Source organism: Neoarius graeffei, chromosome 14, assembly GCF_027579695.1.
Source record: "Neoarius graeffei isolate fNeoGra1 chromosome 14, fNeoGra1.pri, whole genome shotgun sequence".
NCBI lineage: Eukaryota > Metazoa > Chordata > Actinopteri > Siluriformes > Ariidae > Neoarius > Neoarius graeffei.
The window spans coordinates 47004188-47065135 of record NC_083582.1 but is presented as its reverse complement, the minus strand read 5'-3'; the positions used below and the strand labels follow the sequence as shown (position 1 = coordinate 47065135).

Genomic DNA, 60948 nt, shown 5'->3' with positions numbered 1-60948 from the left:
ATATTGACAAAAAGTGTTTTTAGAAACCTTTGCAAATTTATTAAAAATCTACACCTGTCTAGACCTTCGAGAGACATCCCAAGACAATCAAAGCCAGCAGGATGTACCTGAGTTCAATTTGGAGTGCTTTAGCTAAGGATTTGAATACTAATCTAAATGAGATATTTCAGTTTTTGATTTTTTTCATATGAATTTGGAAAAATTTCTAAAAACCTGTTTTGCTTTGTCATTATTGATTATTTTGTGCAGATTAATTGCCAAAAATCCATTTTAAACCATTTGGGCAGTATGGTGGTTTAGTGGTTAGCACGGTCGCCTCACAGCAAGAAGGTTCTGGGTTCGAACCCTGTGGCTGGCAAGGGCCTTTCTGTGTGGAGTTTGCATGTTCTCCCCGTGTCTGCGTGGGTTTCCTCCGGGTGCTCCGGTTTCCCCCACAATCCAAAGACATGCAGGTTAGGTTAATATGGGACGGCCTTGGGCTGAGGTGCCCTTGAGCGAGGCACCTAACTCCCAACTGCTCCCCGGGCACTGTTAGCATGGCTGCCCACTGCTCTGGGTATGTGTGTGTGCTCATTGCTCACGTGTGTGTTCACTGCTTCAGATGGGTTAAATGCAGAGAGTAAATTTCACAAGTGTGTGATGAATAAAGTTGTGCTTGCTTTGCTTTATTTAAGTTCCATTTATAACACAATAAATTATACAAAAACTGAAGGTGTCTGGATACTTTCTGAACCCATTGTATATGTTCACTACGTGCACTCACTCTGATTTTGAGTGAGGAAGTAATACTGCTATGTTAGCTGTACACAGCCTCATAATTTAATTCCTCTGTGGCAAGGAGTCATAATTTTCCTCCTCACTGAGCAACTGCCTCATCCACATGGTCTTTGCTGTAAGAATGTCCACATATTTGCACAAAATGCGAATGACTCTCAGCTTACATAACTAAGACCGCTGAGAAACTACACTCTTAATGGCATGCCTTGCGTAACTGGTCAGTGGCAAGACCCAGGCTACTGACTTTGAAGTTGCAAAGGCTTTTTTTTTTTTAAATATACCCAAAATAAATCACGTAACAGTTTCAACGTAATCTATTTTGTGTTTCGTGTAACTACAGTTTAATTTTATTTTTAAAGAGAAGCACAGTATCTTTGATAGTTTTTAGGCATAAATGACAGGACTGAATTCACAGTAGAGTATCTACATGATTACTGATTCCAACTGTAAGATAAGATAATCTTTATTCATCCCTTGGTGGGGAAATTTACATGTTCCAGCAGCTCACAAATAGAAAAGAGTCAGGAATGGACAGTAACAAAAAATAGAGTGCAATAATAGTATAAAAAAGGGGCGGCACGGTGGTGTAGTGGTTAGCGCTGTCGCCTCACAGCAAGAAGGTCCTGGGTTCGAGCCCCGGGGCCGGCGAGGGCCTTTCTGTGCGGAGTTTGCATGTTCTCCCCGTGTCCGCGTGGGTTTCCTCCGGGTGCTCCGGTTTCCCCCACAGTCCAAAGACATGCAGGTTAGGTTAACTGGTGACTCTAAATTGACCGTAGGTGTGAATGTGAGTGTGAATGGTTGTCTGTGTCTATGTGTCAGCCCTGTGATGACCTGGCGACTTGTCCAGGGTGTACCCCGCCTTTCGCCCGTAGTCAGCTGGGATAGGCTCCAGCTTGCCTGCGACCCTGTAGAAGGATAAAGCGGCTAGAGATAATGAGATGAGATGAATAGTATAAAAAAGTAATAAAATAAATAAAAAAGGAAAAAACACAGGCCATGTATGTACACAACAAAATAAGAAAGGAACTTAAGAGTATTACTTCACCTGAAGTAGTAATATTGCACTAATTAAATACTGGCAACTAAAATAGAAATAAGGGCAGCACGGTGGTGCAGTGGTTAGCGCTGTTGCCTCATAGCAAGAAGGTCCGGGTTCGAGCCCCGTGGCCGGCGAGGGCCTTTCTGTGCGGAGTTTGCATGTTCTCCCCGTGGGTTTCCTCCGGGTGCTCCGGTTTCCCCCACAGTCCAAAGACATGCAGGTTAGGTTAACTGGTGACTCTAAATTGACCGTAGGTGTGAATGTGAGTGTGAACGGTTGTCTATGTGTCAGCCCTGTGATGACCTGGCGACCTGTCCAGGGTGTACCCCGCCTTTCGCCCGTAGTCAGCTGGGATAGGCTCCAGCTTGCCTGCGACCCTGTAGAACAGGATAAAGCGGCTAGAGATAATGAGATGAGAAAATAGAAATACAAATCTTGCACTAGGTAGTGAATGTTATTGCACAGCATAATATAACTAACGAGGATTTATTTATGATGAGGTCATGTCATGAGTGAAAGTAAGAGTTCCTCTCACATGCTTAAAACAGGATATACCTGTAAATACAGGAAAAACCTGTAAGTAACTGCTGGCATCGCCCATATCAGATACAAGGTTTACTATATAAAGATCACTGGCCAAAAGGAAAATTTATCATATATGGGATTTAGAAAATTACTACCTTGTGTTTTTACAAAAAAAAAAAAAGAAAAACAAAACTGAAAAGCTTAGACAGGTCACACACACACATCACCCTAATAAAGTGTCTTCATACTAAACTGGGCCACCACAAGCTGTTAATTGCTTCAACACACCTTGACATGGACTCTCCAATTCTCTGGAACTGTATTACAGAGATAAACAGTCTTTCATAAGGTGTTCAACTGGGTTGAGATCTTGTGACTGAAGGCTATAGCATGTAATTTACATGATTACTCATCTAATTATTCAGAGCTCTTGTGCCCTGTGGATGAGTACGTCACCCTGGAAGAGACTGCTCCCATCATGACGAAAAAGCTTCATGATGGCATAAAGGTAATCAGTCAAAATAACTTTGTAGGGATTTGCAGTGATGCTTCTTTCTAAGGGGACAAGTGACAGCAAAACAGCATGACAGAGCCACTGGTTTTCCCTCATCATCCATCGCAACATTATGACAATTTTTATAATAGATAAGAGACTTTATTGTCATTGTAGTTATACAATTAAACTTAGTTTGGTAGCACTCTGAGAAAACAGCAGTAAAACAGAATATAAATAAAATACAAGATAAAGTAAGTGGGGGAATTGCAGTATAGGCAGATATTGCACAATTGTACTAGCTGTATTTATGTTCCTATGTGTAAAGTGCTCAAGTCAGTAAAATAAAGTGCAGTGTAAGCAGATGTTGCACAGATTGTAATAATTGTATTTACAGTCCTGAATGTAAAGTGATCAGTGCGTTAGCAGCAACTTGGGGGTGTACGTGTGTTGGACGAGACGCGGTTGCAGTCTTTTATAGGAAACAAGTATGAGCAAATGTTTATTACAGGTTACAGCAGACATTATACAATCACATTATAATAATATTCAATATAGTGGAACTTAAATATATTTAATATACATGAATGCTGATGACTGCTTGGCTTGGTTTACCTCAAAACTGTGCAGTACTTCTGCCACTTAGTGGACACTTTCATTGCTACACTACAATTATTCAAGTCTTTCCAACAGATAAACAGCATCACAACCAGAGGTACTTTACACCTCCTCAAATTCACCTTTTGTTCAAGGAAGATCACGGTGTTGAACAGAAACAAATTTGCATTGCAGTAAAGTAACATTTTGCTTCCCATTAATTACTAAAGATCAAAATATACAGTCATGCTTTAGTATTTGAGGTACAAAATTATTCCACCAATCCGACAAGCAAGGTCACCAATAAATCGGTTAATATTAGGTCAACAAAAGTAATTTCAAGTATATAATAAGCAGAGAAGTCATTAAGTATACACACAGACATACTGACATCAATATGGAGGTAAAATCTGAAGGTAAAAGATGTATTCTCTGTATTCTGTCATCACATAGATTAGGAAAAACCCTTTTAGCTTAACCTACAAACTATTTGATTTATCTGAAGATCAACCTTATGACCCAAATGTCAGTACTTATGACAGAACACTTATAGACTTTTCATACGAAGTTACAAAAAATGAGTTAATCAATAAAACAAACAATCTAATTTTCATGGATTAAACAGGCAGAAATGGTTCCATGACAAATAATGGCAAAAAAAAAAAGTGGAAAAGATACAATAAATCAGCTGAACTCATTAGTACATGTGCCATACAACAACAAGTGTATGAGAAATGAATATGAGGTTGGCAAGAGAACATTGAGTAAAATACTGCCTCTCGGACATATCCTGTACAACCCATAGGATAATACATCCTATACTTTACCACTTACAAAGAAGATTGTAAATATGTTCCCATTTGTATTTTGTGATATTTGGTATTGATATGAATGTAGTCCCATTTTGCATATCGCACATTCTCCAGACATTTAAGGCTAATTGATTTATTTTTAATTAATAGGTTATTAATTTCATGAAATATTCTATTAGCTGTATGTGTTTGTTATTTCCTATTTTTTGTTTCAATAACTGATGTGACAGGTTCTTAATAAAAACAGCACAACTGTGTCTGGAAGGCCAAAACATTTTGCAATATATTACTCAAAACTATATATTACTCCATATATTATTCTGAAGCTTCATTACTGAGAATTTTTTCACACACCATTTTACTGATCAAGTTTTCATTAATGTTTATTACCACTACTGTAATGCTGCAATTTCCCTCGAGACCAATAAAAATTCTCTCTTCTCTTTCTTTCTGTCTATCTCTCCATCTTAAGCCAATGTCTTAAAGTGATAGATGGGAGAAAATTTTTTTATTTCCCTAACTGTAGTTGAGCATATGTTTGGCATCTAAATTTGAGATATTAGACTAATGTCGCGAACAAGTAAAGGAAGCCTCCAATTCAGCATCACACAAACTGCATGTCATTCATGACAAGATATTAAGTAATAATAAAGAGTCTTTCTTTTGGATTCAGACACTGGATGACACACAGTGCCATACCAGTAAAGTGTCATACAGTACAGTAAAAATATACTAAAGTGTGATGCATAGTTTAAAACAGCAATAGCAGCCATAAATTCAGTATCACTTCCTCACCATGTATTTTTGTACTGATTTGCGCAAGCTCGTGTGACTTTCAGATGTTATTGCAGATCGGATAAAAGTCAAGTCAACACAAAAGCAGACTTTGGCAGCCAGGAAGAATCCATTATTTGTCAAGAATGAGCACCAGCCTCAACATATACAACAGCAGAAGATTTAAGTATTATATAATCATTATGCATATGAACATTATAGTATATTTAAGCATTAAACAAAATTACACAATAATAGTTTCTTGTTATATTTCAATGAAAAGTAAAATCACTGCAGTCAGAGATTTTTCCACACCGCTTGTTTATAGATCCAGTTGCAAGCTAATGGTTCATGACTATGGGTCAGTGTCTACAAAAATCAAGATCTTGAGGAGAGTGTTTCACTTTGTTTTAAATTCGGAATGCTACATTTATGGGCCATCTTAAGACGCTTATCTATATGTAGATTCTGATGCATTGCAGCAAACTATTTATTCATCAGATAACTTCACCTTTCTAGACAGTGTGTTTAACAGGCCTTAAAAACTCATTTGGTCATGTGTTTACGTGTTGTTTAAGAGACTTGGTCTGTTGGTTTACATGTATTCTGAGACAAATGTGTGACGACAGCGCAATCAGATATAGCTGCCAGTCTAAGCTTCCCTTATTTGTTAGCTAAATTAGCCTGTAGTGCCAGAAAGCATATATTGGCTGACATATATACAGCGCCCTCCACAATTATTGGCAGCCCTTGTTAAGATATGTTCTTAGGCTTCTAATAAATTCATTTAAAAAAAAAAAATAATAATAACATAGGACAACAATGCAAAAAAAAGAAAAATCCAACCTTTAATTCAAGTGCATTTATTCAGTAGGAAAAAAAATCCCACATGAAGAAAAAATTATTTTACATGAAATCATGTGTGCCACAATTATTGGCACCCCTGATGTTAATACTTTGTACAACTCCCTTTTGCCAACAAGACAGCACTTAATATTCTCCTATAACATTTCACAAGATGGGAGAATACAGAGAGAGGGATATTCGACCATTCCTCTTTGCACAATCTCTCTAAATCATCCAGAGTCCTCTCCTATGCACTCTCCTCTTCAGCTCACCCCACAGGTTTTCAATTGGGTTGAGGTTTGGGGACTGAGATGGCCATGGGAGGAGCTTGATTTTGTGTCTGGTGAACCATTTTTGTGTAGATTTGGCCGTGTGTTTAGGGTCATTATCTTGCTGAAAGACCCAGTGATGACCCATCTTCAGCTTTCGGGCAAAGGCCACCAGATTTTGATTTAAAATGTCCTGGTATTTCAAAGAGTTCATGATGCCATGCACCCTAACAAGGTTCCCGGGGCCTTTGGAAGAGAAACAGGCCCACAGCATCACCGATCCTCCCCCATACTTCACAGTGGGCATGAGGTGCTTTTCCACATACTCATCTTTTGTGATGTATTAGAGTGTTTGTTGCCAAAAAGCTCTATCTTGGTCTCATCTGACCAAAGCACACGGTCCCAGTTGAAGTCCCAGTACTGCTTAGCGAACTCCAGATGTTTACGTTTATGCTTGCAAGTGAGAAAAGGCTTTTTCCGTGCATGCCTCCCAAGCAGCTTGTTGGCATGTAGATAGCGCCTGATGGTTGTTATGGAGACTTTGTGACCCCAAGATGCTACTCTTTGATGCGATTCTCTAACAGTGAGCTTTGGAGAACTTTTTACTTCTCTTACCATCCTCCTCACTGTGCGTGGTGGCAAGACAAACTTACATCCTCGTCCAGGCTTGTTTGCCACTGTTCCAGTTGTTTTAAACTTCTTGATGATTCCTCTGACTGTAGATTTGGGCAGGTGTAGGTAGGTGGCTATTTTCTTGTAGCCATTGCCTGACTTATGAAGGTCGACACACATCTGCCTTACTTGAATGGTGTGTTCTCTTGCCTTTCCCATGTTGAAGCGTGGATAAGAGAAATAGGCCTCTGTGTCACATCATATTTATACCCCAGGGAAACAGGACATGATGAATTACTAATTAAAGGTTCCTAGATACTCTGATCAACTTTATAAACTACAGTAGAAATGACAGAAATGTTTCAATTACATTTATTTTCTAGGAATTGTTATGGGTGCCAATAATTGTGGAACAGGTGATTTTATGAAAAATAATTATTTCTTAGTCAGGGATTTTTTTTAAATTCACTTGAGTTAAGGGCTACATTTTTCAGTGTGAGATTATGCTTCTGCAATAAAAATTTAATTTATTTTAAGGCTTTTAACACATCTTAACCAGGGGTGCCAATAATTGTGGAGGGCGCTATATATACACACACAGTACTGTGCAAAAGTCTCAGGCACCCTATTGTTTTTCATACAAATCTTTGTTATAGATTTCTATTTTATGACTTCTACATTATTGAGTCAGTACAAAAAACATTTTAGAGTTCCAAACGTTTGTTTTCCAGCACAAAATTAAATGTTACAGAAAAAAAAAAAAAAAAGTGTTTGTATCTGAGCAGCATAGTACATAAGAGACCACTATGCAGATTAAAAAAAGAAAACATAATGAAGGCTACTGGGTTTTGCTGCAAAATTAAGAAGCAAGTGTGACAAAGTGTCCAGAAGAATGGTGGCTGCTTCTGCAAGATGCCCAGTAAAACCCACAGCTCATTTCCTTATAAAACTGCACTCACTGTACCCGAGACAACTATATTTTAAAGCAGAGGGTCGTCTCACACCAAATACTGAGTTTGTTTCGTTTATTATGGCTTACTGCTGTTTATAGTATTTTTTTTAATGTTGAAACATTTCATTTCATTATTTGCTGTAGACCATTTTTGGTCTACAGCATTTCTTTATACGTGCCTAAGACTTTTGTACAGTACTGTATATATGGCTATCATCAGAATACGAATCAAGTTTATTGCCAAGTACAAGGAAATTGCTTTGGTGATACTGACCTTTGTGAAACCTTCATTTCTGAATTAAACTTAATTTGTGCCTGAACCATTCCTTTAACATGACACTGTTCTTTACAACACAGTCTACCTTTGTCCATTGAAAGAGTTGTCTGTAGGTGGAGCAATGCTGACAGATTCAATCAGAGGACGCAGTGTTTGTCCAAAAGGCCTGTGGAGAGCACACAACTTCGTGTTAAACCAAAAAAAAAAAAAAAAGTGTTTCAGATTGGCAGAATTTCTGGCACACATAATAAGAAAATGTGCAGTGTTACTACTGCTATCACGGAATTGGTTTAACTAGTCCTATTAACTTTTCCTATAATCATGGTCTGTATGAGAGACGTACGTGGAAAGCACATCAGACGGCAGGTCGGTAATATATGATGGAATTTTTCTTCCTGTTAAAAATTGGGCCATTTCGCTACTGAAGGTGTTACAGTTGTGTTCGAAAAGGTGATACGTCTCTGGTCTGTAGAGAGAGATGAAGAAGACAAAAATTGCTTTTATACAGTGGTGCTTGAAAGTTTGTGAACCCTTTAGAATTTATGTTTCTGCATAAATATGACCAAAAACAACATCAGATTTTCACACAAGTCCTAAAAATAGATAAAGAGAACCCAGTTAAACAAATTAGACAAAAATATTATACTTGGTCATTTAGTTATTGAGGAAAATGATCCAATATTACATATCTGTGAGTGGCAAAAGTATGTGAACAGCTAAGATTAGCAGCTAATTTGAAGGTGAAATTAGAGTCAGGTGTTTTCAATCAATGGGATGACAATCAGGTGTGAGTGGGCACCCTGTTTTATTTAAAGAACAGGGATCCATCAAAGTCTGAGCTTCACAACACATGTTTGTGGAAGTCTATCATGGCATGAACAAAGGAGATTTCTGAGGACCTCAGAAAAAGCATTGTTGATGCTCATCAGGCTGGAAAAGGTTACAAAAGCATCTCTAAAGAGTTTGGACTCCACCAATCCAGAGTCAGACAGATTGTGTACAAATGGAGGAAATTCAAGACCATTGTTACCCTCCTCAGGAATGGTCGACCAACAAAGATCACTCCAAGAGCAAGGCGTGTAATAGTCGGCGAGGTCACAAAGGACCCCAGGGTAACTTCTAAGCAACTGAAGGCCTCTCTCACATTGGCTAATGTTAATGTTCATGAGTCCACCATCAGGAAAACACTGAACAACAATGGTGTGCATGGCAGGGCTACAAAGCCACTGCTCTCAAAAAAGAACACTGCTGCTTGTCAGCAGTTTGCTAAAGATCACATGGACAAGCCAGAAGGCTATTGGAAAAATGTTTTGTGGACGGATGAGACCAAAATAGAACTTTTTGGTTTAAATGAGAAGCGTTATGTTTGAAGAAAGGAAAACACTGTATTCCAGCATAAGAACCTTATCCCATCTGTGAAACATGGTGGTGGTAGTATCATGATTTGGGCCTGTTTTGCTGCATCTGGGCCAGGACGGCTTACCATCACTGATGGAACAATGAATTCTGAATTATACCAGCGAATTCTAAAGGAAAAATGTCAGGACATCTGTCCATTAAGTGAATCTCAAGAGAAGAACGACCCTAAGCACACAAGTCGTTCTACCAAAGAATGGTTAAAGAAGAATAAAGTTAATGTTTTGGAATGGCCAAGTCAAAGTCCTGACCTTAATCCAATCGAAACGTTGTGGAAGGACCTAAAGCGAGCAGTTCATGTGAGGAAACCCACCAACATCCCAGAGTTGAAGCTGTTCTGTACAGAGGAATGGGCTAAAATTCCTCCAAGCCGGTGTGCAGGACTGATCAACAGTTACCGGAAACGTTTAGTTGCAGTTATTGCTGCACAAGGGCGTCACACCAGATACTGAAAGCAAAGGTTCACATACTTTTGCCACTCACAGATATGTAATATTGGGGATCATTTTCCTCAATAAATAAATGACCAAGTATAATATTTTTGTCTCATTTGTTTAACTGGGTTCTCTTTATCTACTTTTAGGACTTGTGTGAAAACCTGATGTTGTTTTTGGTCATATTTATGCAGAAATGTAGAAAATTCTAAAGGGTTCACAAACTTTCAAGCACCACTATACATATAGAATTCACTTCGGATATTGTTTACTGAAGAGCTGATGAAACATTGAGTTGAGGAAAAGGCGATGAATTTGCCTGTATGTTGACTCGTGCAGGGATGAGATATATTCTGTAAATATGTCCTTAGGAACTTCTGTGTTTCCCAAATCCACTATGGCATCTGGCTCTCCCAACAGTGTAGCACCCTGAAAACAATGAACAATACATGACCGAGTCTTTCACAACACAACACATGACTCTGCTCTTTCGGTGTGCTGTTGTATGAGAATTGTGCTGTTTATCTGACAATGAATTTCTTGATGAACAAACAAGAAATAAAACACTGAAGACTAGTTTACACGTCTTACCGGTGGGCAGTTTGTTATACCCTGTCCCCCAAAGAAATACTCCGCTCCATGGATTACTACTGATGTGTGCCTAAATCCAAATAACACAGCTTTTAACTCTCATCCGGCATTTTATGTCAGCACAAACATTTTTCAATGAGAAGCGCGATCAGGGAGAATGTAGAGTAGATATGGCTTTTAAATACTTACCAAACTCCTTCCAGTTGTTTTCCTGTCAATCAGAATGCGAGGGTTAATTTGGTAAATGGTTTTACAAGTAAAGAATATTTGGTTTACCTGGCAGCTAATTCACTTTAGCTGGAATCTTGCTAACAATCACAAGTTGCTCACCTAACAGCAGAGGACTGAGCTGGCGAGCAAGTCCCTTTGACAGGTCATAAATATAGAGCTTCACACTGTAGGTCTGATCCTCCATCACTCAGTGCGACTTTTAAAGCAATAAAAACGGGATAAGACTACAGTGAGACGTTCCGCCGGATTTTGTTTGAGGTTATCCTCCGATTTAAAAGTTTAAGACGACAGGAACATAAAGCGGATGACTGTGCTATTTACATCAGGAAACAAAAACCGTCTCGTTTATACTCCACAGCGACAGGTGGCGATATAAAACGCAAAAGTTTGTAAACAGGACTTTTCATGCAGTGGTCCTATGTATTGACGTGTCTAACACATTTGTATTAAAAAAAATGCTGCTCTTTTTAGCTGGTACAAGTTTCTGAAAGGTCAGTCTAATCTAAGGTAAATATTTCTGCAGTGATTCGGTTACATTCCGGTTTCTATTTACTCGTCGATCCGTACCCGAACACTTCCGCCTGCACAAACCACGCCCTCTAAGACTTTGATTGGTGTAAGTGGTTCCATGCTTGTCGTTGATTGGATTGTTGCACTGTCAATCAAATTGTAGCCTTTTGGAATTGGACCACACAGCCGCGCGGGGTTCTGTTTTTCCGCTGCGAAGAAGCCAAAGGAAGTTGCTAACTCATTATAGATTCCTTTCTAGAAATAAAGTCTGGAGTTTATTTAAGGAGACTAAGGAAACTTATAAACATTTTGCCCTCTGGGGAAAGAATTCGTTCGGTTACAGGGTGAAAAGAAGAGAATGGCTGATTGGTCAGATTACCGAAATGATGATGACGACGAGGTTGAGCAAGAAGAAGGAGAAGATCCTGCAGGTTTGCACCTCTTTCCTTTCACACTGTTAAAGATTTCAAGTTCATAGCTGGGTTTAATATATTAAATTATTTGGTTATTAAGATGTTTAATCTGCAACGTTTTATTCACATTTTAATAGGAGAATACCAGAGCAGTGGGCGTGACAGCTTGGTGTTCTTAGTGGATGCGTCTAAAGAAATGTTCGTTAAAGGAGAAGATGGAGAACCTTCTAACTTTGACATGACAATGCAGGTGTGTACAGATATACCTCCTGAAATCCAAACAGTACGGCTCCTGAGCAAAAGTATGGTCCGGGACCGTTTTAACAGGGGCCCCTAAAGGGCCCATAAGGTGATTTTTATTTGTTGTTGTTGTTTGTTTTTACTTATGTGAGCACAAGATCATGTACAGTCCAAATAAAGCAATAAACGACGGCATGTTTCAAACATAGTTAAACAAACTCTTAAAAGCGACAAACACAACTTACCCCTGTATTCTTCAAAGCATAAGCCTATCATACAGATATTTTGTCTTATTCTCATAAGACAAATAATTTGTGCATTTCAGGACAATTATCTTGTACACATGATGATTAATAATAATAATGGGTGATACAGTGGTGTAGTAGTTGCCTTACAGCAAGAAGGTTCCGGGTTCAAACCCTACAGCCGACGGGCGGCCTTTCTGTGTGGAGGTTGCATGTTCTCTTCATGTCCGTGTGGGTTTCGTCCGGGTGCTCCGGTTTTCCCCCACAGTCCAAAGACATGCAGGTTAGGTAAAATACCCAGTCACTGGGGTTGTACAAAACAGTGCATACTTAGTGCTGGTCCTAAGCCTGGATAGATTGGGGAGGGTTGCGTCAGGAAGGGCATCCAGTGTAAAACCTATGCCAAATCAAATATGCGGAATGGATCCGCTATGGCAACCCCTAACGGGAGCAGCCGTAGTAGTAGTAATAATAATAATGGTATGTTCTCCCCGTGTCCGTGTGGGTTTCCTCCGGGTGCTCCGGTTTCCCCCACAGTCCAAAGACATGCAGGTTAGGTTAACTGGTGACTCTAAATTGACCGTAGGTGTGAATGTGAGTGTGAATGGTTGTCTGTGTCTATGTGTCAGCCCTGTGATGACCTGGCGACTTGTCCAGGGTGTACCCCGCCTTTCGCCCGTAGTCAGCTGGGATAGGCTCCAGCTTGCCTGCGACCCTGTAGAAGGATAAAGCGGCTAGAGATAATGAGATGAGATGAATAGTATAAAAAAGTAATAAAATAAATAAAAAAGGAAAAAACACAGGCCATGTATGTACACAACAAAATAAGAAAGGAACTTAAGAGTATTACTTCACCTGAAGTAGTAATATTGCACTAATTAAATACTGGCAACTAAAATAGAAATAAGGGCAGCACGGTGGTGCAGTGGTTAGCGCTGTTGCCTCATAGCAAGAAGGTCCGGGTTCGAGCCCCGTGGCCGGCGAGGGCCTTTCTGTGCGGAGTTTGCATGTTCTCCCCGTGGGTTTCCTCCGGGTGCTCCGGTTTCCCCCACAGTCCAAAGACATGCAGGTTAGGTTAACTGGTGACTCTAAATTGACCGTAGGTGTGAATGTGAGTGTGAACGGTTGTCTATGTGTCAGCCCTGTGATGACCTGGCGACCTGTCCAGGGTGTACCCCGCCTTTCGCCCGTAGTCAGCTGGGATAGGCTCCAGCTTGCCTGCGACCCTGTAGAACAGGATAAAGCGGCTAGAGATAATGAGATGAGAAAATAGAAATACAAATCTTGCACTAGGTAGTGAATGTTATTGCACAGCATAATATAACTAACGAGGATTTATTTATGATGAGGTCATGTCATGAGTGAAAGTAAGAGTTCCTCTCACATGCTTAAAACAGGATATACCTGTAAATACAGGAAAAACCTGTAAGTAACTGCTGGCATCGCCCATATCAGATACAAGGTTTACTATATAAAGATCACTGGCCAAAAGGAAAATTTATCATATATGGGATTTAGAAAATTACTACCTTGTGTTTTTACAAAAAAAAAAAAAGAAAAACAAAACTGAAAAGCTTAGACAGGTCACACACACACATCACCCTAATAAAGTGTCTTCATACTAAACTGGGCCACCACAAGCTGTTAATTGCTTCAACACACCTTGACATGGACTCTCCAATTCTCTGGAACTGTATTACAGAGATAAACAGTCTTTCATAAGGTGTTCAACTGGGTTGAGATCTTGTGACTGAAGGCTATAGCATGTAATTTACATGATTACTCATCTAATTATTCAGAGCTCTTGTGCCCTGTGGATGAGTACGTCACCCTGGAAGAGACTGCTCCCATCATGACGAAAAAGCTTCATGATGGCATAAAGGTAATCAGTCAAAATAACTTTGTAGGGATTTGCAGTGATGCTTCTTTCTAAGGGGACAAGTGACAGCAAAACAGCATGACAGAGCCACTGGTTTTCCCTCATCATCCATCGCAACATTATGACAATTTTTATAATAGATAAGAGACTTTATTGTCATTGTAGTTATACAATTAAACTTAGTTTGGTAGCACTCTGAGAAAACAGCAGTAAAACAGAATATAAATAAAATACAAGATAAAGTAAGTGGGGGAATTGCAGTATAGGCAGATATTGCACAATTGTACTAGCTGTATTTATGTTCCTATGTGTAAAGTGCTCAAGTCAGTAAAATAAAGTGCAGTGTAAGCAGATGTTGCACAGATTGTAATAATTGTATTTACAGTCCTGAATGTAAAGTGATCAGTGCGTTAGCAGCAACTTGGGGGTGTACGTGTGTTGGACGAGACGCGGTTGCAGTCTTTTATAGGAAACAAGTATGAGCAAATGTTTATTACAGGTTACAGCAGACATTATACAATCACATTATAATAATATTCAATATAGTGGAACTTAAATATATTTAATATACATGAATGCTGATGACTGCTTGGCTTGGTTTACCTCAAAACTGTGCAGTACTTCTGCCACTTAGTGGACACTTTCATTGCTACACTACAATTATTCAAGTCTTTCCAACAGATAAACAGCATCACAACCAGAGGTACTTTACACCTCCTCAAATTCACCTTTTGTTCAAGGAAGATCACGGTGTTGAACAGAAACAAATTTGCATTGCAGTAAAGTAACATTTTGCTTCCCATTAATTACTAAAGATCAAAATATACAGTCATGCTTTAGTATTTGAGGTACAAAATTATTCCACCAATCCGACAAGCAAGGTCACCAATAAATCGGTTAATATTAGGTCAACAAAAGTAATTTCAAGTATATAATAAGCAGAGAAGTCATTAAGTATACACACAGACATACTGACATCAATATGGAGGTAAAATCTGAAGGTAAAAGATGTATTCTCTGTATTCTGTCATCACATAGATTAGGAAAAACCCTTTTAGCTTAACCTACAAACTATTTGATTTATCTGAAGATCAACCTTATGACCCAAATGTCAGTACTTATGACAGAACACTTATAGACTTTTCATACGAAGTTACAAAAAATGAGTTAATCAATAAAACAAACAATCTAATTTTCATGGATTAAACAGGCAGAAATGGTTCCATGACAAATAATGGCAAAAAAAAAAAGTGGAAAAGATACAATAAATCAGCTGAACTCATTAGTACATGTGCCATACAACAACAAGTGTATGAGAAATGAATATGAGGTTGGCAAGAGAACATTGAGTAAAATACTGCCTCTCGGACATATCCTGTACAACCCATAGGATAATACATCCTATACTTTACCACTTACAAAGAAGATTGTAAATATGTTCCCATTTGTATTTTGTGATATTTGGTATTGATATGAATGTAGTCCCATTTTGCATATCGCACATTCTCCAGACATTTAAGGCTAATTGATTTATTTTTAATTAATAGGTTATTAATTTCATGAAATATTCTATTAGCTGTATGTGTTTGTTATTTCCTATTTTTTGTTTCAATAACTGATGTGACAGGTTCTTAATAAAAACAGCACAACTGTGTCTGGAAGGCCAAAACATTTTGCAATATATTACTCAAAACTATATATTACTCCATATATTATTCTGAAGCTTCATTACTGAGAATTTTTTCACACACCATTTTACTGATCAAGTTTTCATTAATGTTTATTACCACTACTGTAATGCTGCAATTTCCCTCGAGACCAATAAAAATTCTCTCTTCTCTTTCTTTCTGTCTATCTCTCCATCTTAAGCCAATGTCTTAAAGTGATAGATGGGAGAAAATTTTTTTATTTCCCTAACTGTAGTTGAGCATATGTTTGGCATCTAAATTTGAGATATTAGACTAATGTCGCGAACAAGTAAAGGAAGCCTCCAATTCAGCATCACACAAACTGCATGTCATTCATGACAAGATATTAAGTAATAATAAAGAGTCTTTCTTTTGGATTCAGACACTGGATGACACACAGTGCCATACCAGTAAAGTGTCATACAGTACAGTAAAAATATACTAAAGTGTGATGCATAGTTTAAAACAGCAATAGCAGCCATAAATTCAGTATCACTTCCTCACCATGTATTTTTGTACTGATTTGCGCAAGCTCGTGTGACTTTCAGATGTTATTGCAGATCGGATAAAAGTCAAGTCAACACAAAAGCAGACTTTGGCAGCCAGGAAGAATCCATTATTTGTCAAGAATGAGCACCAGCCTCAACATATACAACAGCAGAAGATTTAAGTATTATATAATCATTATGCATATGAACATTATAGTATATTTAAGCATTAAACAAAATTACACAATAATAGTTTCTTGTTATATTTCAATGAAAAGTAAAATCACTGCAGTCAGAGATTTTTCCACACCGCTTGTTTATAGATCCAGTTGCAAGCTAATGGTTCATGACTATGGGTCAGTGTCTACAAAAATCAAGATCTTGAGGAGAGTGTTTCACTTTGTTTTAAATTCGGAATGCTACATTTATGGGCCATCTTAAGACGCTTATCTATATGTAGATTCTGATGCATTGCAGCAAACTATTTATTCATCAGATAACTTCACCTTTCTAGACAGTGTGTTTAACAGGCCTTAAAAACTCATTTGGTCATGTGTTTACGTGTTGTTTAAGAGACTTGGTCTGTTGGTTTACATGTATTCTGAGACAAATGTGTGACGACAGCGCAATCAGATATAGCTGCCAGTCTAAGCTTCCCTTATTTGTTAGCTAAATTAGCCTGTAGTGCCAGAAAGCATATATTGGCTGACATATATACAGCGCCCTCCACAATTATTGGCAGCCCTTGTTAAGATATGTTCTTAGGCTTCTAATAAATTCATTTAAAAAAAAAAAATAATAATAACATAGGACAACAATGCAAAAAAAAGAAAAATCCAACCTTTAATTCAAGTGCATTTATTCAGTAGGAAAAAAAATCCCACATGAAGAAAAAATTATTTTACATGAAATCATGTGTGCCACAATTATTGGCACCCCTGATGTTAATACTTTGTACAACTCCCTTTTGCCAACAAGACAGCACTTAATATTCTCCTATAACATTTCACAAGATGGGAGAATACAGAGAGAGGGATATTCGACCATTCCTCTTTGCACAATCTCTCTAAATCATCCAGAGTCCTCTCCTATGCACTCTCCTCTTCAGCTCACCCCACAGGTTTTCAATTGGGTTGAGGTTTGGGGACTGAGATGGCCATGGGAGGAGCTTGATTTTGTGTCTGGTGAACCATTTTTGTGTAGATTTGGCCGTGTGTTTAGGGTCATTATCTTGCTGAAAGACCCAGTGATGACCCATCTTCAGCTTTCGGGCAAAGGCCACCAGATTTTGATTTAAAATGTCCTGGTATTTCAAAGAGTTCATGATGCCATGCACCCTAACAAGGTTCCCGGGGCCTTTGGAAGAGAAACAGGCCCACAGCATCACCGATCCTCCCCCATACTTCACAGTGGGCATGAGGTGCTTTTCCACATACTCATCTTTTGTGATGTATTAGAGTGTTTGTTGCCAAAAAGCTCTATCTTGGTCTCATCTGACCAAAGCACACGGTCCCAGTTGAAGTCCCAGTACTGCTTAGCGAACTCCAGATGTTTACGTTTATGCTTGCAAGTGAGAAAAGGCTTTTTCCGTGCATGCCTCCCAAGCAGCTTGTTGGCATGTAGATAGCGCCTGATGGTTGTTATGGAGACTTTGTGACCCCAAGATGCTACTCTTTGATGCGATTCTCTAACAGTGAGCTTTGGAGAACTTTTTACTTCTCTTACCATCCTCCTCACTGTGCGTGGTGGCAAGACAAACTTACATCCTCGTCCAGGCTTGTTTGCCACTGTTCCAGTTGTTTTAAACTTCTTGATGATTCCTCTGACTGTAGATTTGGGCAGGTGTAGGTAGGTGGCTATTTTCTTGTAGCCATTGCCTGACTTATGAAGGTCGACACACATCTGCCTTACTTGAATGGTGTGTTCTCTTGCCTTTCCCATGTTGAAGCGTGGATAAGAGAAATAGGCCTCTGTGTCACATCATATTTATACCCCAGGGAAACAGGACATGATGAATTACTAATTAAAGGTTCCTAGATACTCTGATCAACTTTATAAACTACAGTAGAAATGACAGAAATGTTTCAATTACATTTATTTTCTAGGAATTGTTATGGGTGCCAATAATTGTGGAACAGGTGATTTTATGAAAAATAATTATTTCTTAGTCAGGGATTTTTTTTAAATTCACTTGAGTTAAGGGCTACATTTTTCAGTGTGAGATTATGCTTCTGCAATAAAAATTTAATTTATTTTAAGGCTTTTAACACATCTTAACCAGGGGTGCCAATAATTGTGGAGGGCGCTATATATACACACACAGTACTGTGCAAAAGTCTCAGGCACCCTATTGTTTTTCATACAAATCTTTGTTATAGATTTCTATTTTATGACTTCTACATTATTGAGTCAGTACAAAAAACATTTTAGAGTTCCAAACGTTTGTTTTCCAGCACAAAATTAAATGTTACAGAAAAAAAAAAAAAAAAGTGTTTGTATCTGAGCAGCATAGTACATAAGAGACCACTATGCAGATTAAAAAAAGAAAACATAATGAAGGCTACTGGGTTTTGCTGCAAAATTAAGAAGCAAGTGTGACAAAGTGTCCAGAAGAATGGTGGCTGCTTCTGCAAGATGCCCAGTAAAACCCACAGCTCATTTCCTTATAAAACTGCACTCACTGTACCCGAGACAACTATATTTTAAAGCAGAGGGTCGTCTCACACCAAATACTGAGTTTGTTTCGTTTATTATGGCTTACTGCTGTTTATAGTATTTTTTTTAATGTTGAAACATTTCATTTCATTATTTGCTGTAGACCATTTTTGGTCTACAGCATTTCTTTATACGTGCCTAAGACTTTTGTACAGTACTGTATATATGGCTATCATCAGAATACGAATCAAGTTTATTGCCAAGTACAAGGAAATTGCTTTGGTGATACTGACCTTTGTGAAACCTTCATTTCTGAATTAAACTTAATTTGTGCCTGAACCATTCCTTTAACATGACACTGTTCTTTACAACACAGTCTACCTTTGTCCATTGAAAGAGTTGTCTGTAGGTGGAGCAATGCTGACAGATTCAATCAGAGGACGCAGTGTTTGTCCAAAAGGCCTGTGGAGAGCACACAACTTCGTGTTAAACCAAAAAAAAAAAAAAAAGTGTTTCAGATTGGCAGAATTTCTGGCACACATAATAAGAAAATGTGCAGTGTTACTACTGCTATCACGGAATTGGTTTAACTAGTCCTATTAACTTTTCCTATAATCATGGTCTGTATGAGAGACGTACGTGGAAAGCACATCAGACGGCAGGTCGGTAATATATGATGGAATTTTTCTTCCTGTTAAAAATTGGGCCATTTCGCTACTGAAGGTGTTACAGTTGTGTTCGAAAAGGTGATACGTCTCTGGTCTGTAGAGAGAGATGAAGAAGACAAAAATTGCTTTTATACAGTGGTGCTTGAAAGTTTGTGAACCCTTTAGAATTTATGTTTCTGCATAAATATGACCAAAAACAACATCAGATTTTCACACAAGTCCTAAAAATAGATAAAGAGAACCCAGTTAAACAAATTAGACAAAAATATTATACTTGGTCATTTAGTTATTGAGGAAAATGATCCAATATTACATATCTGTGAGTGGCAAAAGTATGTGAACAGCTAAGATTAGCAGCTAATTTGAAGGTGAAATTAGAGTCAGGTGTTTTCAATCAATGGGATGACAATCAGGTGTGAGTGGGCACCCTGTTTTATTTAAAGAACAGGGATCCATCAAAGTCTGAGCTTCACAACACATGTTTGTGGAAGTCTATCATGGCATGAACAAAGGAGATTTCTGAGGACCTCAGAAAAAGCATTGTTGATGCTCATCAGGCTGGAAAAGGTTACAAAAGCATCTCTAAAGAGTTTGGACTCCACCAATCCAGAGTCAGACAGATTGTGTACAAATGGAGGAAATTCAAGACCATTGTTACCCTCCTCAGGAATGGTCGACCAACAAAGATCACTCCAAGAGCAAGGCGTGTAATAGTCGGCGAGGTCACAAAGGACCCCAGGGTAACTTCTAAGCAACTGAAGGCCTCTCTCACATTGGCTAATGTTAATGTTCATGAGTCCACCATCAGGAAAACACTGAACAACAATGGTGTGCATGGCAGGGCTACAAAGCCACTGCTCTCAAAAAAGAACACTGCTGCTTGTCAGCAGTTTGCTAAAGATCACATGGACAAGCCAGAAGGCTATTGGAAAAATGTTTTGTGGACGGATGAGACCAAAATAGAACTTTTTGGTTTAAATGAGAAGCGTTATGTTTGAAGAAAGGAAAACACTGTATTCCAGCATAAGAACCTTATCCCATCTGTGAAACATGGTGGTGGTAGTATCATGATTTGGGCCTGTTTTGCTGCATCTGGGCCAGGACGGCTTACCATCACTGATGGAACAATGAATTCTGAATTATACCAGCGAATTCTAAAGGAAAAATGTCAGGACATCTGTCCATTAAGTGAATCTCAAGAGAAGAACGACCCTAAGCACACAAGTCGTTCTACCAAAGAATGGTTAAAGAAGAATAAAGTTAATGTTTTGGAATGGCCAAGTCAAAGTCCTGACCTTAATCCAATCGAAACGTTGTGGAAGGACCTAAAGCGAGCAGTTCATGTGAGGAAACCCACCAACATCCCAGAGTTGAAGCTGTTCTGTACAGAGGAATGGGCTAAAATTCCTCCAAGCCGGTGTGCAGGACTGATCAACAGTTACCGGAAACGTTTAGTTGCAGTTATTGCTGCACAAGGGCGTCACACCAGATACTGAAAGCAAAGGTTCACATACTTTTGCCACTCACAGATATGTAATATTGGGGATCATTTTCCTCAATAAATAAATGACCAAGTATAATATTTTTGTCTCATTTGTTTAACTGGGTTCTCTTTATCTACTTTTAGGACTTGTGTGAAAACCTGATGTTGTTTTTGGTCATATTTATGCAGAAATGTAGAAAATTCTAAAGGGTTCACAAACTTTCAAGCACCACTATACATATAGAATTCACTTCGGATATTGTTTACTGAAGAGCTGATGAAACATTGAGTTGAGGAAAAGGCGATGAATTTGCCTGTATGTTGACTCGTGCAGGGATGAGATATATTCTGTAAATATGTCCTTAGGAACTTCTGTGTTTCCCAAATCCACTATGGCATCTGGCTCTCCCAACAGTGTAGCACCCTGAAAACAATGAACAATACATGACCGAGTCTTTCACAACACAACACATGACTCTGCTCTTTCGGTGTGCTGTTGTATGAGAATTGTGCTGTTTATCTGACAATGAATTTCTTGATGAACAAACAAGAAATAAAACACTGAAGACTAGTTTACACGTCTTACCGGTGGGCAGTTTGTTATACCCTGTCCCCCAAAGAAATACTCCGCTCCATGGATTACTACTGATGTGTGCCTAAATCCAAATAACACAGCTTTTAACTCTCATCCGGCATTTTATGTCAGCACAAACATTTTTCAATGAGAAGCGCGATCAGGGAGAATGTAGAGTAGATATGGCTTTTAAATACTTACCAAACTCCTTCCAGTTGTTTTCCTGTCAATCAGAATGCGAGGGTTAATTTGGTAAATGGTTTTACAAGTAAAGAATATTTGGTTTACCTGGCAGCTAATTCACTTTAGCTGGAATCTTGCTAACAATCACAAGTTGCTCACCTAACAGCAGAGGACTGAGCTGGCGAGCAAGTCCCTTTGACAGGTCATAAATATAGAGCTTCACACTGTAGGTCTGATCCTCCATCACTCAGTGCGACTTTTAAAGCAATAAAAACGGGATAAGACTACAGTGAGACGTTCCGCCGGATTTTGTTTGAGGTTATCCTCCGATTTAAAAGTTTAAGACGACAGGAACATAAAGCGGATGACTGTGCTATTTACATCAGGAAACAAAAACCGTCTCGTTTATACTCCACAGCGACAGGTGGCGATATAAAACGCAAAAGTTTGTAAACAGGACTTTTCATGCAGTGGTCCTATGTATTGACGTGTCTAACACATTTGTATTAAAAAAAATGCTGCTCTTTTTAGCTGGTACAAGTTTCTGAAAGGTCAGTCTAATCTAAGGTAAATATTTCTGCAGTGATTCGGTTACATTCCGGTTTCTATTTACTCGTCGATCCGTACCCGAACACTTCCGCCTGCACAAACCACGCCCTCTAAGACTTTGATTGGTGTAAGTGGTTCCATGCTTGTCGTTGATTGGATTGTTGCACTGTCAATCAAATTGTAGCCTTTTGGAATTGGACCACACAGCCGCGCGGGGTTCTGTTTTTCCGCTGCGAAGAAGCCAAAGGAAGTTGCTAACTCATTATAGATTCCTTTCTAGAAATAAAGTCTGGAGTTTATTTAAGGAGACTAAGGAAACTTATAAACATTTTGCCCTCTGGGGAAAGAATTCGTTCGGTTACAGGGTGAAAAGAAGAGAATGGCTGATTGGTCAGATTACCGAAATGATGATGACGACGAGGTTGAGCAAGAAGAAGGAGAAGATCCTGCAGGTTTGCACCTCTTTCCTTTCACACTGTTAAAGATTTCAAGTTCATAGCTGGGTTTAATATATTAAATTATTTGGTTATTAAGATGTTTAATCTGCAACGTTTTATTCACATTTTAATAGGAGAATACCAGAGCAGTGGGCGTGACAGCTTGGTGTTCTTAGTGGATGCGTCTAAAGAAATGTTCGTTAAAGGAGAAGATGGAGAACCTTCTAACTTTGACATGACAATGCAGGTGTGTACAGATATACCTCCTGAAATCCAAACAGTACGGCTCCTGAGCAAAAGTATGGTCCGGGACCGTTTTAACAGGGGCCCCTAAAGGGCCCATAAGGTGATTTTTATTTGTTGTTGTTGTTTGTTTTTACTTATGTGAGCACAAGATCATGTACAGTCCAAATAAAGCAATAAACGACGGCATGTTTCAAACATAGTTAAACAAACTCTTAAAAGCGACAAACACAACTTACCCCTGTATTCTTCAAAGCATAAGCCTATCATACAGATATTTTGTCTTATTCTCATAAGACAAATAATTTGTGCATTTCAGGACAATTATCTTGTACACATGATGATTAATAATAATAATGGGTGATACAGTGGTGTAGTAGTTGCCTTACAGCAAGAAGGTTCCGGGTTCAAACCCTACAGCCGACGGGCGGCCTTTCTGTGTGGAGGTTGCATGTTCTCTTCATGTCCGTGTGGGTTTCGTCCGGGTGCTCCGGTTTTCCCCCACAGTCCAAAGACATGCAGGTTAGGTAAAATACCCAGTCACTGGGGTTGTACAAAACAGTGCATACTTAGTGCTGGTCCTAAGCCTGGATAGATTGGGGAGGGTTGCGTCAGGAAGGGCATCCAGTGTAAAACCTATGCCAAATCAAATATGCGGAATGGATCCGCTATGGCAACCCCTAACGGGAGCAGCCGTAGTAGTAGTAATAATAATAATGGTATGTTCTCCCCATGTCCGTGTGGGTTTCCTCCGGGTGCTCCGGTTTCCCCCACAGTCCAAAGACATGCAGGTTAGGTTAACTGGTGACTCTAAATTGACCGTAGGTGTGAATGTGAGTGTGAATGGTTGTCTGTGTCTATGTGTCAGCCCTGTGATGACCTGACGACTTGTCCAGGGTGTACCCCGCCTTTCGCCCGTAGTCAGCTGGGATAGGCTCCAGCTTGCCTGCGACCCTGTAGAAGGATAAAGCGGCTAGAGATAATGAGATGAGATAAGATACAGTGGTGTAGTGGTTGCCTTACAGCAAGAAGGTTCTGGGTTCAAACCCTACAGCCGACGGGCGGCCTTTCTGTGTGGAGGTTGCATGTTCTCTTCATGTCCGTGTGGGTTTCATCCGGTTGCTCCGGTTTTCCCCCACAGTCCAAAGACATGCAGGTTAGGTAAAATACCCAGTCACTGGGGTTGTACAAAACAGTGCATACTTAGTGCTGGTCCTAAGCCTGGATAGATTGGGGAGGGTTGCGTCAGGAAGGGCATCCAGTGTAAAACCTATGCCAAATCAAATATGCGGAATGGATCCGCTATGGCAACCCCTAATGGGAGCAGCCGTAGTAGTAATAATAATAATGGTATGTTCTCCCCGTGTCCGCGTGGGTTTCCTCCGGGTGCTCCGGTTTCCCCCACAGTCCAAAGACATGCAGGTTAGGTTAACTGGTGACTCTAAATTGACCGTAGGTGTGAGTGTGAATGGTTGTCTGTGTCTATGTGTCAGCCCTGTGATGACCTGGTGACTTGTCCAGGGTGTACCCTGCCTTTCGTCCGTAGTCAGCTGGGATAGGCTCCAGCTTGCCTGCGACCCTGTAGAACAGGATAAAGCGGCTAGAGATAATGAGATGAATAATAATGGCCTTTCAGGACATTAGAGGCACTATACAACACTGATTTCTGTCTGTCTTTTTCTTCTAGTGTGTGCGCAATGTGTACACCAGTAAAATCATAAGTCGTGACCGAGACCTGGTTGCATTGGTGTTTTATGGGACTGAGCAGAGCAAGAACCCCAGAAACTCTTTCAAACATGTCTACGTTTACCATGATCTGGATTCTCCTGGTAGGCAACAGACTTTATAGTACGTTATTGTTAAAATTGTCTGTTTATAACCAAACAATTCTTCTCTCAGGTGCTCGGCGTGTGCAGGAAATCGATAACCTGAGAGGTGATAAAGGGGCTCAGCTGGCTGCAGAGATCATGGGCAGTGGGGAGACATCACTCGGAGATGCTCTGTGGTGCTGTTCAAATTTATATAGTGACATTAAGCTACGGCTGGCTCACAAACGCCTCATGATTTTCACCTGCAGAGATGACCCTCACGGAGGAGACAGAAATAGAGACAAACTGGCTTGTACTAAGGCTGATGATGTTAAAGAGACAGGTGAAAATGCAAACTGTTAAAATGTTGGAAGCTTGTACACCTGATGTTGAATCTGATCCTGATCGAAGTATTTCTCTTTTCCCAAGGCGTGGTTATAGATTTAATGCACCTAAGCAAGCCGGGAGGGTTTGATGTTTCCCTGTTCTTCTGTGACATTGTAACCCCCTCTGAGGATGAGCTTGAGCTTGGGCTGCAGCTTGAACCTTGTGGGAAACTTGAGGAACTCACAAAGAGGGTCAGGGCTCGAGAGATGCCAAAGAGAGCTCAGAGTAGGTAAGTGAAAAGACTGCAGGCTCCAAATGTAGAATGTGTCCAGCTATGGAAAAAATTAAGAGACCACTTTTAAGAGTGGTCACCATTAAAAGTGGTTTCTTAATTTTTCCATAACTGTATGTGTAATTGGAGAGTGTGGATACAAAGCCTAACATTTAGGTAGTTTAAGCATTGTTTATAAACTGCTTTTCTCCATTGTTATTTGTTTCCAAGTACTGAGAATTGTAATAAAGGCATTTTCCTCTGTATAGACAATTGGAAAGTTGAAAGCTAAGGCCACACCAATTCAATTAGTTGGTTCTTGGAATCGCCGCTTGAAGAAAATTAAAAAAAATAAAATCGAAATCAAACTCCCGCCAACAGAAAAGGTCACGTGACGTCGAAAACCAATCAAATCGCCCCTTTCACTTTTGATAAAGACTTGTGGAAGAAACATGCCTGTGGAGGGAAGTACTGTAAAGCCTGTGTTTGTGATTGTTAGGATATTCAGCGAACAGAAGCGTAAAATCTTTGACAGGTGTTGAAATTCTGTTTACTGGTTTGCCTGTATTGTTTGGTCTATTTCCACCGCTAATTTTACCATCAGAGCATTTTTTTAAATTTTTTTTATTTCGCCCACTCGTTTCATATTTTTCCTGAAAAAATCCGAGAACCAACTAATTAAATTGGTGTGGCCTAACTGTCTTTCGAAAACTCTGGGCTGCATCAACTTCAGTTGATGGGCTTCAAATTTCATAACTGGAACAGGTTACCGCCAAAAAAAAAAAGGATCTGCTGAGGCTGTCCCATCAGAAAATGAATATACAGTTGTATGAATCACACAAGCAGTGTATAGTCTCCTGTTTGGATTGGAAATAATAAACAAAGAAACCCAAAATGAATGATTGAAAGACTAGTCTAATTCACTGTGTGTGTGTGTGTGTGTGTGTGTGTGTAAAAGAAGGAAATGTCTGTGCATGAGAAGAAAATGTAAAAAAGGGAGGATGGATACAAGAGTCAAGCTATGTATATATGATATTTAGCCTACCAGAACAAAAGGCCTATCTAGACTAAGACATATGCAAAATGCTTTTATTAAAGATAACCAAATGTTGTTTTATTATTATTATTAAGATCGATATTTCCAGTCTGCACCCACCATCAACATTTGCACGATTATGAAGAAAATCAGCTTATCAAAACATTTCTAGAAGAAGAATAACTTTATTCATCACATGCTTGTGAAATTCCTCTCTGCATTTAACCCATCTGAAGCAGTGAACACAGACACGTGCAGTGAGTACACACACACACACACACACACACACCCAGAGCAGTGGGCAGCCATGCTAACAGCACCCGGGGAGCAGTTGGGAGTTAGGTGCCTCGCTCAAGGGCGCCTCAGCTCAAGGCCATCCCATATTGGCATGTCTTTGGATTGTGGGGGAAACCGGAGCACTCGGAGGAAACCCACGCACACACGGGGAGAACATGCAAACTCCACACAGAAAGTAAAGTGAGTAAAAGTAAAGTAAGAAAGGCCCCCGCCGGCCGCGAACCCAGAACCTTCTTGCTGTGAGGCGACCGTGCTAACCGCTGGGCCACCCACATCTGGTGGGAAGCTTTAGTTCAGTTTAGCCTACAAAAATATTTATGAATACAATGAACGGTAAATGAGGCTCCTTGCAAATGAAATCTAAAGAACCAGCACAACCCATATATGAACCAAATTCCACTGCCTTTGCATAATTGCCCCTGTAATTATGTATGTTTTATACCAACTTTTTTTTTTTTTAAGGCTGACTTTTTCTCTGGGAGATGATATGAAGGTGGCAGTGGGTGTGTATATCTTGGTCAGAACAGCCAGTAAACCTTCTGCTGTCCGATTGTATAGAGATACCAATGAGCCAATGCGCACTAAAACCCGTCTCTTCCACACCCAAAATGGAAGCCTGCTTCTGCCCAGTGATATCAAGAAAGCCCAGGTAACTGCACAAATTGCATTTTTAAAGAACCATCTGTTACACATAAACCTATAGCAACAAACTTTGGCATGAACATGTTATCTCTGTTTTATAAAGGTTTATGGAAACAAGCAGATTGTGATGGAGAAAGACGAAGTGGATGAGATCAAAAAGTTTGATGAACCTGGTCTTGTTCTGATGGGATTTAAGCCTATGGATCGTTTGAAATTACACCATCATATACGGCCTGCATTGTTCATATATCCAGAGGAGGAGCAAGTCACAGGCAAGGCTTTTTGTTGTTTTTCTGTTCAGTTTTGATTTAAACCTAAATGCATGTTGTGCTTTTCTGTCATGATGGCACCTCTTTTGGTTCTCAAAACCCATTCAGTATTATTCACGAAACTCTCGCAGGGAGTTCCTGTGTTTTCACAGCTCTGCTGCAAAAATGTAGTGAAAGAAACGTGTTTGCATTGTGCAAGTTCACTTCACGCCGTAACACTCCGCCTCGCTTTGTGGCCTTGGTACCCCAGACAGAAGTGCTGGAGAACAGTGTGGTTCAAGTTGCACCTCCAGGTATCACCTGTCATTTTATAGCAAAATATTATTCACCATAATGAATATGTACAGCAATTATACCTTACTGCAAATCTGTCATACTGCCAAGATAGGAACACTAAACAATGTGTACTTTCATCATGCAGGTTTTCATGCTATTTTCCTACCTTACGCGGACGATATACGCACTCTGGATGTGCATGAGTGTCCTACAGCCTCTGCTGAACAAGTTAACAAAATGAAAGAGATTGTGCACAAACTCCGCTTCAAATATAGGTATTGTTTTAATTTTTTCCATGTTAATTTAAGGGGCTTGGTGTATTGTGTCCACATAAAAACAAACAAACCAATTTTAGTTGTTTTCTGAACTTTTATGTAAACAGGAGTGATGCATTTGAAAATCCAGTTCTGCAACAGCATTATAGGAATCTGGAGGCCCTAGCTCTGGATATGATGGCACCTGAAGCTATTGAGGACTTTACATGTAAGCATTTTGCTTATCTGAATTAGCAATGTTTTAATCTGTGATGTGTTCTCATGAATCACATGTATCCTGATGTACACTCTCTGGCCAAAAGTTTGTTCACACCTGAACATCACACCCAAGTGCTTGTTGAATATACCATTCCAGATTTAGTCCCCTTTGCTGTTATAATAACCTCTTCTGGGAAGAATTTCCACTCGATTTTGGAGTGTGGCTGTGGGGATTTGCTCATTCAGCCACTAGTGTTAAGGCCTCTGCATGCTCTTGCGACAAGGGTTTCGCAGATAGCTTTTCGCAGACAGTTGTAATTTATTGTTGAGCGGGGATAATAGGCGTGCGCGATGTTATTCACCTGCACAACGCAAGGGGGCGCGAAGTCGCTAGGAGTAGTTGGTGGGTGTGGTTAGTGGAGTGTTTATCCTCCGGTTACTTATAATGACTAGAACTTTTTTTTTTTATAATGACTAGAACTGGAGTCGTATAGCTGTACATACTTCCTCACTTCCTCGATCAACCGCTCTTCGTGCTGCTCCATCTTCGCTCGTGTTTTTAAAAATGACGGTCGTGAAAACAAACCAAACCGGGAAAGTAGGGAAGCGGATGTAGAGTGGACCAATCAGAGCCCTCTTGTCTGCGGCGCTGTCTGCGAGGCTTCTGCGGTGGTCACAATTTTTGGGAGGTGCGCGCAGAGCGTCTGCGAAGGTGGGGGGGCTACGCGGACACTGTCTGCGACGCTATCTGCGAGGACTGGGTTGTCAGCATAAATTGGCCTTTAGTGTGCTCAGGCACTGATGTCTGGTGAGGAGGCCTTGGCTGCAGTCAGTGTTCTAGTTCATCCCACACGTGCCTGACATATGGGCGTACCTTCAAAGCCCAGATTGGCCTCATCAGTCACGTCCTGGCCCACAACTGCCACCCACCAAATTGAAGTCATGGTCATCTTCGACGCCGAAGAACGAACATCATATCAGTTCATCCAACAGGGTTTCAGTGGGGTTGAGGTCAGGATTCTGTGCAGGATGCTCAAGTTCTTCTACTCCAGTCTTGGCAACCCATGTCTTCATGGAGCTCGCTTTATTAACAGGGGCATTGTCATGCTGGAATAGGTTTGGGCCTCTTAGTTCTAGTGAAGGAAAATTGCACTAATACAACATGCAAAGCCCTCCTATACAACTTTTGTCCTTCCAGCTTTGTAGCAATATTTTGGGGAAGACCCACATATGGGTGTGATGGTCAGGTGTCCACAAACTTGTGGCCATATAGTGGACTTGTCAACTCCCTTCTTTTTGTCTGTCTCTAGTGCCCAAGTTGGAAATGATTGATGATCGACTTGGTCCTTTAGTTCAAGAATTCAAAGATTTGGTCTATCCAGCGGACTACAACCCTGAAGGCAAGCCATCAGCCAAACGCAAACCAGGTGAGGGGTCTTGGATTTTAGAAATAAAATAAGGAAAAGTGACATATTTTCATTAGCTGTGTAAGTCACTATTACAGCTGCTGAAGACATTCTTTGTTTTTAACAGCTGAGGCTAGGGGAGGTGTTGATAAGAAGCCAAAAGTTGAGCTGTCAGAAGATGAGCTGCGAGCCCACGTGGCTAAAGGAACTTTGGGAAAGCTGACGGTTCCTGTGCTGAAAGATGCCTGCAAACAATTTGGAGTACGAACAACAGGCACCAAAAAACAGGAACTCATAGATGCTCTGACTGCGCAGCTCTGAAGATGAATCGAGACAGACAGCTGAAGATTTTGCTTCATTTTATAAGAGTGTCTGATGCTGACAATTGATATGTAATAACAATTAAAATGTGTTAAATGTGGAGCAGTTTTGCTGTTGCTATTTAGTAGGTGAAAGAACAATTGCCAGACTATAAATTCTGCTACAGAATTTTAGTCTTCACTTACTGTTGTTATACGTGGTTTTATGGCTTTGTAAAACAGAAAAAAAAAACTTTAAACATTCTAATTAAAACTTTTTTTTTGCACTGTTTTCCAAGATGAGTGTTTCTATTGTATTTTATAGGTACAGTACAATTTGAACAGCAAAAGAGTAACTACAAAATACAACATCCAAAATACTGATTTCATACAAGTTTAATTTCAGGTAACTTGCATGTATAATAAACTCTAAAATAAATAAGGTGGGGGTTTGTTTTGGTTTTTTTTGGACTGATTACAGTACAGAGCCCCTGCGATTGTATGGAAAATGAATGATCGCAGTGACAAGTGCAATATTATTCTTCTGGATTCAGGTATATGTGCCTTGGGCAGCACGGTGGTGTAGTGGTTAGCACAGTCACCTCACAGCAAGAAGGTTCTGGGTTCGAGGCCGGCGGGGGGGGGCCTTTCTGTGTGGAGTTTGCATGTTCTCCCCGTGTCTGCATGGGTTTCCTCCGGGTGCTCTGGTTTCCCCCACAGTCCAAAGACATGCGGTTAGGTTAAAATGGGACGGCCTTGGGCTGAGATGCCCTTGAGCGAGGCACCTAACTCCCAACTGCTCCCTGGGCGCTGTTAGCATGGCTGCCCACTGCTCTGGGTGTGTGTGTGTGTGTGTGTCTTCACTGCTTCAGATGGGTTAAATGCAGAGAGGAATTTCACAAGTGTTTCTTTCTTGAACGTCCAGTTGTAGCTGAATTCTGAACGCACATCAGAATTAAGTTTATTGCTACACACAAGGAATTTGCTTTGGTGATTGGTGCTTGAAGAGTTAAGAAATTAGCAAAGGCAAAAGTAGTAATGTACATACCGTTCAAAAGTTTGGGGTCACTTTGAAATGTCCTTATTTTTGAAAGAAAAGCACTGTTCTTTTCAATGAAGATCACTTTAAACTAATCAGAAATACACTCTACACATTGCTAATGTGGTAAATGACTATTCTAGCTGCAAATGTCTGGTTTTTGGTACAATATCTCCATAGGTGTATAGAGGCCCATTTCCAGCAACTCTCACTCCAGTGTTCTAATGGTACAATGTGTTTGCTCATTGCCTCAGAAGGCTAATGGATGATTAGAAAACCCTTGTACAATCATGTTAGCACAGCTGAAAACAGTTGAGCTCTTTAGAGAAGCTATAAAACTGACCTTCCTTTGAGCAGATTGAGTTTCTGGAGCATCACATTTGTGGGGTCGATTAAATGCTCAAAATGGCCAGAAAAATGTCTCGACTATATTTTCTATTCATTTTACAACTTATGGTGGTAAATCAAAGTGTGACTTTTCATGGAAAACACAAAATTGTCTGGGTGACCCCAAACTTTTGAACGGTAGTGTAGAATAAAAAAAATAGAAGAATCTGAAACATGTACATTTGAAAAGTGGACAAACGTAGTGCACTGTAGAATATGAATTATTCTCTAAGCCATGGTGTGCTGTGTCCATCATATGTAGAATATGGAGCCATGTAGGTTTAAAAGACAAACTTTGTAGTCGCATGGGCGGAGCTACAGCTTGTAAGGTGCTGATGACGTAGCCATTAGCAGGCAGCAGAAAGCTAATGACGTCTTGCGCATGCTCAGGTTGGGATACAGAGGCTATAAGGAAAAAGTGCCAGAAACAAAGAAATAAACAACCTCAGGAAAGCAGATAAAAACGGCAGTTTTACAGCAGAGGAACAACTCCGAGTCCGGAGAGTTGTGTGCTGATTGCGGTGTGTGGTGAGGAGGATTATTTCCATGTTCTCCTTTTTGCCGTTTTTATGTAGTAAATAATATCAAACGGGTAGCATGGAGCTAGCTAGAGTAACGTTATGGCAAAATTATTAGAGAGAGGTGGCTGTTCTGGACAGAGTAACCGTGAGAGTCGTGTTTAATATCCGGAAATAACTAGTTCTTAAATGCCGTCTGAAGTTTTTTTTTTTTTTTAAATAAGAAAATAAAGCTTTTTTTTCCCCCCCTTCCCATTTCTTCTCGTAGCTCTGTACTAGTCAGCAGGAAGTTTTTGGGCCACTCTGTCCAAAGTAGACAGCATTACCTGGAGCCAGACATTATGTCTAGCTTAAGAGAGAACATTAGTCTAGGTATTTTTACTGTTATTATTCTGTTTATTACTGTCGGGAAGAATATTGTGTTGCTTTCCTTCCATTATGTTGTAGACTATAACATGCTGAATCTTATTTCTTTTTCTTTAAGTCTTCGGTGGTGCGAGTTCTACATGACTGCCACAAGTTCAGGAGTTTTATTTGGTCACCTGTGTGTGTTTTCCTGGATGTCTTGCAACATCTGATCTGAGCCAGAATGGAAAGAACTGCTTTGTGCTAGAGACCGCTTTTGGTCTTCAGCAGGTCTACATGCAAGAACCACATGTAGGACACAGAAAAGAGATGCCAGTATTGATTTCAAGAACATTTCCTTGTTTTGTCATCTGCTGATTATTTTCCTTATCTTCACTTGTACGCTCTCCCTAGATAAATTGAACTGGCTTCAGTTTTCTCATTGTAGCTTTCTTCCCCTCCCCTTGCCATACACCTCACGCCTCTGAGTGGTTGTTGTGGAGATGACAGCGGTGACAGAATAGCAGAGTATCAGGGATGGGGAGTACACCATGTTCTGGTAAGGGGAGGGGAGTAGGTAGTTTTCAGGAGCTGGGCTGTATGCCATGGAAGGTGAGCAAGCAGAAAGGTGAGGCTGTTGGAGGTGGATGTGCCTCTGAATCGTATGAAGCTTTAAATGCCGGCGTCGTCCCTCCTCCTCAACAACCTCCTGCCATCTACCACGAGAAGCAACACAGAGAGTTATGTGCTCTGCATGCACTAAATAATGTCTTCCAGGATGGTGCTGCATTCAGTAGAGAGACACTTCAAGAAATCTACCAGAGGTTTGTGAACGTTGCATAAATGTACTGGATTTAATCTAGGCCATCAGCCTTCAGTGCCTTGCTTTTGGCACTTACTGATCTTAAACTGTAAGATACTGTAACTGTGATGAGACCACTGTTTAGTACACCACCAAACAGGAACAAGAATAGTTTACAGTCAGAATCGTAAACCAGATCTTTCAACATAAGTGTGATTTTTGTTTTTCTTCTTGACAGTTTTTTGACCTGTATTACAGGCTCTCTCCTAGCACATTGGTAACCCCTCACAAGAAGAGCATGCTGGGCAATGGCAACTATGATGTAAATGTCATCATGGCTGCATTACAGACTCGAGGGTATGAAGCTGTTTGGTGGGACAAAAGAAGGTGCTTGTTCTGTCAGAGATGAGATTTAATGTTCAGGATTATTTTTTTTCTCTCATCTTTGTCATTATGTGGAATTTTTGCTTATCTTAGAGATGTGAGCAGTATTGCACTGCCAAATGTGATGGGCTTTATTTTGAACGTGCCATCCAACCTTCGTTGGGGGCCTCTGCGTCTGCCACTCAAACGGCAGCACTGGATTGGAGTGAGGGAGGTGGGTGGAGTCTACTATAACTTGGACTCAAAACTGCGCAATCCCCATCTCATTGGAAATGCTGATGAACTCAGGTATTTTGAAACTACTCACACCACAAGTGTTTGTGATTTAAATGATGATTATTTTAGATATTTCGAGCAGTCTAGGTTGTATGTATTGCTTCTGTTGCAACATCATGACAAACCAACACCAGTGGATGGAGGGAAGCACATATTTAATGTAAATGTAGAAATCTCTGTTAAATCACTATTTTATTTGGTCGTGTAAAAATCTACAAGTCTATTTTATTTAACACAGCCAAATAAAATATTGGTGTAATGGAAGTAAGGAATAGCACTTGGGTTAAGCGCATGTACCTCACTATGTGGGTTTGTAACAGTGCATATTGTGGTGGGGCTTTTTTTTTTTTTTTAAAGCTCCACAGCTAAAAAATAGGATTTGTTTCTCCGCTTATGTATCCAACTGGCTGGAAATCATGTTGCAACATTATTTTTTTTATGTTGCAGGAAGTTCTTGCGTCACCAGCTTCGAGGGAAGAACTGTGAATTGCTGTTGGTTGTGCTAGAGGAGGTGGAGGTCCATCAGACCTGGAGGAGTGATAACATTTGATAGTTTTCTTGGATTGTTCAACTCATGCTCAGGAGGGAATGTAAGGTTCAATCAGGGAACCATATAAGAGCAAATGGAGTTGCACTCAATGAGACACAAAAGCACACTGGCAAGACCCTTTGTTTACACACACATGCGCATACAAAAAAAAAACGCAAAATGCTGGACACAGACTCAAGCAGAAAAGGACAATAACACACAGGGATGTTGCAAAAACACTATACTGTTCGATAAGACTTTCATCTATAAGACTTTCACCATTTGGAATTTGGCAATGCATTTTTATATGTCTGCCATTTTTGTTTCATACTGTTTTAGATTCAAAATGAGATTAAAAATTCAGTAATGCATTCTATGTATATGTTCCACACAGTCACTTCTTTGCTCTTCATGTGATTTTCCCCTTATGTCCATATGATTGTTTAAATTACACCTCAGCCTGTACTGTGGCAGTGGAATGTTTATTTAGCCACCTTATAAAAGGAATATGAAGCACCTTCACTTGATGATAAATGGTATGTGGTTTGTTGTGGGGTGTAACTAATAAGTATCTAAGCAACACAGTGTGGCAAAGTAATAACTGGAATTCTCATGTTAATATCTCCTAGGAAAACTGAAAACAAGAAATATTTTCTGTCTTGTACTACAGCCATGATACCTACAATGGTTATAATTCTTTCCTTCACACAGATACAGTTAAACCCATTGACCCCTTACATGGATTATTTTACATGAATAGTAAAAATAATCATGTCCCATTGCCAAACTGTTTGTGCTGTGATTTTGAATGGATATTAAGGATTTTTAATCCTGACTTTCAGAAAAGGTTTGAGAAAGAAAACAGATTTAGTTCAAGTGCTGGAGTTAAAATAGTTTTGTGAGAGGTATTTAAAAGGATGTGATTTGTTGTTGGTTGTTTGTGTTGGTTGAGTAATTAAGCCAATTATGCAGTATATCTGTAAGTTTGTGTATACTGTTCATTGTGGGGGGGGTGTCAGGTAATCACATTATTCCAAAGGGAAATCTAAATGTAAACCTCAGGTTTTCTTAACTGCACACTCTCATTTGATTTAGCTAGCATCTAGATATAGAAGAAGGAACTTTTCTAGCATTCTCGAAACTTTGCTAGACCAAAAATATATTAATAAACATCACTGTTATACAGAAGGGACATTCCACATTTACATACACAGGGTGCTTTTGTTAAACTGTCAAGTGTTTTGATTTATTTGCCATGACAATCCCAGTCCCTCATGTCCCTTTTTAGGGAAGATGTAGTCACAACGTGATCATGCCATTGTTTTCCATGCAAATGCTTGTAATGGCACTTTATGTATAATCAAAGATGTTGTGGCATCAATAAAATGTCTTTGTATGTAAAAGGATTGGTGGTCACATATCTTCATATGTGTTGTATGCAATTAAATAATGGGCCTGCACATCCGTTTGATACTGCCAGGAAATTTAAACTTGGTTTGACCTACTAATGTACTGTATGTCCTGGAAGGATACAGACCATTTTTGAGATATGGAAAGCTAAAAGATTTACAAAACATTTTGGTGTACGCACAGGCCTGTGTATCTTTTCATGTCTGAAAAGAGGTTTTTTTTTCTTCATCTGGAGATGAAGTTCCATAGGCTAATATCTCATGATTTTATATTCATACTCTTGATCCCATGTCAGTCTTTTTTCACGCTAGTCAAGTATTTGGATTGTGTTGATTGTAGAGCGCCTTGACAAGTCATTTTGTATTTGCAAAATATGGACTTTTTTTGTTTACAATTTTGGACAAATTATCTTGGTGTAACAATTTAAGAATGACAAGGATCACTAAGAACACCAGTCACCTAACTCAATTACATTTTTGCTTATTGCAAGGTCTTACATGTGACAAGGCTATGTATAACTAGAAGGGCTCTCTCAGAGCACAGATCTCTGCCAAGGACAATAGTCAATTTTATCTCTATAGTGCTTTTAACAATGTCCTGTTGCAAAGCAGCTTTACAGACAAATTTCAATTTTAACATCAATTTATCCCTAACAAGCCTAAGGTGATGGTGGCAAGGAAAAGCTCCCTGAGATGACATAAGAAACCTTGAGAGGAACCAGATTCAAAAGGGAACCCATCCTCATTTGGGTGATAACAGCATGATGATAAACAACTCGCTTCTATAACTGTGTCCTATATGGTCAGGAAATTAATTATAATTTTAACATGAAGTCTATTTTGAAGTTCTTGACTGTTCATGAATGAATATATTTCTAAAATTAATTGAATAATGTACCTACAGTGCCTTGCAAAAGTATTCATCCCCCTTGGTGTTTGTCCTATTTTGTTGCATTACAAGCTGGAATTAAAATGGATTTTTGGGGAGTTAGCACCATTTGATTTACACAACATGCCTACCACTTTGGTGCACATTGGTTTTTTGTTTGTTTTTTATTGTGACACAAACAATAAGATGAAAAAAAACAAATCTGGAGTGTGCATAGGTATTCCCCCCCCCAAGTCAATACTTTATAGAGCCACCTTTTGCTACAATTACAGTTGCAAGTCTCTATTAGCTTAGTACATCTAGCCACTGGGATTTTTGCCCATTCCTCAAGGCAAAACTGCTCCAACTCCTTCAAGTTAGATGGGTTGCGTTGGTGTACAGCAATCTTCAAGTTGTGCCACAGATTCTCAATTGGATTAAGGTCTGGGCTTTGATTAGGCAATTCCAAGACATTTAAATGTTTCCCTTTAAACCACTCCAATGTAGCTTTAGCAGTATGTTTAGGGTCATTGTCCTGTTAGATCATGAACCTTCATCCCAGTCTCAAACCTCTGGCTGACTCAAACAGGTTTTCCTCCAGAATTTAGTGCCATCCATCTTTCCTTCAGTCCTGACCAGCTTTCCTGTCCCTGCAGATGAAAAATATCCCCACAGCATGATGCTGCCACCACCATACTTCATTGTAGGAATAGTGTTCTCAGGGTGTTGGATTTGCGCTACACATGGCATTTCCCATGATGGCCAAAAAGTTAAATTTTTGTCTCATTCGACCAGAGAATCTTCTTCCATGTGTTTGGGGAGTCTGCCACATGCTGTTGGGCAAACTCCAAATGTGATATTTTAAGCAATGACTTTTTTTCTGGCCACTCTTCCATAAAGCCCCATTCTGTGGAGTGTATGGCTTAAAGTGGTCCTATGGACAGATACTCCCATCTCCACTGTGGATCTTTGCAGCTCCTTCAGTGTTATCTTTGGTGTCTTTGTTGCATCTCTGATTAATGCCCTCAGTGCCCAGTCTGTGAGTTTTGGTGGGCGGCCTTCTCTTGTCAGGTTTGTAGTGGTGACATTCTTTCCGTTTTGCTGTAATGGATTTAATGGTGCTCCCTGGGATATTCAAAGATTGGGATATTTTTATAACCCAACCCTGATCTATGCTTCTCCACAATTTTGTCTCTGACCTGTTTGGAGTGCTCCTTGGTTTTCATGTTGCTTGCTTAATAGTGTTGCAGAGTCAGGGTCCTTCCAGAACAGTTTGATTTATACAGACATTATGTGACAAATCATGTGACACTTTGATTGCACACAGGTGGAGCTTAATCAAATATGTGATACGTAGTCATCATCTTTCTATGTTGGCTATATTTTGTCAGTATTGAACTTTACTGTCATGTACTGGATTGTAAGATTGTAAGGCAAAAAGAAGGCGACTGCATGGCAAGTGCCGTATCTTGCAACGTTAGTAAAAAAGAAAATAAATTTGTGGCTCTACCTTGTGACTTAGATCTGATCCAAAATTTAATGGGTTCTTCCTCAGCCCATGCTATACCCTTCCACCAAGTTGCATGGAATTTGGGTCAATGGGTTTTGCACAAGCCTGATTACATACAGACAAGCAAAACACACTGAAAACACAACCTCCTTGGTGGAGGACACTAGTCCTCACACTAGTGATGCATAAAGTGTGTCCAGTGCATTAAAATGTATAAAAGAGTGGTGGCTGGTGGTTTTCAAAATAGGGGAAGCACACAAGACCAGCAGTACCTGTCAGCCAGTAAATGTTTTTAATTAAATTCATTAATGTTTCAATAACTGGCAGTTGGTTATGAGGTTCAGTCCATTTGAGAGGTCTCCCAATCTTCATATGAAGAAGCTATGTGTCCAGGCAGTATAAAAAAGAATATACTGTCCAGTAAACATACATATTTTCTATGCAAAAACACCTATGATGCACTTTATTGACTCAGTGAATCTGTTATAGGATCTCACTGAAGACGTGTGTATATGGAATTCTACCAGTGGTGCATCCACTGTCTTCTGTGGACATTTTCACACATATGCAGTGGTGCTTGAAAGTTTTTGAACCCTTTAAAATTTTCTATATTTCTGCATAAATATGACCTAAACATCATCAGATTTTCACACAAGTCCTAAAAGTAGATAAAGAGAACCCAGTTAAAGAAATGAGACAAAAATATTATACTTGATCATTTATTTATTGAGGAAAATGATCCCCAATGTTACATATCTGTGAGTGGCAAAAGTATGTGAACCTTTGCTTTCAGTATCTGGTGTGACCCCCTTGTGCAGCAATAACTTCAACTAGACGTTTCTGGTAACTGTTGATCAGTCCTGCACACCGGCTTGGAGGAATTTTAGCCCATTCCTCCGTACAGAACAGTTTCAACTCTGGGATGTTGGTGGGTTTCCACACATGAACTGCTCACTTCAGGTCCTTCCACAACATTTCGATTGGATTAAGGTCAGGACTTTGACTTGGCCATTCCAAAACATTAACTTTATTCTTCTTTAACCATTCTTTGGTAGAACGACTTCTGTGCTTAGGGTCGTTGTCTTGCTGCATGACCCACCTTCTCTTGAGATTCAGTTCATGGACAGATGTCCTGACATTTTCCTTTAGAATTCGCTGGTATAATTCAGAATTCATTGTTCCATCAATGATGGCAAGCCGTCCTGGCCCAGATGTAGTAAAACAGGCCCAAACCATTACACTACCACTACCATGTTTCACAGATGGGATAAGGTTCTTATGCTGGAATGTAGTGTTTTCCTTTCTTCAAACATAATGCTTCTCATTTAAGCCAAAAAGTGCTATTTTGGTCTCATCCGTCCACAAAACATTTTTCCAATAGCCTTCTGGCTTGTCCATGTGATTTTTAGCAAACTGTAGACAAGCAGCAATGTTCTTTTTGGAGAGCAGTGGCTTCTCCTTGCAACCCTGCCATGCACACCATTGCTGTTCAGTGTTCTCCTGATGGTGGACTCATGAACATTAACATTAGCCAATGTGAGAGAGGCCTTCAGTTGCTTAGAAGTTACCCTGGGGTCCTTTGTGACCTCGCCGACTATTACATGCCATGCTCTTGAAGTGATCTTTGTTGGTCGACCACTCCTGGGGAGGGTGACAATGGTCTTGAATTTCCTCCATTTGTACACAGTCTGTCTGACTGTGGATTGGTGAAGTCCAAACTCTTTAGAGATGGTTTTGTAACCTTTTCCAGCCTGATGAGCATCAACAACGCTTTTTCTGAGGTCCTCAGAAATCTCCTTTGTTCGTGCCATGATACAATTCCACAAACATGTGTTGTGAAGGTCAGACTTTGATAGATCCCTGTTCTTTAAATAAAACAGGGTGCACACTCACACCTGATTGTCATCCCATTGACTGAAAACACCTGACTAATTTCACCTTCAAATTAACTGCTAACCCTAGAGGTTCACATACTTTTGCCACTCACAGATACGTAATATTGGATCATTTTCCTCAATAACTAAATGACCAAGTATAATATTTTTGTCTCATTTGTTTAACTGGGTTCTCTTTATCTACTTTTAGGACTTGTGTGAAAATTTGATGATGTTTTAGGTCATATTTAATATAGAAAATTATAAAGGGTTCACAAACTTTCGAGCACCACTGTACACACACACACACACACACACACACACACACACACTCTGCACTGTCCACTGAGAAGTGTTTGTGGTAAATGAACACGATCTCATCTCATCTCATTATCTGTAGCCGCTTTATCCTGTTCTACAGGGTCGCAGGCAAGCTAGAGCCTATTCCAGCTGACTACAAGCGAAAGGCGGGGTACACTCTGGACAAGTCGCCAGGTCATCACAGGGCTGACACATAGACACAGACAACCATTCACACTGACATTCACACCTACGGTCAATTTAGAGTCACCAGTTAACCTAACCTGCATGTCTTTGGACTGTGGGGGAAACCGGAGCACCCGGAGGAAACCCACGCGGACAACATGCAAACTCCGCACAGAAAGGCCCTTGTCGGCCACGGGGCTCAAACCCGGACCTTCTTGTTGTGAGGCGATATCGCTAACCACTACACTGCCCCATGAACACGATATTGCAGTGAAATATTTGATATTTTTATTCAGTAAGATCAAATCAATTTGCACCAAGAGTGATAATTTTAGAGGCACACTGGTAAACATTGCATTGTCATAGTTTAATTTAATTTTAGGGGAGGCCATTCTTTTCTTGTAGTTTATCACCTTTTGTCTAGAAGTGTGGAAAAATTATGTGATGAATAAAATACACTACCTGGCCAAAAGAAAAGTCACACACCTTTAGCTTTGATTATGGTGCACATTTGCCATGGCATTGTTTCAACAACCTTATGCAATGTCATAACATTTATTTCTGTCCAGAGTTGCATTAATTTTTCACCAAGATCTTGTATTGATGACAAGAGAGTCAACCTGCTCCATAAAGTCTTCTCCATCACATCCCCACGACTTTCAGTGGGATTAAGGTCAGGACTCTGTGGTGGCCAATTCATATGTGAAAATGATTCCTCATGCTTCCTGAACCACTCTTTCACAATTTGAGCCCACTGAATCGTGGCATTGTCATCTTGGAATATGCCTGTGCCATCAGGAAAGAAAAAAGTCCATTGATAGAATAACCTGGTTATTCAGGACATTCAGGTAATCAGCTGACTTCATTTTATTGCCATATAATGTTGCTGAGATGAGACCTGACCAACTGAAGGCACACCATAACACTGCTTCCAGAGGCTTGTACAGTGGCTACTATGCATAATCACTTCATGTGCTTTCCTTCTTACCCTGATGCAACCATCATTCTGGAATAGGGTAAATCTGGACACATCAGACCACATGACCTTTTTCCATTGCTTCAGAGACCTATCTTTATGCTTCCTAGCAAATGGAAGCCTTTTTTGTCCAATTAGCCTCACTAACAAGTGGTTTTCTTATGGCCACACAGATGTTTAATCCCAATCCTGTGACTTCTCATTACATTGTGTGTGGAAATGCTCTTACTTTCACTATTAAACATAGGTGTGAGTCCTAAGGTCAATTTTTTTTACAATTCAGCTTCATCAAGCATTTAAGTGATCTCCGATCATGGTCAGTCATGTTTTTTTTTCAGACCACATTGCTTCAGGTGGCACGGTGGTGTAGTGGTTAGCACTGTCGCCTCACAGCAAGAAGGTCCAGGTTTGAGGCTGGCGAGGGCCTTTCTGTGTGGAGTTTGCATGTTCTCCCCATGTCCGTGTGGGTTTCCCCCACAGTCCAAAGACATGCAGGTTAGGTTAACTGGTGACTCTAAAGTGAGTGTGAATGGTTGTCTATGTGTCAGCCCTGTGATGACCTGGCAACTTGTCCAGGGTGTACCCCGCCTTTTGCCTGTAGTCAGCTGGGATAGGCTCCAGCTTGCCTGCGACCCTGTAGAAGGATAAAGCGGCTAGAGATAATGAGATGAGAGGAGACCACATTGCTTCCTTGAAGTTGACGGTTCAACACTATTCTTCCAGAATGCGTTCTTAACTCAATTCCTGTAATTTCAGCAATCTCCAGTTATTTCCTTTGCTTGATGTAGGCCAGTAATTTGACCCTTCTGAAACACAGTAACAACTTTTCCATGACCACATGATTTGTCTTCTGATATGGTTGTTTAAGAAATGAGAAGCTACTCATTGCATCAGTGAGGGTTAAAAGAACTGTTGCCAGCTGAAACACAATCACTGCAGTATTTATCCAATTAAAAGCTCTTAAGTATTTGCTTATTTAACTCCAAACCACCGGGGTTTTTGTTTGTTTGTTTGTTTGTTTGTTTTTTGGCTAGGCAGTATATATACAGTAGTCTATTATAAAATCTGATGCATGTCCATAATTAACCTGTACAAGAATACAAAAATGCACAAAATTAAAATTACAGATGGAGATTTTTTCCCTCTTTTAAAGTCTAACATGTTAAATCAATATACATACTTTTTTTGTCAAATACTAAAGGTCATGAATTTTACATAATATATTACTCATTCACTCACTTTCGGTAGCTTTATCCGAAGTCATGGTGGTTCAGGAGCCTATCTCAGGAACACTCTGCGCAAGGTGGAAATACACCCTGAACAGGACACCAGTCTATTGCACGGAACCCTGCAGACACACAGGCAATTTATCTTAGCCCATCCACCTCCTGGCATGGTTTTGCGTGGTGTCAGAAAACTGGACAACCTGAAAGAAACTCATGCAGACATGAGAGAAATATGCACAGAAACTCCACACAGACAGTAACCAAAGTTGAGGATCAAACCAGGAACCCTGGGGCTGTGAGGCTGCAACACTACTCCCTACCCTAACCATACAGCAACAAAACAGAACTAAAAATCCCCAAAATGCACATGAACAGGGGAAAACAGCCCTCAAATGTAAAAAAGGTAATAATAGGTGAACTTCAACTATGCATGATTTTTCATATTCAGTTGGTGATGGCGATGCATGGATTAGTCGCTGGAGCGCATATCAAAAAATACAACCCCGATTCCAAAAAAGTTGGGACAAAGTACAAATTGTAAATAAAAACGGAATGCAATGATGTGGAAGTTTCAAAATTCCATATTTTATTCAGAATAGAACATAGATGACATATCAAATGTTTAAACTGAGAAAATGTATCATTTAAAGAGAAAAATTAGGTGATTTTAAATTTCATGACAACAACACATCTCAAAAAAGTTGGGACAAGGCTATGTTTACCACTGTGAGACATCCCCTTTTCTCTTTACAACAGTCTGTAAACGTCTGGGGACTGAGGAGACAAGCTGCTCAAGTTTAGGAATAGGAATGTTAACCCATTCTTGTCTAATGTAGGATTCTAGTTGCTCAACTGTCTTAGGTCTTTTTTGTCGTATCTTCCGTTTTATGATGCGCCAAATGTTTTCTATGGGTGAAAGATCTGGACTGCAGGCTGGCCAGTTCAGTACCCGGACCCTTCTTCTACACAGCCATGATGCTGTAATTGATGCAGTATGTGGTTTGGCATTGTCATGTTGGAAAATGCAAGGTCTTCCCTGAAAGAGCCGTCATCTGAATGGGAGCATATGTTGCTCTAGAACCTGGATATACCTTTCAGCATTGATGGTGTCTTTCCAGATGTGTAAGCTGCCCATGCCACACGCACTAATGCAACCCCATACCATCAGAGATGCAGGCTTCTGAACTGAGCGCTGATAACAACTCGGGTCGTCCTTCTCCTCTTTAGTCCGAATGACACGGCGTCCCTGATTTCCATAAAGAACTTCAAATTTTGATTCGTCTGACCACAGAACAGTTTTCCACTTTGCCACAGTCCATTTTAAATGAGCCTTGGCCCAGAGAAGACGTCTGCACTTCTAGATCATGTTTAGATACGGTTTCTTCTTTGAACTATAGAGTTTTAGCTGGCAACGGCGGATGGCACGGTGAATTGTGTTCACAGATAATGTTCTCTGGAAATATTCCTGAGCCCATTTTGTGATTTCCAATACAGAAGCATGCCTGTATGTGATGCAGTGCCGTCTAAGGGCCGGAAGGTCACAGGCACCCAGTATGGTTTTCCGGCCTTGACCCTTACGCACAGAGATTCTTCCAGATTCTCTGAATCTTTTGATGATATTATGCACTGTAGATGATGATATGTTCAAACTCTTTGCAATTTTACACTGTCGAACTCCTTTCTGATATCGCTCCACTATTTGTCGGCGCAGAATTAGGGGGATTGGTGAGCCTCTTCCCATCTTTACTTCTGAGAGCCGCTGCCACTCCAAGATGCTCTTTTTATACCCAGTCATGTTAATGACCTATTGCCAATTGACCTCATGAGTTGCAATTTGGTCCTCCAGCTGTTCCTTTTTTGTACCTTTAACTTTTCCAGCCTCTTATTGCCCCTGTCCCAACTTTTTTGAGATGTGTTGCTGTCATGAAATTTCAAATGAGCCAATAGTTGGCATGAAATTTCAAAATGTCTCACTTTCGACATTTAATATGTTATCTATGTTCTATTGTGAATACAATATCAGTTTTTGAGATTTGTAAATTACTGTATTCTGTTTTTATTTACAATTTGTACTTTGTCCCAACTTTTTTGGAATCGGGGTTGTACTTTGTAACAGGAAAATCATGCATGGATGAAGTTCTGTTAAACAACTATTCGATACAGCATTTCAGCAGCCATTTTTAGCAGTTTGTATTCACCAGCTTTCACCAATTATGACCCTTTTTTCATTTCTTGCTAGGTGAGGCAGTGCTAAGTGTGTGCATGTTAATCTTTTCTTGTGTGAGGGCTTTGTGATGGAAATTTTGGAAATTCCTTTCTTAGATCCGAAATATTACAAAAAAGATTGTGTGTGTGTCCATCTTCTGCATCTGCATGTACAATGGTTTTCATAGGATAGCTAATGTTTCCTTTTTTGTTTCTCGTTTACCTGTGTTGTTTTTGATTTTCATCTTATTTCTTTCTGGAAGACAGAAAGCATATGATTCAAAATCAAGACTCTTTTTATAAATTAATTTAGTCTGTAACCATTTCTGTCTGTTTGCTGTCACTATCCTCATAGTTGAGGGTCAGTGATCCAGGAAGCCATTAACTAGCTTCCATGAATTCTCTTAGGTGATTATAGCACATCCTCATCTAGTGGCAGGTACATACACACACCCATAAGTAACTTAAAGTAGCCAATTGACCTAATCTGCATGTCTTTGGACTGTGGGGGAAACTGGAGCACCCGGAGGAAACCCACACAGAAAACATGCAAACTCCACACAGAAAGGCCCCCGTCGGCCACTGGGCTCGAACCCAGAACCTTCTTGCTGTGAGGCAACAGTGTTAACTACTGCACCACCATGCCATCCTGTGTAACCATTTAGGCTACATCCACACGGCAATGGCAACGAGATGTTATTTAAAAATATATCGCGTCCAAATGGGCAACGATCAGTAAAATATCAGGTCCATATGGCAACGCAACGCTTGCTGAAAGCGATGCAATACACATGCCACACCTCTAGGGGCGCTGTAAGACGGTCCCTTCGGAGACACCAGAACAATAGAAGAAGTAAGGACGCATGCGCATAAACTATTATGCGCGAGACTTCATATTAGCCACAAAGTCAGGAAAATCTGTTTGTAAAATTACATTATAATGACCAAATACAATGAAAAGTATTTTTCCAGTCTCACCTGTGAAAGGTAATCCCATGTGATCTCGTTTGGACGGCAAACCTGTTGGTACAGTTAAACGCAGCTAATCTTTATTCTCCGCTTTGACCTATCCAATATGGCGGCGAGGATGACGTATGATTCTACGCGGAAGGCGGCGTCTTTAATGGTCCGGAATAAATTGAATGCTACACGTTGATGGATTAATTTGCTCTTCTACGCCCTTTTTGAGGAATGTATTGTAGGACTTAAACCATCATCTGAAGAGGTGAGATCGCTCCTTTTTTTCCCTATTTTTGCTGGCGGGATTGACTCTGCCCTAAGGGCAGAGTCTCTCTCTCTCTGCACCATTACACAATAAATATTCACAGTGAAAATATTTTGTAAGCGCGTTTCATGAACCAAGTTATAGGATTTGTTGACAACTCGCATCGAGTTCGTTACACTTCTACCTGGCGTGAAGCACTCACAGTCATGTGGTTGTGACGTCATCGTAAACAAATCCGTTCTACTCATCCAGACGACTTCACAACGGCAACGTTGCCAGATCTTTCCACTCTGGAACCTGTTCTCAAAAAGATTGCGTTTTGGGCACCCAAAACGCCGGTGCCGTGTGGACGCCAGGCCTAAACGATAAGCAATTGTATCGGAGTCACCTGAATCCGTTGCTGTGTGGACAGGGCCTTGTCTGGACCTATGACCAATGTCGAGAAGTAATGAAAATCAGGAAATAAATGTGTTTATCCAATAGCAGCAAAGAACGGGGCACTTGCCTACACATTTTAATTCATTTAAACAAAAATTAATTTCAATAAAAAAATTTGGTTATGAGTTCTCAAGATAACTAGAGAACAGATTTGTGTGTTTAGTCAGTGCAGATGATTGGGTCTAGCTGTTTTTGGTACAGAGCAGCGTGGTGGCACAGCAGATAGTGTTGCTGCCTCACAGTGCCAGGGTCCTGAGTTCAGTCATGAGCTAGGGTTACTGTCTGTGCTGAGTTTTGCATATTCTCTCTGTCCGTGTGGGTTTCCTCCAGGTTCTTTCAATAATATCTGTCTGCAGAGCCACAGAACTGCAGTGTTACACTCCACAGTTTACTATCAGCAGTTTCACAACAGCGATTTCAGGCCAGTGGCAGACACTTTTTTTTAAACCTTAGCGACTGTTAGGTTAATCAACATTTCAACTGTTTTAAGGTTAGGACAAGGACAATGATATCCCTTCCTTAATGGTAATATGCATGGTGACATATACAAAGAGTAGAAACAGTCACTACTGCCTACATGGCACGATTGCACAAATTAGACGGTTCACACGATGTCCTACTGTGCATGTGTTCAATGCCATTGGCCTGAAACTGCTGTTGTGAAACTGCTGATCTGAAAATGTGGCTCTGCAGTTCTGCAGTCAGACCCTTCATGGTTCTCTGGTTTCCTCCCTCGTACATGGACTCTGACTATGTTAAATTGCCACTAGGTGGGAATGTGCATATGTGAATGTGTGTGCATGGTGCTCTGCAATGGACTGGGATCCAGTCCAGAGTGTACTTCCACCTCATGCCCAGTGTTCCTGGATTGGCTGTGGATCCAGCGCCTCCCTGAAAAGGAGGATAGGATAGGTTCCTATTCGTCCCATAGCCAGCAAGGGCCATAGAGGCACCACTGACGACATTTTAACAGTCCATCATTTGTGTGTCTAGGGCATTTAAACTTGGAAGAGTCTATCCCTCTCCAAGCTTAATCAATGGACAATTTAGAATAGCCAGTTAGCCTAACTGCATGTCTTTGAACTGTGAGGGAAACTGGAGCACCCGGAGGAAACCCACACAGACACAGGGAGAACATGCAAACTCCACACAGAAAGGCCCCCGTCGGCCACGGGGCTCGAACCCAGAACCTTCTTGCTGTGAGGCGACATCCATCCATCCATCCATCCATCCATTATCTGTAGCCACTTACCCTGTCCTACAGGGTCACAGGCAAGCTGGAGCCTATCCCAGCTGACTATGGGCGAGAGGCGGGGTACACCCTGGACAAGTCGCCAGGTCATCACAGGGCTGACACATAGATATAGACAACCATTCACACTCACATTCACACCTACGGTCAATTTAGAGTCACCAGTTAACCTAACCTGCATGTCTTTGTGAGGGAAACCAGAGCACACTGATGAAACCCATCCAGACACTGGGAGAACATGCAAACTCCACACAGAAAGGCCCCCGTCGGCCACTGGGCTTGAACCCAGAACCTTCTTGCTGTGAGGTGACATCCATCCATCCATTATCTGTAGCTGCTTACCCTGTCCTACAGGGTCGCAGGCAAGCTGGAGCCTATCCCAGCTGACTATGGGTGAGAGGCAGGGTACACCCTGGACAAGTCGCCAGGTCATCACAGGGCTGACACATAGACACAGACAACCATTCACACCTACAGTCAATTTAGAGCCACCAATTAGCCTAACCTGCATGTCTTTGGACTGTGAGGGAAACCGGAGCACACTGAGGAAACCCATCCAGACACGGGTAGAACATGCAAACTCCATACAGAAAGGCCCCCGTCGGCCACTGGGCTCAAACCCAAAACCTTCTTGCTGTGAGGGGACATCCATCCATCCATTATCTGTAGCCACTTATCCTGTTCTACAGGGTCGCAGGCAAGCTGGAGCCTATCCCAGCTGACTACGGGCGAAAGGCGGGGTACACCCTGGACAAGTCGCCAGGTCATCACAGTGCCGACACACAGACACAGACAACCATTCACACTCACATTCACACCTACGGTCAATTTAGAGTCACCAGTTAACCTAACCTGCATGTCTTTGGACTGTGGGGGAAACCGGAGCACCCGGAGGAAACCCACGCGGACACGGGTAGAACATGCAAACTCCACACAGAAAGGCCCCTGTCGGGCACTGGGCTCGAACCCAGAACCTTCTTGCTGTGAGGCGACAGTGCTAAGAAGAATGAATGAATGAATGAATGAAAGAACGTTTTTGGCACTTTTGGCTTTCCAAACTGATAGCGCAGGGCTGTGCGCGTGGGGGCGCGCTGGGCCATGCAGATGTGTCGCAGATTTTAAAAGTCACTGTGCGCACAGAAAGATCTAGTACGAGGAAATGGGACGTTGAAAAGCTTTCAAAACTGAAGCCAAAGCACAACTGCGAAGAAAACAGTAGGAGAGAAGGAGGAGGGCACCACCGATTCGTCTTGTTTATGCTCACTTTAACGAGCACTTCCAAATACATCTACACACAGCTCCGGTGTTATTTATTCAAATCTATTAAAAGAGCAAATAATCCCATGGAACTGTCAGCAATCGGAGAACAAGTGTTTGCTGTGGAATCGATAATAAAGAAGAGAGTGAGGAAGGTAAGAGAGCCGCACTGTGAGCTACAGTAAACACTGTTGGGTTGCAGAAGTGTCCGGTTCATTCATTTATTTTATTTTATTTTATTTTATTTGGCTTTTCAGCAGCTCAGTGTTTACATCATTAACATGACACCATGCTTAAGGAGGGCGGGGAGATCAGCGATCGCTTCACCAGCGTACTTTAATGGAGCCTAGAGAAGAGAGAAACAGATGAGTGTAGCATGTTATGAAACCAGTTGGTGATCAGATCCAAATCTTTCCGCCGCCGTGTTCCAGAGTGGCAAACAAACTGCTACGCAGTATCCTGAAACACCGATAACTCGGCTGAAGTTAAACCACATGCTGTTAGTGCAATTCCCATATAAGTATTCCTGATGCGGTGGCCTACTTTCTGTCCCTCATGTTATGTGTTGTGTGTGTTGATATTATACTGCGCACGCAGCCTTAATGACAGTGACGGAGCTGCGATGCGCTGCGATGCGTGTGCACTGATCCTGATGGACGGCTTTTAAAGCCTGAAGTCACTGAAGCTTTCCGTGTCACTCACATTAACATTATTCTCTTAGACTAAAAGCGCAGCTTCATGACCGTCTCTGTGCACATTCACTCTTAACCCCTCCTGGAGCTCCCAGTAATGTGCGCCACTGTGTTTGGACTACAATGTAATTAAATGGGAGCTTTTTGGGGTCGTTCCTTCTGTGTTTCCTTATACGTCATACGTCATGACGTCATGTCAACTGAAGACCATGAGAGACACTTTTTTTTTTTTTAGCTGAAATCATTAACTTTTTTTTTTAAATGATGTAGTGGTTAGCACTGTCACCTCACAGCAAGAAGGTTCTGGGTTCGAGCCCAGTGGCGACAGGGGCCTTTCTGTGTGGAGTTTGCATGTTCTCCCAATGGCTGGATGGGTTTCCTCCGGTTTCCCTCACAGTCCAAAGACATGGAGGTTAGGCTAATTGGTGGTTCTAAATTGACCGTAGGTGTGAATGGTTGTCTGTGTCAGCCCTGCGATGACCCCGCCTCTTGCCCATAGTCAGCTGGGATAAGCTCCAGCTTGCCTGCGACACTGTAGGATAGGATAAGCGGCTACAGATAATGGATGGATGTCACGTCACAGCAAGAAGGTTCTGGGTTTGAGCCCAGTGGCCGACAGGGGCCTTTCTGTGTGGAGTTTGCATGTTCTTCCAATGTCTGGATGGGTTTCCTCAGTGTGCTCGCCCATAGTCAGCTGGGATAGGCTCCAGCTTGCCTGCGACCCTGTAGGACAGGATAAGTGGCTACAGATAATGGATGGATGTCACCTCACAGCAAGAAGGTTCTGGGTTCGAGCCCAGTGGCCGACGGGGGGCCTTTCTGTGTGGAGTTTGCATGTTCTCCCAATGTCTGGATGGGTTTCCTCAGTGTGCTCCGGTTTCCCCCACAGTCTAAAGACATGCAGTTAGGTTAAAGGGCATATTCTGGACCAATTTCGTGTTTTTTTTTATGAAAGTATATCCCTTTACACACTCATCCAGAAGGGTAATTTTGCACAAGGCCATCTGTCTACAGCAGAAAAAAATAAAATAACAAAACACGCCTGGAAAAATCCCAAGGGAGTCTGGAGCCAGGTTCATGACGTCACCTGCGGAAGCGCCAGCAGGCTATGAGAGCTTGCACAGTTTCAGTGCACAGCCTGTGTAGACCAAGCGCTCCCATTTCTCTCTCATTGTCCAGTCTTTTGGAAAATGATGAGTACTAATCCCATCAAGATTGGTGTTGCTACACCCTCCTACGATACATCTGTTAACCATTTTAATAATTACGTGATAACGTTGAAGAAATTTGCAGAAAACCACCAGGTCGTTTTTTCATAAACAAACCAGCGCTGACGTAGGATTCAGAGGGAGGCGTCCCGCACGTGATGTCATGAAACTCAGTGTTTGCCGGCAGGGCCGCGTTAACCCTGGGCAGACACACACACACCCCACCCCACCCCGAGGCCCCACCCCCGCCTGTTGTCAACTGCGCTCAGCAAATTCACCCCCTCAGACGTGCCTGTCTAATTAGACACAGAAACTTAAATAATGACAGTGGCACAATTAGAAATACTATTGAACGATAAAACTTTATATCCATCAACACCTATTTAATCGAGAAAAAGCAATGGTGAAATAGGCAATTGCATGGTGAAAAAATCCATCAGACATCACGGTTAACAAGTCTGGTTAACTAAAGTTTAGCCTCAAGAAGCCTTTGAATGAGTGAGTCAATGAACAACACGTCAAGAACATAACCTAGGCCTACAACAGTTTCTTTAGTATTCAGAACAAGAACATTCATTTGGTATATAACTTTTCGTTTTGGAATCCAGGCGACTTTTAACTTGTGAAAACAAAGAGCGATAACAAACAAAGAAAGAAAAATATCTTGCTTCTCAGAAATAAATCTCAAAATGTTAGGCTATGTGAAACATTTCATCCTTTCACACACGTAATGTCCCAAACAGCAGTGGCACACAGCTTTGCACATTCAGTTTGACAGCCATGGGTCAACTTACAAGGGCGCTTTCCTACTTTTCTGGAAAGCGAAGTCATTAATTAAATCATTGAACTCAAGCTGGGCGGTGGTGTAGTGGTTAGCGCTGTCGCCTCACAGCAAGAAGGTCCTGGGTTCGAGCCCCATGGCCGGCGAGGGCCTTTCTGTGTGGAGTTTGCATGTTCTCCCCGTGTCCGTGTGGGTTTCCTCCGGGTGCTCCGGTTTCCCCCACAGTCCAAAGACATGCAGGTTAGGTTAACTGGTGACTCTAAATTGACCGTAGGTGTGAATGTGAGTGTGAATGGTTGTCTGTGTCTGTGTGTCAGCCCTGTGATGACCTGGCGACTTGTCCAGGGTGTACCCCGCCTTTCGCCCATAGTCAGCTGGGATAGGCTCCAGCTTGCCTGCGACCCTGTAGAAGGATAAAGCAGCTAGAGATAATGAGATGAGATGAACTCAAGCTGGCGTAGCGTGTGAAGACATGGTGGACAGTGATCATATTGACAATGACGGGTGATTTATGCGACGGGACAAGGTGGGCTTCCTTACGGGTGGCGAAATGCATCAAAAATGTTATCAATATGATCAAAACTAATGAAAATATCGTTTCATATTTTCCGATCTCGCTACCTCCGAGGCCCCCTAGTGGCCGAGGCCCTGGGCAGCTGCCCATGAAGCCCATTAGGATAACGCGTCAAAAAAATTGCAGAGAATGCAAAATGTTACAGATATTTGACCAAAGTTTAATATAAAATAGGAGAATTACATTGATCTTGCTCCTGAATTTACCCGTGATATGCCCTTTAGTATGGGGTGGCCTTGGGCTGAGGTGCCCTTGAGCGAGGCACCTACAGTAACTCCTAACTGCTCCCTGGGTGCTGCTAGCGTGGCCGCCCACTGCTCTGGGTATGTGTGTGTTCACTGCTTCAGATGGGTTAAATGCAGAGAGGAATTTCACAAGCGTGTGATGAATAAAGTCTTTCTTTCTTTCTTTCTTTCTTTCTTTCTTTCTTTAGGGGAATGTGGAATATTTACTAAAGTGGAAGGGGTGGCCCCCAAAGTAAGTATATTCTTTCAAGTTCGTAAATGATTCACAGCATCTGTTAAATCTAATAATCTCATCATTTTATGACAAAATCTAAAAAATAAACAAATACTCAATTTGCAGGTATAGCACTTGGGAACCTGAGGAGCATATCCTGGATCCCCGGCTTGTTCTAGCATATGAGGAAAAGTGAGCTTTGATCAAATTCAGGAAGCAATATACGAACTAATAAATAGCCTAGTTCACTCTCTTGATTTAGCAGTTAGTTAAATTACCCTTCTCAAATCTCAATCCCATTTTGAAACAGAGAACACAAAGACCGAGCAGTGGGCTGGCGTAAGAGAGGACCTAAACCTAAAAGGCTTCTTGTGCAGGTAATGCCTACCATATCCTACCATTACATCTCTTCTTACTGGCTGTACCATATAGCATCATACATTTTTGTTGTGCAGTTTCTTACTTCTACTCTCTACCCAAAGGGCATTTATTCAATGGATCTCCGCAGTGCACACAAAGCTGCAGAAAAATCTCCAGAACATCTGCACCTGTCCCTTACACACCCCCTCGATCCACAGGCTGGACATGCCGCACAGAAATTCTGCTCCAAAGAAAGTGGTGTATATCGTCAGCTAGTTCATCACAAGAGAAAGAAGAGAAACCTCAAAGGACCTTCAGTGGATGACTGGGAGGGGCTGGAGAAAGACGACAGTTATGAAGAAGAGGTTATAAGACAGGAAGAAATAGAGACTGACAGGGCCGCTCTAAACAGTGAGTACGTTAGAGAATAGGGATAAACATTATCTTGACCTAATTCAATCATGTCATCCTTCAGTGAAATAACTACTTGTGCCCAAGTAACAAAACGGTAAACCTCTCAACCTGGGTTCAGTGTTTCTAACTGGGCAGATGTGTTTGTGATGTTGGCATTTTCCAGATTAGATTTAAAAAAAAAAAAAAAACCTTTCACTTTCTTTTGCTACAGAAATTGAAAGCATCAGCAACAACCTCTAGGACACTTATAATGGTTTATTTTTTCCCTGTCAGACTGATTTCATTTTCACTCTCTTGTATCTGCAAATTGAATACATATCTGTGTGAGGCTGTATATGAGCTGTCCCCACCCCTTGTATGAATCTGCCACCTTGCCAAACATCCCTGCCATCCAACGCAAAAATTCCCTGTAAAACATTCCATAACCCTCAATGGAGGTGGATTGCTTGTGTCAGTGCTCCTTGTCTTTGCTAGCCATGTATTTTAATGAAAAATGTTGTCCCATACTAATTGTTCTCTGTTTACCTCACACAGTTGCCATCTAAAGAATTTATACTCACTCTCGCTCTCTCTCTGGTAATGCAGAGACAGAGGGTTGGAGTCCAATAACTGGATCCGAGGAAATGACCGTGTCTCCAGTGTGTGAGGAGTGGAGGCCGGTTATGGGTCCAGAGGAGGTAACTGTGACAGATGTCACCATCAATTCGCTGACAGTTACTTTCAGAGAGGCTTTGGTTGCAAAAGGCTTCTTTAGAAGCTGGGAACTGGAGCTGTAATAAAGTATGTTGATGTCTCGTGAGGCAGAAGGAGGGAGAAATGAAAGGTGAGACTTTCATCAAATGCACTACATGTATTGAGGTTTTACATAATTATTTCTAGTGACTGATTTTTTTCTCTCTTTTTTTTTCTTCTTTTTTATATTTTAAGGTAAATTTGAGTAGTAAAGCAAACGTCCTCAGCATGGGAAATCTCAGTTTCATGCTAGATGTACAGTAAATGCTCTGTTGTCATCACTGCAACAGAAGCAATTTCAAAATAGTGTTTTTTGTTTGTTTGTTTGTTTGTTTTTTGGTTGTTGTTTTTTAAGCCTGTGAGCTAATAGAAAAGATATTGAAACTATATTCACATAGTACTGCTACTTGAGGGTGTGTTTGAGTACATGTAAAAGTACTCTATAGTTGAACATAGCCTAATTTCTAACTTGCAATCAGTAAATAAAATTGCTAATGAGACATCATTTATTGGTTTAAACAAAAATAATTAAAAGACAAATTTTGGTTCTGAATTCTCAATATATTTTTTTTTTAGGAAATTGGAAAATTATTAATATGAAATGATTAGTATAAACAGGGCTGATATCACAGCAACAGGACATAACTGTTGGGGAATTGGGGACTTCGCTGACAGAAATATGCCATTGCAAACAAGTCATGGAAGAATATTATCAATTAATTTGTGCTGTTCACCCCATTCTCTTAATCATTGTGCATGACAAGCCAGTGCACCTTTATTTAGTATTTAATATTCAAATTTTGAAATGCCTTTGGAGGATGCAGTTATCTGTTGTCCCGATCATAATCTCCTCAGTATTACAAAAGTGTTATTATAATGCGTTTTCTAATAATTTAATTTCACTTAGCATTGTTTTACAATGGCAAAAATAAGAGCAGAAACAAAAGATGGGTGAGAATTGGCAGTACAGGTGAACTCTGCTGGCAGCCCAGCATGTTCTCTGCTAGAACTGAAAGTGGAAAAAATATAAACAGTATAGTCAGCGGACTTCCCTAAATGTTGTAGCTGGGCACACAACCACTTCTAGTTAACACCACCATGCTGTACTGCCATCAGGCATCTGCACCACCACAGCACACAGACCACCATAGCACCTGTCCAACATGAAGGCCATAAATGCCCAAACGCAGTGCAGCAGCACCTCAGAGCTGCATCGAGTCAGCACAAAATTGCAAGCCAGTGGAGCATATGGAGACGGTCCAAATCAGAATACGCATGCCAAAACTATCCCGGCACAAAATGAGCAAGTTGGTTAACAATGATCAAACAATTAGGACAACTTAATTGTTCAGTGAGGGTTAAATTCACTGTAAGGCCCTTAATATTCAAGGCTGTTGCCACCTCAGAAAGCAGGTAAACTTGTTTTATATTGATCATAGACAGTATATTGATCATTAATGATCACCTCTTGACCCTTGTAATGCCTCTGCTTCAACTGACTTCGCAGTGCTGGTAGTAATAGTTTCCATCAAACATAAGGTTATGGTGTAATAATCTATGGCCAAGTCTAGAACTAATGCCAAATCGGATCAACCTTTGTTTGGCAAAAATGCTAGGTACTACAGCTTTGAACAAAGTGCAATGGCAAATAAATTGTTAATTAACTAAAGTAGTGAAGTAACTTATGAAACATTTTGATCCAAAGTTACTCAAGTAAAATTAGGCAATTGAAATGTTTAAAAATAGGATTCGGCTTTTTCTAATACATGAGTAATGTATGGCAGTTATGGGAGAAAGTTTCATTTATGAAACATAACATACTTATTCCACTTCAGAGTTTACTCTACAACATTTGACCTAGACATCCCTAAGTGTGTAATTGTTTTTCTTGTACTTTTCCTGTTGACATTTTTCTTTCTTTTTTTTTTTTTTGCCTTTTATTTTTTTTATGAGAGGCCTTCATGAGATGCTCTCAGACTTTTTATGAGATGCTCTCATGTACAACTGTGGAGTGAAGAGCTTATGAAATGTCTGTCAGGAAACCGACCAGATTTGAAACGGCACCCGTAGGTTCCATATTGTGAGGAGTTATAGCTTAATACAGTATTTCACTAATCAGTATAATATGTCCTATTTTCATCATAACCATCATGATATATTGGTAGTAAAAATTGCAACATAGTAAACAGAAATCCTAAATGCCATGTTTCTCTGGAAATGTTGTGTACTGCGCCCACTTTGTTTGATATAAAATGTAATCAGACTTTGTTGTGTACTATGAGCACTGTTACGATCCAATATATGTGCAGAAGCCTCGTGTAGCCTACTGTTGTCTATGTTGAGTAGAAAACAGTTTGCAATAGCACCAGTCAAAGTTGACCTGTGACATGTTTTACCAGCAGTGTAGTGTTGTTGCTCAGTAACCATATTATAGTGCTGCACACTGTGTGAGTGATTGTCTTTACTGTGTCCGACAGTACTTGATCTGTCGCTGAAAGAAAGACCCTGTTTACACCTGTCCATTTGATGTGTATCTGAATTGTATCCTAATAAGATTTTAACCATGTGCATTTACACTAGTTAAATGCATTTTTAGTTGGCTTGATAAAATCTGCTAGTAATGAACGTTAATATGCATATGAACTAATGTTCCAACAGTTCCAATGTTTCTCCTTTTTAGCTGTACGAGTAGGATGGTGGATGGTTGTTGCACTCTTTTCCTTAAAAAAAAACCATTATTCTTGATGCAGTGTTTCAGTGCCGCTTGGACACTCTCTTATCAAGCAAGTATTTGTAAGCTAAGTCAATGTCAAAACATCTCATTATCTCTAGCTGCTTTATCCTGTTCTACAGGGTCGCAGGCAAGCTGGAGCCTATCCCAGCTGACTACGGGCGAAAGGCGGGGTACACCCTGGACAAGTCGCCAGCTCATCACAGGGCTGACACATAGACACAGACAACCATTCACACTCACATTCACACCTACGGTCAATTTAGAGTCACCAGTTAACCTAACCTGCATGTCTTTGGACTGTGGGGGAAACCGGAGCACCCGGAGGAAACCCATGCGGACACAGAAAGGCCCTCGCCGGCCACGGGGCTCGAACCCAGACCGTCTTGCTGTGAGGCGACAGCGCTAACCACTACACTACTGTGCTGCCCATGTCAAAACATATGAAAATAGATTAGCATAATGCTAAACAAAAAGTCTGGCCTGTAAGAAGTCCAACTGCACATTTAAGAATTGGTCTTCTTTCTCTAATATAGAGCATTTCGTACAACCAGCAGTTGAATTTACTCTGACACTTTAAGTTCTTAATGTCTTTAGGTACAGTCCTATGCCCTGTGATGACCTGGCGACTTGTCCAGGGTGTACCCCGCCTCTCACCCATAGTCAGCTGGGATAGGCTCCAGCTTGCCTGCAACCCTGCACAGGATAAGCGGCTACAGATAATGGATGGATGCAGTCCTGTGTGCCATCCTATAGTGTTTACCAAGGCTTGAAGACATGCCTTTATGCCCTTCGACATGCTCATGCAAGTGTCTACCTGTAGACACTTTTCCTTAATTTTTAGTATTTTTTGTTTTTCCAAATCTTTACTTATAATTTTTTGGTGCCATGTTTACTCAATAACATTTCTAAAGGTACCAACTTTGGCCTAGAGCATGTGTGTGTGGGATTTTGGTTATCAAAATATAGCTTAGTGACAGATGCCTTTAAAGTTGCATAATGTGGCTAAAATATTGTCTCAAACCACCTCCTGAAGTGTTTTGAGCAATCAGATTTCTATCTGCTTAAATGCTTCTTCATTTTTTTTTTATGTGGATAATCTCTCGATACAATGCTGATACTCAGGATGCATGAACATGGGTGTAGCTTTGGTTATGTTACAATATAATATCATGGTACAATATAAAAGGAATAAAATATGATGGGGAGTGCTGTTATAGGACAATAATCAATAACAAGGTGGTTTAATTGGGCCTATTTGTGCAGCAAAGGCCTGTTACAGTATAGCTCCAAAGTTGATTATTTTCCAGTATCTGCATGTCCTGAATTGTTTTATTCCTCTTATACCACAACAATTTGCCAACAATTACAATTATTTATTAAAAAATTATACTTTTAAAAAAAATACTTTTATCCATTTAAAGTTACATTTAATAATGTGGAATGTTCATGAAACAAGTTATTTCTTATCACTTACTTAAACTATAATAAACAGCCATGCCCTCACTTTCTCTTGAAGTTAATAAGATACAGTGGCAAGAACAGTAAGTGTACCCTTTGGAATTACCTGCATTTATGTATAAATTTATCTTAGATGATGATCAGACTATATTTTGAGTTACAATAATGGAAAAAAATCTGTTTAACTAATAATGCACAAACAATTGTAATATTTCATGTCTTTATTGAACACACCTGTTAAACATTGACAATGCTGGTGGAAAACGTAAGTGAACCCTTGAGTTTAATAAGTGGCCGAACCTCCCTCTGCAGCAATACCGTCAAACAAGCACTTTCTGTAACTGCAGATCAGACCTGCACACTATTCAAGAGGAATTTCAGACCGTTGTTCCTTATAGAACTGCTTCGGCTCCGCTTTGTTCTTAGGATGTCTAGTGTGAAAAGCACTCTACTGGGTGAAGGACTGGGCTATGACTGGGCCTCTCCAAAAGGTGGATTTTCCTTTTTTAAGCCATCCTGTAGTAGATTTAATTTGATGTTTAGGGTCCTTGTTCTTTTGCGTCCCACAGCTTCAACTGAGCTTCGGCTGGCAGGTAGCCTGCCTGATGTTATCCTGTAGGATACCTTGATAAACTTGGAAATTCATTTTCCCCTTGATAATGGCAAGCTGTCCAGGCCCTGGGGCAGGAAAGCAGACCCAAATCATGAGGTTTCTTCCACTATACTTCATCATTGGGATGATGTTTTCATGTGCCCTATTTATGCTATACGTAGTTCTGTGTGTTCTTCCTGAATAATTCAACCTTTTAGGCCGTGGTTCCAACTCTTAGTAACAGGGTGGGCCAGGGAAAATTATGCAAATGTATATTCGGAAGAAGCAGGATGTTTTTCTTTCTCTCTTTCTTCTGATGATACGAACAGACAAACCCCAAGCCAGTTGGTTTTAAAAACTTATATTTTCTTGTGATGACAAATTCCTACTTAGGTGGGTGGGTCAGCCTTGTGATTGGGTGGAGCTGGGCTCACAACCTTTGTTTCATCAATTCACAAAACATTTTCCCAGCAGTGTTGTGGAGTATCAAAGTGCTCTTTGGCAAACCTCAGGCAAGCAGCAGTGTTTTTTGGAGCAGCAGTTTCCTCCGTGATGTCCTGCTATGGTCACCCTGCCTATTCAATGTTTTGCATATGGTAGACTCATGAACAGAGATATTAGCCAGTTCCAATTATTAACAGCTAAATGCTTGAAGGACTCTAGGGTTCTTCTGTACTTCATTGAGGACTCTGTGTTTAACCTTTGGAGTCATCTTGGCTAGGCACCCACTTCTAGGGAGATGAGCCACGGTACTAAATAATCTCATTCGTCTGTCTGTGGACTGATGAATATCTAAACTCATTGAGGTTGCTTTGTAACCCTTTCCGGCTTTGTACAACTCAGCAATTCTTGATCTTAGGTCTTCCGAGATTTCTTTTTTGTGAGGCATGGTTCACATCAGCAGATGCTTCTTGTGAATAGCAAACTCAAAATGTTTGAGTAACAAAGTAGCTCTAACCCATGTCTCCAAACTCGTTTCATTGATTGGACTCCAATTAGCTTTTGTTGAAGTCTAGGCCTAGGGGTTCAACATACACTGTGAATCTTTGAATGATGTATTCAATATGGAAAAGAATAAAAGCAATAATGTCCGTCCATCTGTCCATCCATCCATTATCTGTAACCGATTATCCTGTGCAGGGTCGGGGGCAAGCTGGAGCCTATCCCAGCTGACTATGGGCGAGAAGTAGGGTACACCCTGGACAAGTCGCCAGGTCATTACAAGGCTGACGCATAGACAACCACCCATTCGCACTCTCACTCAATTTAGAGCCTCCAATTAGCCTAACCTGCATGCCTTTGGACTGTGTGGGAAACTGGAGCAACCGGAAGAAACCCATGCAGGCATGGGGAGAACATGCAAACTCCACATACAAAGGTCCCTGTTGGCCACTGGGCTCAAACCCAGAACCTTCTTGCTGTGCTAACCATGACACCACCATGCTACCCAAAGCAATGTTATTAGTTAAAACATTGTTTCTTTATTGTAACTTTGATAGAGATTAGACCGTATTGAAGATACATTTATACATAAATGCAGGTCGCTTTAAAGGGTTTGCTTACTTTTTCCTGCCACTGTATATGCAGTTTGTTACCTGGCAACCACAAAACACAATTTTCTGTGTCCCTACACTTCCCTGTGGTGGAAAACCAAAAGAATAGCTTTACCTCTGAGGAATCAAAGTTTGAAAACTTGGCAACACTATAGTATTATTGATTCTGTTGCCATGTGTGGTGCAGACATCAGAGTTTGCATGAAAGAAACCCTACTACAAACCTGTTTTGTTCCCTGTTCATTTCAGTATAAACCATCAATTTAGTCCAGGCCCTGCCCTGAGAAACTAATATGAATCGAGCTAAACTATAGAATGCATCTGGATCAGTTTCTGCTACGTGTTTAATATTTATTTATTTTTTAAACATGAGTAGACTGT

At 40.7% G+C, this 60948-nt stretch overlaps 5 protein-coding genes and 2 long non-coding RNA genes across 9 annotated transcripts in view; 5 read left to right on the top strand and 2 right to left on the bottom strand.

Moving 5' to 3' along the window:
* Nucleotides 1–1691: 1691 nt before the first annotated feature.
* LOC132898314 (uncharacterized) lies at nt 1692–5272 on the top strand. The gene is made up of 2 exons (XR_009656486.1): nt 1692–2849; nt 5083–5272. It is a non-coding gene; the product is annotated as an uncharacterized LOC132898314 (long non-coding RNA).
* LOC132898311 (desumoylating isopeptidase 1-like) lies at nt 3308–11206 on the bottom strand. Its single transcript, XM_060939822.1, has 6 exons — nt 10745–11206; nt 10604–10625; nt 10415–10484; nt 10143–10252; nt 8317–8439; nt 3308–8139 (listed from the first exon to the last, which is right to left on the bottom strand). The coding sequence occupies exons 1-6, from the start codon at nt 10827–10829 to the stop codon at nt 8055–8057; spliced, it is 495 nt and encodes a 164-aa protein (XP_060795805.1). The 5' UTR covers nt 10830–11206; the 3' UTR covers nt 3308–8054.
* On the top strand, nt 10033–16358 carry LOC132898313 (uncharacterized). 2 transcript variants are annotated; one of them, XR_009656484.1, is made up of 4 exons: nt 10033–11586; nt 11706–11818; nt 13853–13935; nt 16169–16358. It is a non-coding gene; the product is annotated as an uncharacterized LOC132898313 (long non-coding RNA). The 2 variants fall into 2 exon arrangements; XR_009656485.1 differs by lacking the exon at nt 13853–13935 and having other exon boundaries at nt 10044–11586.
* desi1b (desumoylating isopeptidase 1b) lies at nt 14394–22292 on the bottom strand. Its single transcript, XM_060939823.1, has 6 exons — nt 21831–22292; nt 21690–21711; nt 21501–21570; nt 21229–21338; nt 19403–19525; nt 14394–19225 (listed from the first exon to the last, which is right to left on the bottom strand). The coding sequence occupies exons 1-6, from the start codon at nt 21913–21915 to the stop codon at nt 19141–19143; spliced, it is 495 nt and encodes a 164-aa protein (XP_060795806.1). The 5' UTR covers nt 21916–22292; the 3' UTR covers nt 14394–19140.
* On the top strand, nt 21146–30126 carry xrcc6 (X-ray repair complementing defective repair in Chinese hamster cells 6). The gene is made up of 12 exons (XM_060939821.1): nt 21146–22672; nt 22792–22904; nt 24588–24729; nt 24800–25051; nt 25138–25324; nt 27102–27288; nt 27385–27553; nt 27682–27843; nt 27972–28101; nt 28209–28309; nt 29610–29726; nt 29833–30126. Exons 1-12 carry the CDS (start codon nt 22600–22602, stop codon nt 30024–30026), a joined length of 1827 nt encoding a protein of 608 aa, XP_060795804.1. The 5' UTR covers nt 21146–22599; the 3' UTR covers nt 30027–30126.
* Nucleotides 30127–31790: 1664 nt separating this feature from the next.
* josd1 (Josephin domain containing 1) lies at nt 31791–35687 on the top strand. 2 transcript variants are annotated; one of them, XM_060939820.1, is made up of 5 exons: nt 31791–31958; nt 32433–33117; nt 33354–33452; nt 33573–33767; nt 34203–35687. In XM_060939820.1, the coding sequence occupies exons 2-5, from the start codon at nt 32831–32833 to the stop codon at nt 34303–34305; spliced, it is 684 nt and encodes a 227-aa protein (XP_060795803.1). In that variant the 5' UTR covers nt 31791–31958; nt 32433–32830; the 3' UTR covers nt 34306–35687. The 2 variants fall into 2 exon arrangements, with proteins under 2 accessions (XP_060795803.1, XP_060795802.1); XM_060939819.1 differs by having other exon boundaries at nt 31792–31958; nt 33354–33482.
* Nucleotides 35688–48871: 13184 nt separating this feature from the next.
* Nucleotides 48872–60948, top strand: part of cbx7b (chromobox homolog 7b) — a 13011-nt gene continuing 934 nt past the window's right edge. Inside the window, exons 1-6 of the mRNA XM_060939818.1 lie at nt 48872–49165; nt 52699–52742; nt 52851–52916; nt 53035–53101; nt 53207–53495; nt 54084–54321. Coding sequence (XP_060795801.1) covers nt 49010–49165; nt 52699–52742; nt 52851–52916; nt 53035–53101; nt 53207–53495; nt 54084–54274 — 813 coding nt within the window. The 5' untranslated portion in view covers nt 48872–49009 and the 3' untranslated portion in view covers nt 54275–54321. The remainder of the gene's footprint in view (nt 49166–52698; nt 52743–52850; nt 52917–53034; nt 53102–53206; nt 53496–54083; nt 54322–60948) is intronic.

Bases quoted from the DNA above. Each gene is read 5' to 3' on its own strand.
- LOC132898311 (XM_060939822.1), bottom strand. From the start codon at position 10,829: ATGGAGGATCAGACCTACAGTGTGAAGCTCTATATTTATGACCTGTCA. The intron at 10,253-10,414 runs GTAAGACGTGTA...CATTGTTTTCAG, and splicing joins GTATAACAAACTGCCCACCG to GGTGCTACACTGTTGGGAGA. The intron at 8,140-8,316 runs GTACGTCTCTCA...TGCTCTCCACAG, and splicing joins CCGTCTGATGTGCTTTCCAC to GCCTTTTGGACAAACACTGC.
- desi1b (XM_060939823.1), bottom strand. From the start codon at position 21,915: ATGGAGGATCAGACCTACAGTGTGAAGCTCTATATTTATGACCTGTCA. The intron at 21,339-21,500 runs GTAAGACGTGTA...CATTGTTTTCAG, and splicing joins GTATAACAAACTGCCCACCG to GGTGCTACACTGTTGGGAGA. The intron at 19,526-21,228 runs GCAAATTCATCG...CTCTCTCTACAG, and splicing joins CTGCACGAGTCAACATACAG to ACCAGAGACGTATCACCTTT.
- xrcc6 (XM_060939821.1), top strand. From the start codon at position 22,600: ATGGCTGATTGGTCAGATTACCGAAATGATGATGACGACGAGGTTGAG. The intron at 25,052-25,137 runs GTGAAAATGCAA...TCTTTTCCCAAG, and splicing joins TGATGATGTTAAAGAGACAG to GCGTGGTTATAGATTTAATG. The intron at 28,102-28,208 runs GTATTGTTTTAA...TTATGTAAACAG, and splicing joins AAACTCCGCTTCAAATATAG to GAGTGATGCATTTGAAAATC.
- josd1 (XM_060939819.1), top strand. From the start codon at position 32,831: ATGGGGAGTACACCATGTTCTGGTAAGGGGAGGGGAGTAGGTAGTTTT. The intron at 33,118-33,353 runs GTTTGTGAACGT...CCTGTATTACAG, and splicing joins CTTCAAGAAATCTACCAGAG to GCTCTCTCCTAGCACATTGG. The intron at 33,483-33,572 runs GTGCTTGTTCTG...TGCTTATCTTAG, and splicing joins GTTTGGTGGGACAAAAGAAG to AGATGTGAGCAGTATTGCAC.